At 42.0% G+C, this 72,089-nt stretch overlaps 1 protein-coding gene across 8 annotated transcripts; it reads left to right on the top strand.

The window, feature by feature from the left end:
* Positions 1–23,170: 23,170 nt before the first annotated feature.
* On the top strand, positions 23,171–49,577 carry LOC144061760 (uncharacterized). 8 transcript variants are annotated; one of them, XR_013296267.1, is made up of 8 exons: positions 23,171–23,290; positions 30,679–30,780; positions 34,276–34,519; positions 41,269–41,407; positions 47,969–48,110; positions 48,185–48,259; positions 48,405–49,001; positions 49,115–49,577. XR_013296267.1 is itself a non-coding variant. In XM_077582494.1 (5 exons), the coding sequence occupies exons 2-5, from the start codon at positions 30,728–30,730 to the stop codon at positions 49,123–49,125; spliced, it is 447 nt and encodes a 148-aa protein (XP_077438620.1). In that variant the 5' UTR covers positions 23,171–23,290; positions 30,679–30,727; the 3' UTR covers positions 49,126–49,577. The 8 variants fall into 8 exon arrangements, 1 of the variants encoding a protein (XP_077438620.1); XR_013296268.1 differs by lacking the exon at positions 48,185–48,259; XR_013296264.1 differs by having other exon boundaries at positions 48,185–49,001.
* The last annotated feature ends 22,512 nt before the right edge of the window (positions 49,578–72,089 follow it).

Below are 72,089 nucleotides of genomic sequence, written 5' to 3'. Positions count from 1 at the left end.
TGGTGATTATTTCAAGAAGGGGGCCTCGCCTGTTCGCTGCAACTGCTTTTATTCAAGCAAGTCAATTCTCACTGGGAGCAAGGGAGACTTGTCTCGGCCGCGTCTCGGCCGCATCTCGTTGCGACACCTTTTGGCGTCCTTGGCTCCGACTGATCTGATGTCTCTCCAGATGTCAGTTTTCCAGAGAGGCCGCCTTGTCTCCCGGAGGCTGCCCCTGGCGCAAGTGAAGACAAACAGGCGGCTAACATTCCTCACATGGGAAGACAGCAACAAAATGAAGGCAGCATAGACAAAAAAAAGAAAAGAAAAGACTGCCTCAATCACTAGATTTTCCCTTAGTAGCAGTGTGACAAATGGCGTCTGTGTTCTATACAAGGCATTAAACGCAGCTACTTAATTAAATCCCACACTACCTGCAGGATGAAGCCAAATGAATTTTTCAAGCCTCCAAAAATACATCTGTGCGCTGACACAATTAATACACAAAGCACATAGAAGTCCTTCCAGGGAAAAAGTGCAAGGCTGAGTGAGTATGTGTCAGTGTTTGCCATTAGCTACAAACTTCTCTCTTAACAGTAAAAGCAGCCAACACAGAGGTCGCTGGCTGTGATGCGCAAATTGAATCGAAAAAGCCTCCTAATACTAATGAGGTGAACCTGCAGTGTCAGAACAGGCCTTTTCACTTAGGGAATATAATTTAAAAAAAAACACCCACAAATGGATTGACAAAACACAGGTTTTTTGATTTGATGAGTGAATGACAAAGTGAATGAAAGTGATGGAGCGAATGACGTAGCATGTGTTGCATCAGAGCTATTCATGATTATTTCTTCTCAAACACTTGTTTTTACTAAAGAGAAATTCCCAAATGATTTTGGATTTGGATATTCAATCTTCAATTTCATAGTTTGGATCCTGATCAGTATCGTTTGGGTTGCTGGAAAGAAAAATAGTGCAATAGTGGTCTAAGTCCAGAAATCCACCAAATCTATCAATACTTCAAGAAACATAACATGGACGAATGGACGCTACAATTACTTCTGTTCTTGCAGAATTACTCACCATTTCCTTGTGGAATGTGCATTTTTATCTGGTAAATATGTTTGTGCTTTTTTTCTTCTTCCCTAAGACGATACCGAAGACGACGTTTTCATCCATTGCCATGATTGGTCAAAACAAACGTGAACAAGACGCTGCATAGTCCAATCAGACATTATGTACAAAGTATTGTACAGAATGTCCCGCCTTTCCCAAGCAAATCAGCGTGGAGCATTCCCAGATTGATAATTTGAAGAACTCTCTTGAGTGAATCACAATTATAAATCTGGATTGTGTTAGAAGACTATCTTTGTCTTCCGCGTGTTCGTTGTTGTTCGGGTAGAGAGATTGTTGATTTTCTGAATACAGACTGGAGATCGGTGAACAGGTCCGTCGAAGGATTTATTTTATAGAATATTCTGGACACAAGCAAGTTTACAGACAAATGGCTGCAGTCCTCTCGCAAGTGTGTCTTTGCAGCGGACTCATATCATTCTTATACTATCTTGAAAAAGTATTATTACTCCTCCTTTCCCCCCGAGCACCCCCCAGCCACCATATGTTCCCAGCCAAGACAGACTTTTACAGCATTCAATACACATTGACAGATGGCCTTTTGATGTGGAAATATAGTAGGTCTCACACCCGACGTCACCTAGCATAAGATAAGACTTTCAAAGCAATCATATTAACACATTTGCTTCAACCCCAGACAAATGGCCCATTGGTGTGGGAATAGAGGAAGCTCCCCCAAACATCATTTAACCACTCACCAAGCTCTACTGAGGAAATTAAAACAGTTATGACTAAATCAAAACAGTTGTAACTAAATCTGGGCAGAAGACTCTCAACAATTGTTAGGGTAATAAAGGACTGCCCCCTATATAAAACAAAAATGTAAGTTAACCTTAACTTAAGCCATTTCTCTATTCATTTCTGTATTTGATTTAAAACTGATTAAAAAATGAGTCTAAATTAAGACAGTAACAAAAAAGTTAGGTCTTTTGCTGTCTTGTTGTCTGTGTAGAAGTGTCTAACTGGTGTTGACATTTATTACAAACACTGCAGTCCTGCAGTTCACGTTTCACGATCTGTTTCATGTAGGGATGTGACCAATTTTGTAGTCTCCTCAAAGTTTCATCTATACCAACATGGCATATTCCGTGGGCTTCAAAAATTAGAATTTTTAATTGTGTCTGTGGTGAGATATATTTACCTTCTCTCAGCCAGATACCTTTATCATCTTGTTTCGCTCCTTTTGCAAGCCAAACACTCTTCTCTTCTGGGCTTGCTTTCAGCTGCCACTGCTTAATTGTTTCCGAAGTTATTTCTTGTCCGTCTCCTAATTCACCTTCGCTCACCATAAGTTGAAGTTATGGGCTGTATCCGGCCACGTATTTTGCAGCCCTGTCTGCGGAATCATTCCCTACTGAGACAAAATCATCATTTTTTGAATGCCCTTTGCATTTGAACACAGCTACTGCTTTTGGCAGTAGTAATGCGTCCTTCAAATCAAAAATGTCTTGTTGGTGTTTAATAGGAGACCCAGAAGCAGTCATAAAGTCATTTCTTAGCCATTCTTTGATGGCAGTATACAAAACAACATGTGCATAAGCTGAGTCAGTATAAATGTTCACAGTCTTATCTTTTGCTAGTTTTAATGCCGATGTTACTGCGACTATTTCTGCTCGTTGAGCTGACTGTAGCCCTGTGAGTCTTTTTGCCACTTTCAGTTCAAAAGTTGAACCTGTCATCTGCGTTACTGCAAAACCTGATTGAAGTCCTTTATCGCCCTTAACTCTTTTACTGCCAAAGACATTAAATGACGTTCTGCAAAAACCTACGGAGGAGCGCCAAAGACGTTAAAAGACGTCCACCCGTTTTTTTTTTTTGAAACGGGTGGAGTAAAGCCTTGCCAAGCTGTGGTGAAAGTTTCAAGCAGGTCTAGTGAGCCTAATGACTATTTTTGGCCCCTAGATGGCAGCAATGACTCTCTTTTGACAAGATTGGGTAGGCGTCAGTAGAAGACGTGAGGCGGAGCTAGAGGGGACAAGGACTGGGGAAGGGAAGAAAACATGGCGACCGGTTAAGCAGCTCACGGTCGAGCAGTTTTTTTCAAAGACGAAAAGCATCGACCAACGCTAAAGAGCACATTGATGACGACGATGATCATCATCGATAATGATGATGGTGACTCCGAGGTTGGAAGCATTGACGCGGCAGTAGAAGACGTGAGGCGGAGCTAGATGGCTGAAGAAGCGAACAATGGCGACCGCAAGCAGCTCACACTTGGGAATTTTTTTCAAAGACGAAAGGCATCGACCAACGCTAAAGACCACATTGATGACGACGATGATCATCCTCGACTCCGAGGTTGACGCTGAAGTTGCAAGCGTTGACGCGGCGGCTATGACGACGTCATAAAGGTTCACCGGCTAGCGATGCTAACACCGGAAAACGCGGAGCACAACCGAGCACGCTCAGGCGGACGTTCAATCGGACGACGAAGAGTGCCCCGAGTCCAATGCATATTCATCGGAGGAGTGGGTACAGTCTGCTACTTGCTATTCCCGGGGGAAAAAGGCCGTCAAGAAAGTGTAACGTCTGCATGCGAAAGGAGCCATCGCAAGTGAAACTAATCTGTTGTACAAATCCTGCTGCGTCTCCTTGCACGCATGGGAGCGTTACAAAAAGAAAAACTGTATTTGAAACGTCCACATAATTGTAAATAGTACCACAGTTGCACACATTTGTAAATAGTTTGCGAAATTGTTTTGTCAAATTGTCACACTGTTGAATGGAAATAAACGTATTTTGCAACCAAAAAACACTTTTTCATTGTTGGTGATAGCGTTTTACAGAAGTAAAGCACTATTTAGGTGTTTGTGGCATCATTCATGGACAAAAAGAAGTGTACAATTCACTAGAGTGCATGAAATAACATCGTTTCACAAAAAGCTCCTTTTCTCCGCTTTTTGTTTCAAAACAAAGCATTTTGGTGAAACTAACCATTTTCTATTGTTGATTACTGAAGAACAGAAAAAGGTAGAAACAAACTTTTTTTTCTGATGAAGGATGAGAGTTCAATCTTTCATTTGGTAGTATGTGTGTTTCCATAGTCCAAACACAACATTTTCTGTGGACCTTGAAAGATCAGTCAAAATGCTTAAATCGGCTGGCACTGGCGACATCCCGTTTCTGAAAACGTCTGGCTGTCAAAGAGTTAAAGCAACATCCGTCCGTAAATAACATCAAGTCTGGGTTGTCCAGTAGGATGTCGTAAAAGTCATCCCTCAGTGAGTTGTCTTCTAGAGTTCGCTGAGTGCAGCAGTGCAGTTGACCTTCGAGAAGACCATCAGCCATATTTCTTCCTTCGTGTATAAACAGATTGTGAGGCTGTGTCAAAACGGATTCAATCTTTCTCTGCCGTCCCCCGTCATCGTAAATGCTTGGCTAGTCACATATTGTACCGTACTATGTGATGTACGTACCGTTAACGGATGATGTAACACAATAAGAGAAGTTTTCTGAATCAAGCGTGCTAATTCGGAAGAAAATGCCGCACACACATGATGACGCTTCTCATATTTTTCAAGAGGTGTTGATGCGTACAGGCAGACCTGTCTATTGCCATCCACTGTTTTCTGGAAAAGTACTGCTGATACATTCGATGACTTTTCAGAGACGTCAAGAAAAAACATCCTAGTGTAATCAGGAACGACAAGAGCCGCGGCTGATGACGAAAATTGTTTTAGCAGGACAAAAGAAGTCTCAGCATCCTGGGTCCAATCAAGAACATGTGACAGGTTTCTCATTCCTTTTTCATTCACCAACTGTCTGAGAGAATGAGTCAGTTCCATGATGTCGAGAATAGTTGCACAAACCCAAAAAAGACAACATTTGTTTCACATTTGTCGGTTTGGGATGGTGCAAGATGTCATCTTTGTGTGATGGAGAAATACCTGTTCCATGTTTTGATATGAGACGTCCCAAAAATGCAACTTGCGGTCGGGCAATTTGGAGTTTGTCCTTGGAGCATTTCAAGCCGACTTTAGCCAGGTGGCTCAAAATGAGCTGTGTAGCTTGAAGGCAGGACTCCTCGGACGGCACAGCCAGGAGCAGATCGTCTACATACTGCACCAAGAGAACATCATTAGGGAGTTGTAAATGTGACAGCAGCTGTCTTAGGGAAGCATTAAAAACTCCAGGAGACAACACAAATCCCTGAGGCAGACGGGTATATGAATAACACTCGTTATTCCACGTAAATGCAAAATACTTTTGCATAGACGTGTCAAGAGGGATGCAAAAAAAAATGCATTCGCCAGATCAATGCAGGTAAAATGAGTGTGCAAAGGACTGATTTGTGACAGCGCAGAATGAGGATTTGGCACCGGCAAGGCAGGTGTCAAAACTTTAGCATTAATAGCCCTTAAATCATGCACCATGTGAAATTTACCAGTATTCTTTTTTTCTACTGGGAGAATAGGAGTATTGTAGTTAGACCTATCAATTTTGCAAAGAACTCCCGCTTTTAGCAATCCATCAATTGTTTCCGAGATGCCAGCTTTTCCGTCAGGCTTCATTTGGTACTGCGGCAGCCAAACGGAGTCGGGTGTCACTTCAATAGTTACCGGAGCAACGTCACATAAGCCCACATCAGTTGAGTCTGTGGACCAGAGTGCATCAGGCAAGGTTTTTAACATGTCACCAGCAAGGTCGCTATCAGATGTCTCTCTTCCGTGATGCCGATCCAACAGCTGATGCTCTAACACAGACATTGAAGCAAACATGTCAGATTTAATCCAATAGGCATCAAGTGATTTTGAATATAGCAAATCCGAGTGTATAGAGCATTGCCAATCAGTTGCTTTTGTACATGCGAGGACAAATGGACCCAAATCTTTCGCCGTGTGCTGGGATGACACCATCAGTGATATATGAGGATAACATGCCAGCACAGATTAGTCAGGTGGTTCTGTCATCACATACCATTGAGCTTGTTCCTCAGTCAGATTCACAGAAAATGCAACACCGGGCCTACCTGCGAACAGATCACCTACCCGCAATTCCCATGTGTCGCCAACAACTTTCTGGAAGGCTTCATTGTACATGTCATCTCCTGTCCTGTCATGATATAGAGTACAATGCATACAATCTGAAACCACATCATATGATCGGAGGTTACTAACCCAACAGGTCCACTTTGACCAAAAATTCTCAGCATCCCTCCAGCCGGAGGAATCAGTGTCAATCTTTGCCCAGTAGATCTCAGCCGAGACGCAGGACATGGCGTGTTGAGGTATCACAGGCAACTGGGAGGAGATTTTAGAGGTAGTGGCTTCACCGCAGTAGAAGGTATTTCCATCTGGGAATTTTACCGAGAGTCCTTTCGATCCACACTGTATCAATGGCGCAGTTTTTATGAGCAGATCCCGTCCCATTAGATTCACAGGACAATTGGGTGCATAGACGAACTCATGTAGGAAAGTTTGTGTGAAGCATTGCGTTCGCATAGAGGTTGTCAAATTCAGGACAGTCTGTTCTCCCTTGAATCCAACCAGCGAAATGCCATTTGCTGTGAGCTTGCATTCTGGCGGCAATGTCATTATGGTAGAATGTCGTGCTCCTGTGTCCACCATGAATAATAACGTCGTGCCTCCTACCTTGATATCAATCATTGGTTCTTGGAGGGCAGATTCAGGGCTGAGTCATTGCGGATACTGTCCACCAGATGGCGGCAGGAACTGCTGGTTAGGAACAGAAGGATATTGTTGTCGTAACGATGACAAGCCACGTGTAGCACCACGCCCCCTATGGCTTCTCTGCCTTCCACTCTGCCGTCCTCTCTGCATATGCCGACCTCTGCCCCTGATGACACCTGATTCCTCCTGGCAAGTGTCTGCCCAGTGGCCGGGCCGACCACAGTTGAAACAATAATTCCGATCATATGATGCTCCATTCTGAAACATAATCAAATTTGATCCAACAGTATTAGGTGATGACATGTTCACAGAAGCCGAACTCACAAAGTCCTCCTCTTTTTTCTTCAAAGTTTGTAATTGTAGCATTGCCAACTGTAATTCAGTATTCTTACGTTTTTCATTTTTTGAGTCGATATCTTTTGCATACCTTCTCAAATTATGTTTAAGATGACTCAACCATCTTACATGCTCGGCGCCTGGCAAGTCCGGATTGGCCTCCATAGCTTGCACAATTGGTTTTGGCGCTCCTTTTAAAATTGCAGACCGAAAAATTTGTGAATACAATACAGTATCGGTCGGCAAGTGTCCAGTCTTTAATGAGAATTCGATAAGTGTCAATAAATGTAGCAGCGTCCTAATCAATTTTTTGAGTGAACAATAAGTCAGAAATGACAATTTCTGGGATCGGAAGTAATTCACCTAATACTTCAAAAAGTGACAAATAATTATCACGTGTTAGCGCTTCACCATCCATTAGAGAAGGCATCCCAGAATTAGACATTAACACTTCCAATTGCGAGAGCGGACACGCCTGTGTTAATAGTGCACGCACATCCCCCGCTGTCAACATCTGACCTATCACCTCTCTCTGCAGGGACCTGAGCCAATTCTGTCCCCCCGCCTGTAATGGCGGCAGCCTCTGGAGCAATACGCTCAGATCGGAAGGCAAATAAGGCTTATACAGAGTAGCAGAATTTCCAGTGGCCGGATCAACTTTAGTCAACATGGGTGCTTGCAAATTTGTCTTAGAGCGAGTCACTATTTGATTAGAAGCACTGTCTAAAAGTCTGTCTGGCACGCTCAAGTCACGTGACCCAGAAACATTCTCCACTGCACATGTTAGCTCTGCAAATTTCCTATGTATACTGTATATTCTCAATTTGATAGCTATTAGCAACAACAGATGCTTCTCCGGTCATTTCACGGTCCCGTTGTCTGAACAATTCATCACGCTCAGCCTTCAAAACACGATGTTGTTCAATCAATTCATCTTCAGCAGCCTTTTCAACACGATCAAGAATAGCACGCCATCTACTACGAGTTGACTGTGGAATCTCGGCATGCCGAGTTAATTCCAATCCGAAAGCTCTCGCCTGGTTCAATTTTTCCTGCGGCTCATCTCTAATGGCTAACACTTTATCCAAATGAAATTCCAGCCATTTCACAGAAGCATGTACGCCAGCAGCTAACGCATTAGCAGCCTTCACAACGGAGTCGCCAGTTAGCGTCTCATCACAGTTTTCCGAATCCCATTTTACATCGAGATTACCACCATTTACTGTTAAAACAAGTGCCTGCAAATCCTGCAGCATCTGAATAGCCGTACTATACGGTGATTCAGTAAATGGGTTCTTAGGGTCAAATCCATCACCCGCGCTAGCTTCAGCATAAGCAGGCGGAGCCGTTGGCTTAGCATCAGCCACGCGGTTTTCAAACTCGTCTCCGTTATCCGAGTCGTGGCTAGTGGACTCGCTTAACACAGCTTTACGAGCAACCTTCACGGAGCTGCCTAACGCAAGCATTCTAGCGTTAACCAACATTCGATCCACCACCTTACATTGTCGTCTAAATTTTCTTCCATTCGAAGAAAATATAGATGTATTTTTCACGGAGCTATCCAGCGCCTGCCGCTTTTTTACACAAGAAAGTTCCACGGACTTCATCAATGCAATCAAGCACGTTGTAGATAGTAACGGTGGAAACCAACCACTATCACAATTAGTGCGCATGCATTCATTTAAAAGAGTTTTCAACTTACGTCTTCGCCGTGCCGGGAGCGCTTCAACCATCACGATTGACGCAGCCTTTACTTGTGTGCCGAGCGACAATTTCCGACTATGGACCGAAAGTGTATTCAAATCAAACCAACCGGAGTCACGGTCAAATATGTCGTCCATGATATATAGTAATAAGTCGTTTTAATATTTATAAAGTCAGTGACGTCTCACTTATGGTACTACAATACAACAGGTCAAAACTATTCTCATTAGTCCCCCCAAAAAATTATTATTATTATTATTTATTTATTTTATTATTATTTTTTCCCTCAAAAAACAATAAAATAATAAAAAATGAAACAGAAATTAAATATCGCTTTCGCGACAATAAATATATCCAGGATCTATCGATTCCTTCACGGGCGGCTTAATTCAACAAAATCAGTAATAACAACAAAAAAAGAAAAAGCCTCTCTACCGCTTCAATCTGTTCACAAATGCCGTTCCGAACGGCGGAGCGCTCCTACTTGACGTCACTTCCGTATACAACGGGGATTCACTTCTTATGCATAGTTCAAATGTCGTAGTAATTTTCAAAATCGAGGACTTTTGCGTCCCTCCGTAACAAAAAACACTTCAAACCCACTAATACTTGTTCACACAGATCTCAGATACAATTTAGTAAAGACGTAATTGCAGCTGTAGTGATCCCAAACAAACAGAATTTCTCTACGTGGATAAGTGTCCACTCACCTTATTAATATGTGGCGCCTAGAAATTCAATGCGTCCAGCATCATCACAGCTTTTGCAAAAACGTCCAACTTTGTTTTCGTCGAGGTCACCATTTTGAAGGCATTATTTGATTACTTTATTAAGTGTAATCTTTTGCGTGTTCAAATAAATCAGAATTGAGATCTCATGAAAAAGTTTCCCTTGCAAGGAGTTTATTAAGAGCTCTTAAGACACAGGAAAAAAGCTTACATTCAAAAGGTGATGTTAAGCTTCCAGTGTGTCGAATATGGAAACACACAGTCGCTTCATACTAGTACAAAAGATTCTCCCCCCCTTAGATTTGACAAAGAATTAGTGTTCTTAATAAGCAGAAATGATGATACTGATACGATTATCTCAGCTCCCCACCAGCCTCGGAGAAATTATGTAGACAGGCTTTGACCTTGGACCTTCAGTTTTTACGCCCAAATGACTAATGACATGAGAACTTGACAACTTTTAAAACATACACATTCTTATCTGCAGCACGGTGGCTGACTGGTTAGCACGTCCGCCTCCCAGTGCAGAGGACGTGAGATCGAGTCTGGGCTTCGGCCTTCCTGGGTGGAGTTTGCATGTTCTCCCCGTGCTTGCGTGGGTTTTCACCGGGTACTCCGGTTTCCTCCCACATTCCAAAGACATGCATGGCAGGTTAATTGAACACTCCAAAATTGTCCCTAGGTGTGATTGTGAGAGTGGTTGTTCGTCTCTGTGTGCCCTGCGATTGGCTGGCAACCAGTTCAGGGTGTACCCTGCCTACTGCCCAAAGCCAGCTGGGATAGGCTCCAGCACCCCCCGCGACCCTTGTGAGGAAAAAGCGGCTAAGAAAATGGATGGATGGATGGACATTCTTATCTCAAGAGCTGGCAGGGAGTGAGAGGTTCCAATATATTTCACAAAATCATTATCACAGTGTTATTCATTTAACTACACATAGTTATATGGCATCTATATACTGTACCTATAAGTAAATTCAAAAACAGTAAAAATATAAATTGAAAATGTTAAATGTCAACACTGGAAACATGAAACACAGGCAATGGCTTGAGTTTAAAAACATACTATGACGTACAAGAACCATAAGGTATCTAGTACAATTTAAGAGTGTAATTCTCTAGTTAGTTGCTGCGCTTTCAATACAATCAATTGTCTAACTACTGTGCTAACACAAATAGCTACAGTGACGTTAGCCACGGAGTTAACTATTAGCATGACACACTAAGCAGAGTAGTAGACAATGTATTAGCTTCAAAAGTGATAATCATGACATTAATATTTGTTTTCACTATTTCACTTTCATGGTGTGAGCTGGACGATTAGCACACTTCAGGACAAAATTCAAATCCGAAAATGCAAAATGAAGCCTAGTGACTTGTTGATTGTGCACTTGTTAGCATGTTGGTTTTACGCTGCTGTTTGTATACTCGAATTGTTGCCATAGTGTAGTTTATTTACATGAGCATACCTGAAGGTTTTTGGCGACATCTCAGGACTTAATCTGTCCTTGCCGTGGTCCTCATCTGACTAACATTCACACTTAAAATGTATTTCTGGAACTGTGTCAATCTTTGTGACACAGTTTTCCGTGATGACAATTTTAACAAGCCACAGCAATGTTAGAATTTTCCAGTCTCACCTAATTGTGATACTGGCAGCCATGCTTCCGTAAGCCTGCCCCAGGGTAGCTGTGGCTACTTCAAGTAGTTTACCACCACCAGAGTGTGAACGTGTGAGTGCACAAATAATGTGTCCATTCCTTTGTAAAACGTCTTTGAGTGTCTAGAAAAGCGCTATAGAAATCTGATACATTATTATTATTATTAAACAATTAACACCTATATTTTGTGCTCTTTCTCTCATGCTACAAGATTTCCGCCAAAACACTGATCCTTCTAAGGTTTGGCCATGGTAGTGGGGTCGCAGCTAGCATTGGAATAGCTGATCAGTTGCTAATGGTGAGTGCTTTTTTTTTCCTGTCTTTGAAATGACTGTCTGTCTTTCTGCACAAAATAATGGTAGAATTGCATTTGGATGTGTTTTACTGTTTTACTAAGAAAACTCAGACAACATTACAACAATCAGTCAACTTCTGACTTTATTGGCAGATTATATTTTTGAGGTGACTAAAAAGGGTAGCCAAGATCCAGTTTGGGAGTGTAGAACAGATTCAGTGGGGGGGCGGTGGGTCACGGGGGGAGCGGGGGTTGTGGGCCGGTGGGGTGCCTGGTGGGCCTGCAGTGCCCCGTCCTGCTGCGTTGGGTTGGGGGCGCGGGCCGCGTTGGGGTGGGGGGCGCTCCTGCTCCGGGGTTTGCTCTCCGGCCGGTGGCCCCTGCGGGGCCCGGGGGTCGTCCTTTGGCGCGGCCGCGGCCTGGGGGGCCCTGAGGTGTTGTGCTTGCTCTGTCCTGGCGGTGGTCGACGGCTCCCCTCTTTGGTGGAGATTTTCATGCATGCTAGATCCACCACACCAGCATCTATCGAGACTCAGACACAATTTGTTTCTCCCTCAGGTCATTGATTCGGTGGAGGCTGGTGTCTGTGGATCTCACTCTGCTTCGTCTGTCCTTTCTACCTTTCCTCAGTTTCTCCTTTGGGCCCTTGAGGTTTCCCTGATTTGTTGGAGTTTGGATGTCTCTGGGGTTGGTGAAGGTTAGTGGCCCGGTGGGTGGTGTCTGGTCGGTGCTGGGCTTCGCTTTTCTTTCTTTTCTTTGGTCCCCCTTCGGGTCTCCTGGCGGCCCCACGACTCTGGCTGGATTTTGAAGTGTTCGGTTTAGGTGAACGGTATGGGAATTCTTATTTATTTATTTTATTTTTTTCTCACGCACGCACACACACACGCACGCACACACGCACACACACACGCACGCACACACGCACAAACACACATACAAAAAAAAAAAAAAAAAAAAAAGGGAGAACAATGATGATGACATTTCAAATGATCGATACTGAGATCTCCCAGAAAAAAAAGAAAAAAAAAAAGGAAGTGTGCCAGCATGACAGCTGAAGCCATCAAGGTGCAAATGAGAATCGCAAACCCGAGACAGGCGGAACCTCGGGCAGCTCAGTGACAAAGTGCCGCCGCTAACAGACTCTTGCTTGTAGAAGTTAACGCAAGGCCTTCTGCCACGCAGCTTGCACACGCCTCTGTGACTGAGATGAGTAACATGCCAGTGTTAGTAGACGCCACTACCAACCTCCTCAGTAATGAGGGGTTTCATGGGAAAATGAGCACAACACTAGGCAAAGGATAAGAGAGATGGAATGGACACCAATACATGAATTGCAGTTTTTATTTGTGAAAGTTGTTGGTATAGGAATGGTATAACATTTAATAGATTAATGGTTTGTTTTTAATTCAGTTGATTGTGCAGAATTAATTAACCATTCTTTTCAAGCAATGAAGGGTAAAATGGAGAGTAATACTTGGCTGCAATGATTCAGTTTCAGTGAAGCTGTCTACAGAACAATGCGACGTTTACTACATCCACACAATGGAAACTTGCATTATGATCCTGGAAAGTAATAATAGTACTATAATAGTACGGTAGTACGTGATAGAACCTTGTGTTTTTGTAAATAATTGATACAGAAAGTCTGACTAAAACAATCACAAACATCGATTCCTATAAACGTACGACCGCGTCAGTTTTTTAAATTAAAACTGAGCAGAATACAGACAAAATTTAGGTGAAAAAAATCAGAATCGTTCTAAAACTAGGGCATATGAACATCAAGGCTCTACTCTTTTTCAGTGAATCAAGAAAAATTTTGTGAGTTTAGTTCATTTAAATTTGGAAAATGCTGCTTTTATGACCCATCGAACAACATATTCATCCATTTTACACGTTTCAGTTCTTTAACTTTCAAAATGTAGTTATTCATGTGGCCATAATGAAAAAGACAAAGCGTTTCCCTTTGCTAAACCAATAAATTGATTGCTGTTGACAATGCGTAAGCGGGAAATGCCTCTGTGGGCAATTCTCTCACACCAGTTGTAATTACGCTCTTCGATCTTCCCTGGCGTTTTACAAATGAGAAGGTGTTGCATATTCACTTGGACGAGTAGCAATACAACCTACTTCTTCACCACTGCATTGTCTTGTGAGGACGCGGAGCCGATCGATGGCCCCCCAATGATCCGCAGCTCTTTGTTTTAATCTATTACTGTCACCGCTGACAGATGAACAGTCAAAATTACTAAATTCAAGGCTGGCTCTCAAAATATTGATATTAGGATTGTGTCAAATAGCCCTCAATTCTCTTTATTGGCATGAATTCCAATAACTCCCATTGAAAGTGTCCAATTTGGAGTAGTTCAAACATTCCTCAAATTTAACTTCCCATGGAAATGAACCCGAAACTTTTTGTAGATTTTCCACCCTTTGAAACTTTTATCACAGCACCTGGAGAGAAGGTGATGGTAACTGTTAAAAGAGTTGAGAAATAGAGAGGAAGAAATTACTGAGGAAAAACGCAACAACCTGTGAGACATTTTCAGATGTCCACATTCAACCTCAAAATGTCATTTAGTCTCCTCCCAAAGCTGGATTTGACGGCGTCTGTGCCCTTATTACTTTCCGCCCACTCCTTCCTTCACTCCTTTGTCTCGTTTGGGTAATGTGGCTAATGTGCTGTGTGACTGGCTGGCATCCACGCTAAGTAGAATTTAAGGGTTTTAGTCATTATACATCAGCTGCCAGGGATAATGGGTACAATCATCCTTGGAAAACATGCTCAAAAGAAAAAAAAAGAATAGGAGCAAGAAGTCTCTTGGCACAATGGTTTCAAGCCATTTTCTTGAAACAATAGTTCAAGCATTTTTTGCATTCTGACATCTTTTGTTTCCTGATGGACAAAATTGTGGAATTTATGATGAGAGACTGCTTGATTCCCAGTTATGAAACCGCAACCAATGCATCTCTAGCTAAAGGTTAAGCAGACCCCAAGTGACACATCACATCATTTCACTTGTCTCTGGAAGGTGAAGTACTTTCAGGTGTGGATTAGGATGGATTGGCGGTTGTTATAACCAGAGTTAGGCAAAACCAACAGTATTATTTTGAGGGAAATCTGACTTTAAAAATTAAATTCACCATGATGGCGTGGTAAACTTGCAACTTGGTCTCAGACTAAAGACTCCAAAAAATAAAAAATAGGCAAGTTCAGACCCAAATAAAACTCACATTTTCCAGATAACATTGCGGTAATCATCAGTATGGATGGTGCTGAGCAGAACTAAATGAAATTGAAAGTCATTATAAGTGAAAGATTGCATTTCCGCCTGATAGAGCATTTCATATTCACAGCGAATATCCTCTTTGGACTTGGCACTTGCAAGCAAACATTTGCACAATTGCTTTCTTGGACCAAGATAGATGCACATGAAAACAAAGCAAAAGTGCAGCAAAGTTCAAGAAGTTTTAATCGAAGCATTCAGGGACAATCTCCAAAGGAGCCACTTGGGCATGGTCTAAACAATTGGAACTTTTCTCGGCTACCGGAGAATAAACTGTCGTTCTTAGTTAAATGGCACTAATCCAGCTTAATTGTCACATTTTGTGTTGTCGTGGTAGCAGGCAGAACCAAATTCAGCGTCACGGCAAAGTAAACCAAAGACTTTCATGCAAGTAGAAGGTAAAACTTGTGTAGAAATAACAAAGAAGAGCAACTGACTGAACACGAATGTGAACTATAAAATGTGAACTAATGAACAAAACAGGACTACTGTTTGAAACATGTAGGGAAGAAGGAATTGTGAACAAGAACTGACAACAAAGCTATGAAGGAAGAACAAACAAGGATTAGGACCAAAAGAACACTAAGATTCAACAAAATGAACATAGACGCTAATCAAAACAATGAAACGAGAGTTTGAGACACTGGGGTAGGTATTAACTGTGAAAATGAAATAATCAAACAAAGAAAATGAAAAACTAAAAACACATAACTAAGCATTAAAAGAAGATAAATAGGAGACAATACGGTAGGCAAGGAGTGAGCCATCACTAAGAACGCTGGAGTGACGACCGGGGCCTTTCCCCGCTGGGCCTGGGGTTCGGGGGTGCCGCCCGTCCTCCGGTGCCCCCATCTCCCCTCCTGTCCCGGTGTTCCGTCCCTCTACGCGGTGGGCGCGAATGCCCTCTCCGCTCCGCTGCCCGGCCCCTCTTCGGCGCCAGTGCCTGGGTGCGGGGGATCCCCCGGGATCTGGGGGTCGGGGGCTGTCGGTTGGTGGGGGTGGGGTCGGGGGAGGGGCGGCTTGTTTGGGGGGTGGTGGTGGTGGTGGGGGGGGCTGGGTAGGGGGGGTGCTGGGGGTGGGAGGGTGTCTGGGGGTTTGGGGGCCTGGGGGCGGCTGGGGCTGGGTTAGGGTGGATGGGGGCGGTGTTGGGGGTCGTGGGGGGGGGGCGGGGGCTGCGGGCCGGTGCGGTTCCTGGCGGGTCTGCAGTGCCGCGTCCTGCTGCGTTGGGGGCGCGGGCCGCATTGGGGTGGGGGGGGCGCTCCTGCTCCTGGGTTTGTTCTCCGGCCGGTGGCCCCTGCGGGGCCCGGGGGTCGTCCTTTGGCGCTGCCGCGGCCTGGGGGGCCCTGAGGTGTTGCGCTTGCTCTGTCCTGGCGGGGGTCGACGGCTCCCCTCTTTGGTGGAGATTTTCATGCACGCCAGATCCACCACACAAACATCTATCGAAACTCAGACACAATCTTCCTCAGGTCATTGAATCGGTGGAGGCTGGTGTCTGTGGATCTCACTCCGCTTCGTCTGTCCTTCCTTCCTTTCCTCAGTCTCTCCTTTGGTCTCTTGAGGTCTCCCTGATTTGTTGAAATTTAGATGTCTCTGGGGTTGGTGAAGGACTCTGGTTGGTGGCCTGGTGGGTGGTGTCTGGTCGGTGCTGGATTTCACTTTCCTTTCTTTTCTTTGGTCCTTTCTCGGGTTTCCTGATGGCCTCACGACTCTGGCTGGAAGTGTTCGGTTTAGGGAAACGGTATGGGATTTATTTATTTTTTTATAGGTTTTAGGTGAACTAATGAATACACACACACTCGCACGCACGCACATACACATATTCACCCACATACAAAAAAAAAATAAAATAATACAAAAAAAAAAAAAAATATATATATATAGAAAAATATATAAAATAAAAGGAGAGCAATGATGATGACATGTCAAATCGGTAAAATTACCGAATGAACAATACTGAGCTCTCCAAAAAAAAATAAAAACAACAACTGCACAATGACCGCTGCGCAACAAGTAATGGATCCAGAATGCAATGCGCGAATCACAGACGCAAATATAATGACGTCACTCTATTCTTAACGTGGAATATGGAAAATAGACAAATATAATAATGATGACTATTAATATTTGGAACCTTTCTAACACTAATTTAAAAACACACATTTCATTTTTTGTCTCACTGTCTGAAGTCAAATCAGACTAAACCTCACCCTTTTCAGGTCAATCAGGATCACCCAAATTATTTAATTTGGTTAAATGCCACAATAATAAGAGAGATAATTTCTTAGAGAATTTTATATGATTTTATTCGAGGTCAAAGTTTTACATACATTGCCTTAGTATTGATTAACATTTCCTTTGAACTGCATGAGTTGGGTCAAACGTTTTGGGTAACCTTCCACAAGCCTCTGCGGGAATCCTGGCCCATTCCTCCTGACAGAACTGGTATAACTGAGTTAGGTTTGTTGGTAGCCTTGCTCGCACACACCTTTTCAGATCCGCGCACAGAGTTTCACTGAGATTCAGATCAGGGCTTTGTGATGGCCACTCCCAGACATTGACTTTGTTATCCTTAAGCAACTTTTTAAAAAAATTTGGGCAGTGTGCTTAGGGTCATTGTCCATTTGTGCCCAAGTCTTAGCTTCCTGGCTTTGAGATGTTGCCTTAATATCTCCCTGTAATGCTCTTTCTTCATGATGCCGTCTATTTTATGAAGAGCTCCAGTTCTTGCTGCAGCAAAACAGCCCCACACCATGATGCTGCCACCTTCATACTTGACAGTTGGTATGGTGTTCTCAGGTCTACAAGCTTCCCTCTTTTTCCTCCAGATGTAACGTTGGTCAAAATGGCCAAACAACTCCACTTTATTTAATCAGATCACAGGACATGTGTCGAGAAGTTAGGATCATTGTCTTGGTGTCTTTTTGCAAACTGTAATGTGGCTTTTTATTTTATTTTTATGTTTGTTTAGGAGTAATGGCTTTATTCTCGGTGAGTGGCCTTTCAGCCCATGTCGGTGCAGGACTTGTTTCACTGTGGATAATGACACTTTCTTACCAGTTTCATCCAGCATCTTCACAAGGTCTTTGGCTTTTCTTCTGGGGTTGATTTGCACATTTGGGACCAAAACACATTCATCTCTGGGACACAGAGCCCATCTCCTTTCTGAGCGGTGTGATGGCTGGACATTCCTATGAGCTTTATACTTGCATATAATTGTTTGAACAGATGAACGTGGCACTTACAAGCATCTGGAAATAGCACCCAAGGATGAGCCAGACTTGTGGAGCTGAACGATTCTTTCTCTGATTTCCTGGCCAATTTCTTTTGATTTCACATGATTTTAAACAAGGTTAGCAGAGTGTTGGAGTTGTATAGCAAGCCCTTTGAGCATTTATTCCATATCCTTGATTTCAGTAGTGTTTCTCACTAGTTCAGTCTTTGTCAGCACTAGTTGGACAATTAGCCACACTGGCTGTGCACTTTGTCATACTCGTTGCACAGAAACTTTGATTAGTCTCTCATTTTCAGCAACGTGTTAATTAGTCAAATGTGAATTCTTCTCACTAGTGAAATGTGTCCTATGATTTCCTTGCACTAGTTAGGTTGTGAGAGCTGAAACACCCACTAGTTAACTAGTGAAAGACAAAACACTGACAAGTTAACTAGTGAACGGCTCTTGAAGTCTACATGTTGAACTAGTGACATGCAAATGTTTTACTAGTTAACTAGTGATGCCCCAAATATCCACTAGTTACCCTAGTGAGACATTTTGACTGAACTAGTTCAACTAGTGAGGTCCAAAATGTTCACTAGTAGAACTAGTGGATGCCAACATGCTCACTAGTCAACTAGTTACACACAAATTTATTTTTTATTTTTTAAAATGAGGAGGTGGGGCAGACGTGCATCCTGGATTCCTATTGGCTATGCACTTAAAATACACCAATCAAGATTCAGATTTTGTCATTATCCCACCCCCTTTAATTGCATATTTTACACTAGTTTACAAGTTGTCCTGAGGAATTGGATAAAACCATACAAAGTTACACCAACTTAAAAAAGTTAAGTTAGTAGTAGTTTTTATAAACTTTGAGTATTGTGTACTTAATCTATTTGATTATTGTGAGTGCTTGGGTGAGGCAGCACGGTGGCTGACTGGTTAGCACGTCCGCCACTCAGTGCAGAGGACGTGAGATCAAGTCCGGGCTTCGGCCTACCTGGGTGGAGTTTGCATGTTCTCCCCGTGCTTGCGTGGGTTTTCACCGGGTACTCCGGTTTCCTCCCACATTCCAAAGACATGCATGGCAGGTTAATTGAACACTCCAAATTGTCCCTAGGTGTGGTTGTTCGTCTCTGTGTGCCCTGCGATTGGCTGGCAACAAGTTCAGGGTGTACCCCGCCTACTGCCCGAAGCCAGCTGGGATAGGCTCCAGCACTCCCGCGACCCTTGTGAGGAAAAGCGGCCAAGAAAATGGATGGATGGAGTGTTTGGGTTTACAGTGCAGTTGATAGTGCTTACTAATCTCTCTCATTCAATGAGAGCAGTTTTGGCCCAACTTCAACCAATGTTTCAGTTTTTTGTTGAAGTCTCTTGTATTTGTCTCCAATTTAAGTTCAGCGGGGAGAACATTCCATAGTTCCCTCATCACAGAAGCTAGACTGTCCAAATGTTGTTCTAAACTTTGTGAGCTCACAGTCCCCACTTATTGAGGCTCTGGTGGTTGGTCTACAGAAGCTCTGACGCCTCGCCATGAGACCAGATAACAGTGGTGACACACAGATGTACAAACATTTAAAAGATGGTTTCAAAGTACTAAAATTCACAAACGTTTTTGAATGATTTCACAATGATGCCAGCTCATTGGTTTCCTATCAAAAATCTTAATTACCCTTTTAAACAGAGAAGATATTGGCTTTAAAATGGAGGTGGATGTTTGTGACCATGCTGTAACCGCCGTAACGCATTATGACAGATGCGAGAAAACAATTGGATTCATTTACCCCAAGAATTGGTTCACGCTCTAAAGATTCGTCAAAGGTACAATTTGAAGATCTCTTACTGATAGAGAAACACATTGAGAATATATATATATTTTTTATGTTTATAGTGAGACGGGATTGTTCAAGCCATTGCGAGATGTTGTGTAAGGCCTCCGTTAACCGCTGCCCAGCCAGTGCAGATGTTTTGGCTGACACATGAATTACAATGTCATCCGCATAAAGTTGGCAGTTAACACTCCTATAGTCTGGAAGGTCGTTTATGTACGTTGTGAACAATATGGGAACCAAAATGGAATCTTGAGAAACTCCTGGGTTATTTGAAAGCAGAACAGACTTGACGTCTCCCACCTTAACACACAGTTCTCTACCTTTCAGGTAGGACTTAATCCACATAAGAGCTGGACGTGACATTTTAAATTGCTGCAATTTTTTCATAATAATGCAGTGGTCTGCTGTGGCATAGGCCTTTTCATCATCAAAATTATGCGTTTTATTGGTTTGGACACACGAATATGTCCTGTCCACTGGGACACTGGGCGTTACCAGGATTAAAAACAACAAAGACCTGTTATATAAAGATTGAGCAATGTTTTGGACCAAAGAATAACTTGATCCAAAAGATAGCTCAAAAACAGCTATCAAAAAGAAGAGGTGGTCAATTAGTTTGACAACTCTATTAAAGTTTAGAGGAGGCACAGCGCGCTCCCGTCATCTTGGGCTCATTGGATTGTAATGTATTATCACAGAACGTATGAAAAAGTCTCAAGGAACAACAGCTGAAATTGATCTAATTTCAGTTTTCAAGAGACACCAAGATGTGATGATAAAAAGATTAGGATCTACAGATGATCACAATCCAAAAGACAGAACTGACAAGACCAAAGACAACCAATCACTGAATCAAGTACAATTGGAGACACTATGGTAGTTAAGGGCTGACCCAGGATTACAAGCAAAGACCCCTTACTAAAGATGAAACGTTTTGGATCAAAGAATAACATGATTTCAGAAGACAGATCAAAAACAAACCAACAAAGAGAGAACAGGCCAACAAATTGGACAAACTACTAGGGCTACTACTGTGAGCAATGAAGGACAAACACAGATGTATGAAATACAAATCAATGAGAATGAGGATGAAAGACCAGTCCATAGACCAGATCTGTAAACCTGCTTCCGCCGGTGCTCAGTTGAGGCTTCGTGTCATAATGACAAGAAACAATACTGCGGTCCCCCATCTGTGCCACCACAACCCCCTATTTATTTTTAATGCACCACATACATTCACCAACACATGTCTGAGAAGCTGGTGGATCGGAGCGGGGTAGATATCATTTCCCTCTGCTCCAACTCACCTGCTCCCAATTTTAATGCACCACACACACACACAAACACACACACACACACACGCACACACACACACACACACACACACACACACACACACGCACACACACACACACACACACACACACACACACACACACACACACACACACACACACTTGTATGTACACTGCATGGGGTCACGTCCACGGTGTAGGGGTAGAGTTTGCTAGTCAGCGAGCTGGCAAACTCAGTAACAGGGTTAGTTTTCACTATACACCTTTATCCGCCCGGCCTGGGGTCCGGGGGTGCCACCCATCTCCCGGTGCTTTCTTCTCCCCTTCCGTCCCCAGTGTTCTGCCCCACCACACGACTGGAGGTGGGGTGGGCGCAAGTGCCCACGCTACGCCACTACTCTGGCACCGATTCCTGGGTACGGGGGGTTACCGGGATTTGGGGGTCAGGGTGCAATAATGATGACATGTTGAATCGGTAAGATTACCGACTGATCAATACTGAACTCTCTCGAAAAAAATAAAAATAATGACAGGAAGAGACGAGACCCAAGTGTCCACCACCTCTGATGAACACACATTTTCACAGAAAAAGTCCTAACCAGCGGTCTTGCCTTGGAGACACAATATATACACAATATACGTAAAAAAAAAACAAAGAAAATGCTCCTGAGTTCAGAAGGGAAATGATTGGCTGGAGCTATCAAAGGAACATGAAAACCATAACCAGGCATGTGGGACTTCTTGAGTTTTTCCATTTCATGATGATTTTTCCACTCTACAGTCCCTAATGGCTTTGGATGAGCCTTTGGTTTCTATCAAACCAGCATACAATGCATCCTACATTCTTTTCTGTCCATTTACCGCTCCCGAATCACGGCACCCTTCTACTTTAGTTCATTCATGATGGTAAAAATGGCTGTAAAACAGGAAGAGTGGAGAGTACTTACTCAGCTTTCAATTAGATTGATAAAACGAGCTCAGTGTAACCCTAATGGATTTAGTCTCTCGTATCCATATGCGATGCTTCAAAGCATCATAATTGAATGAAGTATATAATCAAAGAGCAGGTAAATTTGCTTCCGCTTGCTTCAAATTTCATTCCCGAGTGAGCGTTCACTGACAAATCCTGATCTGTTCTATTGGTGACTTTACTGCAGATTGCCAACCACTCTGGAAAACACGAATCAGATCAATGACTGCGTTCTTTTTGAGACGGTACTTGATGTAAAAAGTTTGAGAGCGAGCAGCTAGCGTTTGCTCTGCTTGCATTTGACAGTCATGCAAAAAGGGTGCGGCGGGAGTGGGTGGTGGGTTTGGGGATTAATTTGCTGAAAGCTGAAAGTACTGAGTGATTTGTTGTCCTAACGAGTGCCTATTTCATAGCAGTCATTAAATGGTTAAATAGTATAATTGGATTTCCATTACATTTTGGTTGAAGAGAGCCTGATTGTTACTACTCAATTTTAATTGTATAGTTATTTTTCGGCTGATTATTGTAAAAATAAATTTAATGGTAATATTTCACACTAATACGTATATAAATCTTTAGCATTCAGTTGGCCTTAATCATTTGGATTTGCCATATTATTGAGGCGGTTAGTATGTTTGTGTGTGTGTATTTATTTTATTGCTGTTAAACGATTAAAATTTTACTAATTAATCGCACAATATTATGTATTTAATCACAATTATTGAAAATGTTTGCTACTATTTTCTACTAAGCTTTTACAGATATTTGCTTGAGTAAAATCTTGGAATTTATGTAAAATCATTAAATAGAGAGAATATATTTAGATTCAAAGACTGTTCTAATAGCTTTTCTTTGGTCCTTCAAAGTGTTTAAAGTGGAAGTCAACCATAAACATTTCTTGGCATGATATCCTGATTGATATTAACTTTGTGGAATATGAGTTATGTTCTGTCCCTCATATGATAGTAAATTGAGTTTTATTGTAAAGCCAATTTTTTGTGTGAAGAAATCTGTTCTACCTTTGCCAGTAGATGTCACCCTTGCCATTGTGTGTTCATATATTTGACTTTGTAAAACAGAGCCGCGTACTGGCGAAGCAATGTAAGCAGCATCTGTGTTACTGAAAGCCTGCACACGCAGTTACAACAGGGAGGTAGAAAACGACAAATTCCCTCTCTCACCATTGTTTTTTTATTTTTTATTTCGGAGCCTTGGCAGAGCATAATCTGTAAGTCATACCAGTCATAATGCTATTCGTGTTTGTGATTATTCTAAGTTTCTTAATGGTGAACTTTCTTTAAAACGGTAGCTCGTTGCTATTAGCTGTTAGCTGCTATCCTATGCTGAAGTCAGTGTTAGCCTACTTGTGCTACGCAGATGTTAAGTAGTATTGCTTATACTGTAATGTTATTTTTTTATGCAGGAGCACTTATGTTTTATTTTGATCTGTATGTTGCAGTTTCACAAAAATACTAAAGAAAAAGGAAGTAAAGACCAAAGGCTACATCAACCACGTGTCCTTTTATTTTTTGGAACTCTTTCAAATGTTTAGCTCACTGCATAGGTTACGTCCCCTACACTAACTGAGGGCAGAAGAAGTTATGAAGCAAAATGTAGCCGTTTTTATCCATCTTAGGGGCAGCCATTTTGATACTTGCTGTCAACTGACGATAACATCAATGTTGCTCAGGGCTAAGGCAACGACCAATCACAGCTTTTCTGAGGCTGCGCTATGATTGGTTGTTGCCTGAGCAACATTGATACCATCTTCAGTCGACAGCAAGTGGCAAAATGGCCGCTAGTGGAGCTGCATAGAACATATTGCCCCCCCCCCCAAATTGACTTCCCCTTTAATTCTTTACACTCTACTGTATATACCAATGTGGTTAGGCTATTGTATGTATTATTATACAGTAGAGTGTTTTTTTGTTATGCACAGATACTATCTTAATAGTCACATAATTGTGCTTTTATTGCTTCAACTGTCTTGTATCTTACACAAGGGCAAGTACTTCCACACCCACCTGAGCCATGTTGCCCCAAGGCCACGGAAATAACGTTTAATAAATTCACTTGAATTTAACGGAAAAAATGTAGGTAGTGGTATAATTTCGCTGTGTGACAAATGTTTAAGCCTTGGGGAAAGTCTCTTCTGAGTCCTCTTGTTTTAATTTGTCCTGCAGCGTAACGCGTTGTGCTTTATTTAGACTGCATTGTGTGTGAAAGTATTTGCCTCCCTTTGTTTAATTGTGCAGGACACGCCATTAAACGTGAAAGTGAAGCGTCCTCGCGGAATGACAAGCGAGATTTTATTATGGAAAACGAGAGAAATTCTGCAACTACTTTGCAGTGAAGCACACAAACAGGCAGTACAAACACTTTAGTGTGCACTGTTAAAACAAAATGCATTCTTGGCTAGTTTGTGGTTGGATGCATTTAAATGTTTTGAGTTTTTTGGACGTGCCATTGGGCCTTACTGGATGTGTCAGTCAAACTTCAGTGTTTGTTGTAAACAGTCGTCATAAAATGTCAGACCAAAAAAAACTCAAAACTGGCAAGGTTTTGAGTTTTGAGGCCATTGAGGCTTTTTTGTAATTGTCTCCCCAAATCTCTTTATCACATTTATTCTTGTGACAGGTGTAAGGCAGATGCCAACACCATATTTTATGTGCTTGCAGATCATTACTAATAAAATTCACGGGCCACTCGTATGCTTTTGTAACAGTTCGCTGTTCAGGGAGGGCTTGTTCACAAGATTTTGTTAGCTGTCTGTGGTGATCTGCTCACGCCGAGCCTCGGGAGCGTCGGCGAGGTCAACAAGCTACACTGATGTTGGATGATGAACAAATCTGTCCTGTGGGTGAGGACGTTGGCACTCTGACGGAGCAGGATTTGCACAACAGATTCGTTTCACTTCGATTGTCCGTTTCGCGTGCAGACGTTACACTTTCTTGACGGCCTTTTTTTCCGGGGAATAGCAAGTAGCAGACTGTACCCACTACTCCGATGAATATGCCTGAGCGTGCTCGGTTGTGCACCGCGTTTTCCGGTGTTAGCATCGCTAGCCCGTGAACCTTTATGACGTCGTCACCCCAACACGGCCCGCGCCCCAAGCCCAACGCAGCAGAACGGGGCACGGCAGGCCCACCAGGCACCCCACCGGCCCACAGCCCCCGCTCCCCTGCATCATGTCAACCAGCTCTCTACTGTACCTTTTCCTGTCATAGTTCCAACATTCAAAGTCCCTACTCTCAGTCCTAGTCCTACGAACACACCTTCCTCCTCTCTTTCTTCGACCAACAGTAGTCCAGTTTCCACCGGCACCCTGTAGGTCAACAGCACCGATGGCGGTCGTTGTTAACCCGGGCCTCGACCGATCCGGTATGGAAGTCATATATTTGATTCGCATGTTTGATTTGGCCAAAGTTTTTACATTGGATGCCCTTCCTGACACAATCCTCTGTATTTATCCGGACTTGGGACACTGGGTTGTGCCCCCTTGCGGCTACATTGATTACTGCATTAAGTAATGTTACTTACAAATTTATTAAATTTTTTTAAACTATTTTTAATTTGTCATTAAATGCCTTAATTATACTCTGGTATGTTTCAATTTGCTGTATATTTAGTTAAGATAGAATTATAGTTGGCTAATTAGAACTGTCAAACAATTATATTTTTTAATCAGATTCATCACACCCTAAGAATTTTGATTAATTACCATTAATGGCTTAATTAAAAAGGCTTTTTATCAGCATTTTTTTGCCTGCCAAATTTAAGGAGCAGCTAATATGCGTTATGTCTTTTGACATTTAATGTTATGAGGAAATCTTTAAAAAATTTTGATCCACTGTTTGACATGAAAAAATATTCTGAATGTCATACGCAAACATGTATTAAATGCTTGACTGTAAAGCATGTAGTTATGTTTATTGTTCAAACACAACCTGTGTTACCTTCAACATAGCCATCCACTGTCGGCTAGGATTATCTGCAGTCAGAATTAATAGTGTGATAAATCTGCGTTAATACATGATTAATGCAATATTTTTTGGTGATTAATTAATCAGTTAACGCTTTAACTTTGACAGCACTACTTATAATAAACATTTCTACAATTTATACTGCATTTTATAAAGTAAATTTGCCACAAATGCAGATTTGCATGGTGCAGTGTGGAGGACCCGGATGTATTTTCAAAACCAAACAGGCAAACAAAGGACTGGGAAGAAACAAAATACTTAATTGACAATTTTTATTTTTATTTTATTTTATTTTTTATTTTTTTTGCAATCACAACAAAAGGAAACAGCATGACTGGATTAACATGACAGCAATATCAACAACAAACGAAACCAGGGAACGCAAATACAACTGATGAGGCAGCGAGGTACATCTGGCCATTATACAAGTGGTTGGAGGGAGCTGATTGGTTGGCACAAAGGACAGCACTGACAGGAACAGGTGGAAACAAAAACATAAAATGAACAAAACAACATGAGAAAATGGTCAAAGGGAAAACATGCATGAATGACATGAATTCAAGTTAAATATAATCACAACAGGTCAACAACAATGGTAAGCGCAGACATGAAATGATGACAAAATGATACGAGTCCGTGTTGCGCAGTCCTCTTTGGCTGAATTAAAAGATGTGTTTTCTGATCATCAGATCCTTAAAATTTTAACCCTGGCCTTAATCATTCTTAAAAATGTAAGCATTGAATATAAGCATTTAATGGTCTAAATCAGGGGTGGGCAGACTCGGTCCTCGAGGGCCGGAGTCCTGCAAGTTTTGGATGTTTCTTTTCTCTAACACAGCTGATATATGATCAGCTCATCAGCAACCTCTGCATAAGCCTGATAACTATCCTGTTGATTGAAATCAGCTTGTGTTGGAAGAGGGAAATCTCCAAAACCTGCAGGACTTCGGCCCTCAAGTACCGAGTTTGCCCGCCCCTGGTCTAAAGAATGCCACATTACGGAATTAATTTTTTTTTGCATTTAGATAAAGTAGATTTAGGCAGTTTTCTTTACCGTTACCCGCAAACAGCAGTTTATATTTTGTATTTTATGTAGTATATTGTGAAAAATTGAAAAGGTCCAAACCCAAGTGGGCTAAATTTGGCTTCCTCAAACCTGCATTAGAACGTCCTATTCAACATTTGCCCATCTGGGCTTTCAAGTTCTGCAAAGCCATCTGTGTCAATATGAGTAAGTTGAGTAACTGTGTGAGATCGACACCTCAACAACCTATTTTTGTTATGACTAATTTGTTGAAGCTTGAGGTAACCCAAACTACCTTGAGTTTTACGGATAGTCTGTCCTGTTTTAAATGTCAAAATGAGTTCGCTGATGTGTCCTCTGCAAGATGTTAAAGGCTTCTTTTTGTTTCTCTAGACAATTTCACCACGTTTGTCAACAACAGGCGCCAAGACTTTTGGGTGGCAGAAAGAGATAGACTACTGATGAAATAATGACAAAAATATCGTTTGGAGTTGCACCACCACATACTGTATAATGAAAGGATTAGTTTTATGATAATTTCCTTTAAAAAATCCAAATGAATTTTATGTGGTTTGCTTTTGCATGAGTAATTTAGCAAAACAAAATATCTAGCCTTCAAGCTAATGTCAACAACATAGCATTCTACCCCTTTTCGCGTAAAAAAAACTACATCTGTGCCATCAATCCTGGCAATTGAACAGTTAATTACAACAATTAATTAGCCAGTCCCTCCATGATCTTGGTAACTATGTCTGAATTGCCACCATGTCTATATTTAGATCAACATACCCATTGAAATGTAAATTACGGCTGGCGTTTTTACATCTCCCTTGCAATCAAATGACCTTTGTTATTATTAGCTTTTGTATATTGCAAGAGCTAATGGGGATCCAAGAAACAATAAACCTCACGTAACATCTTTTCAACTGGCACTTCTTACATTCAAACTACATCAGTAGCAAAGAAGGCTCAAATCATCAGTCCAGCCATTTAGCTTTTTTCCTGAGTGCTCTGCCTTGGCCAAATGACATTGAAGGACTTGTTTACCAGTGGCGCCATCAAAGAAAGTTCAGTCTTTTGTGAAGTGTGACGTCATTGTGAAAAGGTCTATATACAAGTTGTCAAAGGCTTCTTTTCGCCTCTACTACATTTTTTTTCATCGGAAAGCTGCGAGACGAGGGCATGATAATGTCGCAACTAGACAATGGCGGTGAAAACCATTACAGAAGACGAAACTGTGATTTCCGTCGGCCGCGATCTATCAGCAGCTGAGCGAACACTCTACATTATTCATTGACATGGTGCAATCTAACGTCTGCTCGCAGTCGCCGTGTAAAATAGCTTAGTAAGGTCCTGATGGATTCGCGGAAACATCCGCCTCGTAGCCTAAAGCACAAGAAATTTTATGAAAAAGTGTCACAAACTATATCAGTGCTACCCGGGGGTGCTTAGTGACAGTGTTTTTTTCATGGCTGCCCCCCAGCCAGACAGTGTCACAGACTAGGTGACATCATCGCCCCGTCAAGGTTACTTAAGGTCACCGTTGCATAAGACACTTTTAGGACATAAATTTTTTTTGTCACAAATTTAGCAAATTTGCAAACCTACATCCGGGACTGACATAATAACAATACAGTGGTGCCTTGATTTATGAGTTTATTTCATTCCTAGACCACGCGTGTAACTCAAAACACTCAAATCTAAAATTCAACATACCCCAATGAAATTTATTGAAATGCCATTAATCCATTACAGCCCCCTAAAAAACACATCAAAAGTTTTATTTTCATTTTGGACAATAATGGGGTGGACATTTAATAAGTTAGCATTTAATGAGCACATGGTGGACCTTCACTTAGCAACATAATTCAGTTAACAAGCTGATTGTGTAATGTTTAAGAAATATACTATATTTCAAATTTTTTAAAGTTTTTTTTTATATATACGTCTTTATATTTCACAATGACAGAGAAGACATGTTAAGACAAAATGCAGCAACACACATTTGATGAAAGTTACAAAGCCAAGTGTAAATGTTTATTTTGCAACGACATTGCTCATTAAATATCTGGATTTCTTTAAGGGGCAGTTACAACATAATGCCAGAGTGGACAGATACACATGCAAAATATTAAATATAATTATGAGAATAGAATCTAAATAATTAAAATAAGTTTTTTTAATTAATCGATTAATTTTGGACAATAAAAACATGTAATTTTTAAAATCTAATTTATTACACTTGATATAAATAAGCCGCTAAGCGATGTTAGCCATAATTTCTTTTTATGCTTCCAAAATGCTTCTTATGCTTGCCAACTAATGCTATGAGATTTGAGAAAACCTACCTCTGACCCCGTTTGTATGACACTTACAAACAGACTGAACTTGTGTTTCAAACAAGAAGTTAATCAATAATTTAGATGGTACACAAGGATGGAAGCCACTTACTGTCCTTTCGGTCGGCTTAATTGAATCACTCTGAATAAATGGAGTGACGGTAGAAATACGTGCCAAATACGAATGGTACAAAGAGAAGAGTGCTTGCACCCGCACAGATGACACATGGAAAATGTGTTGTTGCATTTTGACATTTGGTTAGTCAGCATAAAAATGGTTGCTGGAAATTTATAATGTGATTATGTTGAAGGAAACATGCAGGTTTTGTGGTTACGTCAGCATGAAATGATTGGGACCACATGACATGATATTTGTACCATTGATAGTCAACAGTGCACTTATGACACATTTTTATTTGTCTTATTTTGCTGTTTGCCACAACCCTGTTATAGATTCTCAGGCACCTGGAAAAATATATTTCAAAGATATTGCTCAATTAATTGGGGTCGCAAATCAAATGCCAATATAAACAGTTTTTCCACAAGCATACATACATGATAGCTGTGTTAGCTGCTATGCTAAAGGTTCAAGAATAAACTTAGATATAAGATAAATTAGAAAAACTTTGATATTAAGATGTATTTTTTTTATAATATGAGGCCAGGTGTTACGATTGGGGGGTGAGGACCCAAATGCAGGATTCAGGGAGGCGAGGCCGGATTGCAGGTGATCAACAAAAAGGTATTAATTTCCAAAATAACAACAAAAAGGCAAACGAGGAACGTGGAAAAACTTAACAAACGACCAAAAAGTGAATGCAAAGTAACAAACAAAACACACGGGCAAGGACAGGACGACTGATAGACTCTTTGACAAAAACAAGTGATCCAACATGGAATGCAGGGAAGGAGGGAACTAAATAGGAGCAAATTAACGAGACAAGGACACACACCTGGACATGACAAGAGGCAGAGGATGTTGCATGGAAAACACAAGAGGACCGCAATTGGTGGTGGTAAATTGTTGTGTTGGAATTTGTTGTGTTTTATTCTTGTTGTCTGAAAATGTTCAAATATATCTTAGGCAATTATGCTGTTAACTAACGGTAATTGAAACAATATCAGACACCTAACTAGGTAAAAAAAATAATAGGGTGGTGGCAGCGTCTTTTCAGGGCCTTTGTATTAAAACTTCAGGTCCTTTGTATTAAAAAGCTGTCCGGTCCTCTTACTGGCTCTGCTGTTGATCTGTCTTGGCATTTGTCCGCAGGCATTTGCGATGCCAGCTGTCACTGACAAACCAGGACCCTTCAGCGACCATGCGCAGCCTCCTGAATTTTCGTCTCCTTCCTGGTGCCGTTCTTTCTACAAGGTGACCTTGCTTTCCTTTTTCACACTGATAATCCAGTGTCACATTCACTAGTGTCATCTTATTCTGAGAAACAGTACAATTGCTTATTGATTAATCCCATTATAAGATAAAAACAGCTTTTGTTGTGATTAACCCGCAAATAATCTTTTATCACGGCGTTCTCAAAGGCTGACCTATAGCTCATACATCATCCCCACTGAATAGTCTCCAGGGATCTTTTTGTGTGTGTGTTGAGGATCAGCTGCTGCACAGTACAAAAGCAGACCGTGGTACCCAGGCAGACTGCTTATGATGCAAGTGTTGCTTTAAAGCGGAAACCACTGCTGCATGTACTCTTTTAATAAGTCATTAACGCCTTATGGCTGCTGCCATCAAAACTTATAAACTAATATGAAAAACGTCTACAGCGGTTTTCATAAAATGCATTGTCAGCAAATGTGACAAGCACTATGGAAAATATAAACACTACGGCTGTTTGAAAGTGTATATAAATAAAAATGGCTTGACTTGACTTGCAATCTGGCTTTAGGAGTACAACACGGTTAGAATTCAAAACAGTGATGCAGTGATACAGTGACATACTAGTCTTGTTTAATCCGTGGGCTTGGGTTTTTGCACGAGATGGGACAGTCCCCCCCAAACTTCCTGATTTGAACAGGGCTGTGTAGAAGAGCAATGCATTTTGTAGAACAGTTTTTGTTTAACGTACGATCAGAGACTATCCAAGACGTCACCGATTACGTCCACATGCAAAATTCCTGGCAGTGAAGATAAGAAGACCTCCTGTTGGACCATCTGCCTAAAGCAAGGAACTCGTGACGATCATTATAGGGAGGCTGACGAGTGAGGGAATCAAGATTCACAAATAAAGTCCTCAATTCCTTTACATCCACTTTCTGTCATTCCCTTCCAGCATATTCTGATGTGTCTTTGTAGGGCCTTCGCCGCAGTTGTTTGTCTCCCACTCGGCTATCGTGTGTGCGTATTAAATGATTGCGTAATGAGAGCAGCAGCAGGGGGGGTTGAAGAGGGCTCAAGGATTAAGCGGTAGACACACGCATAGAGCATGGAGCTTGTGGTTGTGGTTTTATGGAAAAAAGGCTCAAAGGCTGAAGATGGCCAATGCCGCCATCAATCAATTAGTCCCACTGTGCTGTCACACCTTCCGCATTCAGCCGCTCATGGAAAAAAAAAACTGTTGTTCATTTATCATGCTATGATGCTACACATCAGAGAGCATTTTTCCGTAACTAGATGCATTTTGTACGAACTATGAACTATTATTTGATTATTAACCTTTTTTAACCTGCATCTTTTGATTTTTACAGTAGTTTTATGTGAGTTTTTTTCTTCCCAGTGGCCTTATTCAAACTAATTGTGATGTTTTCATGGTAGTGTAGTTTTAACCTGCACAGCTTTTGAGGGTTTACAGTAGTTGTTTTTTTTCCAACCCGTTCAACTTTTGGGAGCTTTATGGTAGTAAACAACGCAAATTGTGGGGAATTTGTGGATGTCATATTTTAACCCATGCATTTTTTTTTTAATGTTAGTCTTATTCAAACCTTTTTTCTGTAGGGAAAGTCTTATATACATTTACTGTAATAGCAACAGAGGCCGGGCCCTAATTGACACATTTGGGGGGAAAAATATACAATATATTTATATATTTTTTAACCCATTAAATTCTTCAAAAAATGCTTATAAAACTTACACGGAAAGAAATTGTGGGGGGAGTGGTGGTGGTGGTGGTGGTCAGACCCCCCCAAAAACAAACAAACAAAACATTTTTAAATATTGAATTTTTTTTTGAAAAACAGAGTGAATCTTCAAATGCTCAAGTATGCGTGAGGTCCATTGTACACACAATAAAACTCAGTCAAACCCAAATATTCACTTCCAATAACGTATTTATATGTTTCTTTAATTATTTTTTTAAAATGTTTTCCTGACCTTGAATTTCCCCTCACTAATCTTTTGTTTTCACCTAACATCCTTATGTTTGTGTAAGCCAGTGATTGTTGGATAACTATGCAGCCTGTGTGTATGTAAGCATGTGTGACTTTTCAAGGTAGCAAGAAAGAAAAGGGAAATATGTTGAAGGAAAGCGTGGACGCGAGGTGGCAAGGAGATCTGGTCCAGTCAGCATGATTGCAACGGTTGCCGTGACTGCAGAGAAGACAGAAAAGGGGATTCCTCAATACAAGTGCAGTTAAAGCCTCTTTGTGGTTATCGTTCAGCGTCTCTCTCCTAGGGCAGCCAACCCCTCCGAGGGAAGGGAAGATTGCCGCAGTCTTCCACCACCCTCCCAACTCCTCTCTAGAGAGCCTTCCGTTAATGGCTTGTTGCCAAGGTCACCAATGCTGTCATCTAATCCCGATACTTGCGCGTAAACCGGGCTTCCTGCGTCAGGGTAATTTGACACTGACATTGTTCGTTGCAGCTCGGCTCACGGCGGTAAGCGACGCCAAAGTCAAGTCACGAATTGAAATTGGCCATTAGCGCTTGTCGAGGTGGCGTAGGTGAGACCTGGGTGCCGCAAACATGACAACCAAGAGCGCATGCGAGCTCGCAGCAGATATTCCCGTGTGCTTATTACATTGATGTTATTGAATTATTAGCGTGGTCTGCTGTGCCTTTATGTGTCACCATCAACACATTTGACAGCTTTGCCGCATTTATTAACAAAGATTATTATTGGACAACAAGCCAGGACTTTATTGAATGCGAAAAAAATGTCAAGCAAGCTGATGCATGCGAATAACTGCGCTCAGTTTCTTCAAGTTGCACCTGAAAAATGCTAGCATCAGATGGAAAACTTTATTATTGTCAGGGTTACTTTGTAAGTTTGAAACTTGATTTTATGAATTTCCAGGTCTGCAAAAGTACAGGGGAACAAATGTTACATGGAAAAATTCATGTTAAGATTTTTGGGGGGAGTTTTTATTGTAGATGCAAAAGAAAAATACAAGCTGGCAAAATATGTGGAAATGAAACAAAATATAGAGACAAACAAGACTGGGGCATTTTTTTTTTAATTTACATTTTTTGGTATATTTTTTTTTAACAGTGGCATCCGTTACTGTAAAAGTATGTAATTGATATTTTAATTATACCTCTCTGTTGATGATTAATGTTTTCAGTGATGTCCAACCTGCAAAGTGCAGCAAACTTACAATATCAATATCTTGGGTCCAATTCACAAAGCAGGTTCAACAAACACCTCCTGCCCCCGCCTGGTTGGGAAGGGCCCCGCTGGTCACTCCTCTTAACTCATTGCACTAGTTTTGCACAATACACTTTGTTAATAGACACATAGGGCAGAGGAGGAGACGCATGCGCGAGATGTTGTGATTATCGCGAGACCTACAGCGAGACCGGGACACCCCAACATGGCAGCGCCCAGCTGCTAAGATAGAACTAGCTCTATTATGCTAAACTAATTCGAGTTTAACCATCATATATCTTGGCTTTTCTCTTTTCTCTTTCATCCGACAGATTTGGAATACCATCCAACGTGGAGGACCTCGAACGCTTCATTGACGGTTATTTTTACAACTGCGCGATGGAGGACTCTTCCGTCGAGAAACCGTCTAAGAAACCCTCTAAAAAGAGAAAGAATGACTCAGCGACGGACACGGACGACCTAACTACTACGGAGGTCTCGGTCAGTATGCTGGAGTCCATAAATAAAAAGTTAGAGGTCCTCTCCCTAATCTGCGAGGAGGTGAAAGGATTTAAGGTAAGTATGGAATTCCTCAGCCAACAAATAAATGATCTCCAACGCAACAATGCCGAGATACACGCTACACTCGTGACTGTTTCAGCCGAGTTAGAAACCATTAAAAAGGAAAATAAAATGCTAAAAGAAACTATTCTGGATGTTCAATCCCGTAGCATGCAGGATAATTTAATATTCTTAGGTATATCCGAGAACACCTCTGACAATCCAGAGGTTGAGATAAAAAAATTTATGACGACATCGTTAAAAATTCCTCAGGAGACGGTAAATAACATCTCCTTTCACCGGGTACATCGGCTTGGAGCCCGTAGGGGCAAGAGACCCCGTCCTATTATCGCCAAATTTGAGCATTTTAAACAAAAAGTATTTGTTAAAAGTAAAGGACGGGAGCTTAAAGGGACCTCATTCGGAATGAATGACCAATTCCCTAGAGAGATTAATGAGCGGCGAAAGGTACTGTTTCCTATAATGAAACAAAATAGGCAGGAGGGTAAACGGACTATGATGGTCGTTGATAAACTATACATCGATGGCCAACTATTCCGGAACCCCAACTCCACTCCCTGGCTGTTCTAATTAGCATCGATGGAACTAAACTTTGTTTGATTATTAGATGTATACATATACATATACATATAATGTATATGTGGTTATAAAACCTAAAATATGAATACTCATTATGTTTACGCTATATTATAAATATAATAATAATACATAACTATATCTAAAAGTAGATTTAAACAAAAAAAAAAAAAATATCTCGCTTGGGTTACCAGTTACTGGTGTATTATAATGTTGTTTAACTCCCCACTAACGTCCTTCACTTTCACATCCCTACCCGTTTTTTCACTGTTATATTTACTTACACATTTCCTTATATTTTACACAAATTATATAAATCACCTAACTACTTTGATTCTATCCTATAACATGCCAGTATTGACAAATGGCCTATGCAGATATTTACACAGGACTGAGCCTATATTGTTTGTATGCATAAATTAGTTCTGGTTTCCTGGAATGTTTGTGGCGCTCGCTCACAGGCAAAAAGAATAAAAACTTTAGACCATCTCTTAAAATTAAAAGCAGATATTTGCCTCCTGCAAGAAACCCACCTCCAAAAATCTGAAGAAAAATTACTTATTGATAAGAATTTTAGCCAAGCATACTCTGCCCCTTATAACAGCAGACAAAGAGGAGTCTGTATACTCATACATAAGAATTTACTCTTTACTCTAAATAATACAATAACAGACCCAGAGGGCCGATACATTATTATTCAGGTAACTATATTTAATAAGATATATACACTTGGCAATTTATATGCCCCTAATAATGATGATCCGGCCTTTTTCCATGAATTTTTCTCTCAGCTGTTTGATTTAGCAGCGAACTCTACTATTATTATTGGAGGAGACTTTAACACAGTCTTAAATACATTAATAGACCGTTCTAATAACACAACATGTATAAGGCGATTACAATCTACTAAAGTAATAGGGGAATATATGGATGATTTTGGCCTCGTCGACAGCTAGAGACTTAAAAAGCCAAATAAGAAGGAATTTACCTTCTTTTCCGCTGTACACCGGTCTTTTTCAAGAATTGATTATTTTCTTACAAATAACTCTATTGCTGATAAAACTGTTACAAAAATACATCCTATTATTATTAGCGACCACGCACCAGTCTCACTTTCCCTACAAGTTGATTATACCTTTAAACCACCACCAACATGGCGTTTTAACATCTCTCTGCTAAACGATGCAGAGTTTGATAAAATTATAAGGAAAGAGTGGGCAGACTTTTTGGAAATAAATGACTCTCCAGGCCTATCGCCATCTCTTCTCTGGGAAGCTGGGAAAGCAGTAATTAGAGGTAAAATTATATCATATTCATCTTATAAAAAGAAACAGGATCAAAAATTTGAAAATGACTTGGAAGATAAAATTAAACAACTGACGGATGAGTACGCAATAAACCCAAATGACCAAATATGGACTGACTTACAAAATACAAAAATACAGTTAGACGATATGCTAACTAAAAAGACAGAGTTTATAATACAACAATTGAGATACAACAACTTTGAATATAATAACAAATCAGGTAAATTTCTTGCAAACCAACTTCAACGCAATCGGGAAAAATCTCTTATAACGGCTATTAAAGGGACAACTGGTGAATGTACACAATCACCAGAAGAAATTAATCAAATTTTTTATAACTATTATCGCAACCTATACTCAGAAACTAACAAACCTAACCCTGAGCATATTGAGGCATTCCTCAGTAGCTTAAATATGCCTCAGTTAACTACTGAATATAAAGATATGTTAGAAGCGCCACTTACTATAAACGAGTTGTACAGTGCTCTAGATAGTATGCCTAATGGCAAGGCACCTGGCCCAGATGGTTATCCGGCTGTATTTTTTAAGCACTACTGGTTAATGCTTGCTCCGCTATTCTTAAGAGTAGTAACAGAAATTAAAACTAATGGTTACATACGTCCACACATGAATACAGCAGCAATTAAACTTTTATTAAAGCCAGAAAAAGACCCCACCCTTCCATCAAGTTACCGTCCGATTTCACTAATTAACACTGATATCAAAATTATTACTAAGGCTTTCACATCTAGATTAGAAACAGTAATCTCGACAATTATTCATAGCGACCAAACAGGCTTTATTAAAGATCGTCACTCTACTAATAATATTAGGAGGCTCTTTAACCTTATTAGCATGTCACAGCGGCATGATAAGAAGGCAGTTATTATATCGTTGGATGCAGAAAAAGCTTTTGACAAAGTTAACTGGTCCTTCCTCTTTGCTGTTTTAAATAAATTTGGCTTTGGGAAATCATTCATCCACTGGGTGTCAGTATTATATGATTCTCCCAAAGCTACAGTTACTACTAACGGGATTATATCTAAGAGCTTTATTTTACAGAGAGGCACAAGACAGGGATGCCCACTATCCCCTTTATTATTTGCAATATTTATCGAGCCACTTGCAATAGCCATACGCCAGGAAAGAAGGATTCAAGGAATTCACTCTGGGGTAACAGAACATAAAATTAATCTATATGCCGATGATATTTTACTTTATCTAGAAAACCCGGCGATTTCGTTAGGGGAAGTATTTAACTTAATAACTAAATTCTCACAGTTGTCAGATTATTCTATTAACTGGAAAAAATCAACACTTCTACCTATTACAGAAAATTCATGGAACCCTGCAAGCCAGGACCCACATTACTCATTTCCTATAGGTAATTTAAAATACTTAGGCATAAAAATCTCACCTAAATTAACTGATTTAATTCATTTAAACTTTTCTCCACTTCTGGATAACATTCATAGTGACTTGGAACGCTGGAATAATCTTCCTATTTCTTTAATAGGACGAATAGCCACCGTTAAAATGAAAGTTTTACCTAAAATAAACTATTTTTTCTCAATGATTCCATTTAAACCTACGGCTAAATGGTTCCAGTTGTTGGACTCAGCCGTTACAAAATTTTACTGGAAAAAAAAAAAAGCAAAGATTAGTCTATCTACTCTTCAGAAAAGTAAATCCAAAGGTGGTCTAGAGGCACCAAATTTTATGTACTACTATATAGCTAACCAGCTACAATATATCGTTCTATGGGCACAACCCAACAGAGATACTAACTGTTGGCTGGAACTAGAACAGAAGGATTGTAATAACCTCAGACTTCTAGATTTACTCTTTATTACAACATCGATTAAGCGACATAATTGTTTTAAAAACCCAATGATCTCCGCCACCCTGACTGCTTGGTGGAAGGCATTAGAAATTACAAAAGCCCAAGTGGAGCCCTGTGGGCTTTCTCCCCTATGGCATAACCCTGACTTTCGAATTAACAACCAAACGTTTTATTTAGGTGTGTGGGAGCAGAAAGGAATCACACATCTTCACCATCTCTTCTCAGATAATATGTTTATATCATATACATCTTTGCTCCAAAAATACAAAATAACAAACGGAAATTTTTTACATTATCTGCAAGTTAAAAATATGATAAAGAAACAAATTCCAACACTTCAGGGTACACTCCAACCGCCTGGCTTAGCTAAAGATATTACCAAGCTTTCTCCGACAACAACAAAAAAACTTTAAAAAATATATAAGTTACTTTCATATACGGATAAAATGTCTTTACCCATCTTAAAAAGGGAGACAGACTTGTCTATAGCTCCGGAATCTGACTTTTGGATTCAAGTTTGTGAAAATGCATTTAAAATGACAAAACACACAAATTTACAACTTATCCAATACAAAATAATCCATAGAACATACATTACTGAATATATGATGAAGAAAATGGGGCTCTCCGACTCCGACATTTGTCTCCAGTGTTTACAAAACACTACAGACACTTATTTTCATGCTTTATGGTTATGCACTCCGGTTATGTATTTCTGGACTAAAGTCTTAGAAAAACTTTCCGCTATCTTGGACTATAGGATATCTTTATCTCCAAACTTGTGTTTGCTAGGTGACCTAACAACAACTGACCTACCACATAAACAATTTCAATCTACACTTGTAGCCCTTACTATCGCTAAAAAAACAATTCTTGTTAACTGGAAAAATAAACAAACTCTGAATATCGACCAATGGTCTAACCTCCTCATAAATCACATTTTAATGGAAAAAATATCGGCCTCAAATAAAAAACAAATATCAAAATTCATAGAAATATGGTCTACGTATATAGAATATTTTAACCTAATTCTGGTTATTTAATTCTGCCTGTTAGCGAGAGCCACCACATCGTGATAACTTACATTGATGTCTCTGCATTTGGCAGTTTGTAACTAATGGTTGTGTTTTTATAGTCAGGAACCCAGTTGCTGCCAACAGGATCGAGCAGATTCACCTCCAATGGGCACTAAGGGCTAATATTCGGATTCACTGCATGCCAGGGGACTAACTCTACAGGTGCTGTCTCCCCTGGCTGGGCGTGGGCGGGTCTGCCCCTCTGTTGGCTGCTGGGTGGCGGCTGCGTCTTGGTCGTTCCCTGGGTCTCGTGGTGGGTGCTGTGTTGCGGGGCTCTCCCTGGTGTCCGGGGCGGCGCCGCCCCGGCGCGGTCCGTCGCTCTGGGTCCGGCGACGCGGGTCGGGGCCTGTGGGCCGCCGGGGTGCCCCGTGGTTCCCTCTCCCCTCCCCCTTCCTCCCCCTTGCTTCCTCTCCCTCTTCACCTCTCCCCGCCCGTCCTCCGCCTCCCTGTCCCTTCTCCCTCGTCGCCCTTCCTCCTCCTCTCCCCCTCTCTCTGCGGCCCTGCCGCTGCCTCCCGCCCTTCCTGTCGTCTCCTTCCCCCGTCCCCTCCCCCTCCCCTGTCCGCCCTCCTCCCCCCCCCTAGGCCGGGGGTTCCATCCGTGGCCCGGGTCTCGGCGCTCCGGGGGCCGGGGGAGTGGGCGGGATTGGTGTTGTGCCCGCCCCGCTCCGGTGGGCCTCCGGGCACTTCGGGCGGGCCCCGGTATCCGGGGGGCGAGCCCCGCCGGGGTCCCGGTGGGGTGGGTGGGGGTTTTGGTGGGCGGGTGCGCCTCCCCCCCCCCGCCCGGTTGGGGGGGGCCCAGCTGGTCGCTCCTCTTAACTCACTGCACTAGTTTTGCACAATACATTTTAGGGCACATAACACACTTTGGGGGGGAGTGGGGTGGAGACACCGTCTCCGCCCTGCAGCTCCCCTCCAAATTTTAATGCACCACACAACTGGGGGGGGGGGGGGGCATCGGTTGGGGCGGCCGCGGTATGGAGCAGTGCTGCGGTCGCCTGTTCGTAAAATTAAAATTAATTTATTTTAATGCACCACATACGCTCATTGACATGCCTGAGGGGCGGGTGGATCGGAGCAGGGGGGGATATCATTTCCCTCTGCTCCGGTTCACCTGCCCCCAATTTTAATGCACCACACACACACACTTATGTATATACACTGGGTGGGGTCACACTCACGGTTTAGGGGTAGAGTTCGCCAGTCGGCGAGCTGGCGAACTTAGTAACAGGGTTAGTTTTTCACTTAGATCGTTGGGGTGACGACCGGGGCCTCTCCCCGCTGGGCCTGGGGTTCGGGGATGCCGCCCGTCCTCCGGTGCCCCCATCTCCCCTTCTGCCCCTGTTGTTCCGTCCCTCCACGTGGTGGGGTGGGCGCGGGTGCCCTCTCCGCTCCGCTGCCCGGCCCCCTCTTCGGCGCGGATGCCTGAGTGCGGTGTGTCCCCGGGGTCTGGGGTCGGGGGCTGGGGGGCTGTCGGTTGGTGGGGGTGGGGGCGGGGGGCGGGGGCGGTTTGGTTGGTGGGGGGGTGGTGGTGGGGGTGCCGGGGTGGGGGGTGCGTCTGGGGATTTGGGGACCTGGGGGCGGTTGGGGCTGGGTTGGGGTGGGTGGCAGGGGTGGGGGGGGTCGCGGGGGGAGCGGGGGTTGTGGGCCGGTGGGGTGCCTGGTGGGCCTGCAGTGCCCCGTCCTGCTGCGTTGGGTTGGGGGTGCGGGCCGCGTTGGGGTGGGGGGCGCTCCTGCTCCGGGGTTTGCTCTCCGGCCGGTGGCCCCTGCGGGGCCCGGGGGTCGTCCTTTGGCGCGGCCGCGGCCTGGGGGGCCCTGAGGTGTTGCGCTTGCTCTGTCCTGGCGGGGGTCGACGGCTCCCCTCTTTGGTGGAGATTTTCATGCATGCTAGATCCACCACACCAGCATCTATCGAGACTCAGACACAATTTGTTTCTCCCTCAGGTCATTGATTCGGTGGAGGCTGGTGTCTGTGGATCTCACTCTGCTTCGTCTGTCCTTTCTACCTTTCCTCAGTTTCTCCTTTGGGCCCTTGAGGTTTCCCTGATTTGTTGGAGTTTGGATGTCTCTGGGGTTGGTGAAGGTTAGTGGCCCGGTGGGTGGTGTCTGGTCGGTGCTGGGCTTCGCTTTTCTTTCTTTTCTTTGGTCCCCCTTCGGGTCTCCTGGCGGCCCCACGACTCTGGCTGGATTTTGAAGTGTTCGGTTTAGGTGAACGGTATGGGAATTCTTATTTATTTATTTTTTTTTTCTCACGCACGCACGCACGCACACACACGCACGCACACACGCACAAACACACATACAAAAAAAAAAAAAAGGGAGAACAATGATGATGACATTTCAAATGATCAATACTGAGATCTCCCAAAAAAAAAAAAAAAAAGACACATAGGGCACATAACACACACTTTGGGGGAGGGGTGGGGTAGGGTGGAGACACCGTCTTCGCCCTACAACTCCCCTCCAATTTTAATGCACCCCACAACTGAGGGTGGGGGGCATTGGTTGGGGCAGACCGCAGTATTAAGCAGTGCTGCGGTCCCCCATCCGTGTCCCCGCCGCGCCACCACGCCCCCCCCTATTTTTTTTAATGCGCAACATACACTCACTGACATGTCTGTGAGATAGGGGGGGTCGTGGGGGGAGCGGGGGCTGTGGGACGGTGGGGTGCCTGGCGGGCCTGCAGTGCCCCGTCCTGCTGCGTTGGGTTGGGGGCGCGGGCCGTGTTGGGGTGGGGGGCGCTCCTGGGTTTGCTCTACTGTAAGGCCGGTGGCCCCTGCGGGGCCCGGGGGGTTGTCCCTTGGCGCTGCCGTGGCCTGGGGGGCCCTGGGGGGTTGTGCTTGCTCTGTCCTGGCCGGGGTCGACGGCTCCCCTCTTTGGTGGAGGCTTTCATGCATGACAGATCCAACACACCAGCATCTATCGAAATTCAAACACAATCTGCTTCTTCCTCTGGTCGTCGAATCGGTGGAAGCTGATGTCTGTGGATCTCACTCTGCTTCATCTATCCTTCCTTCCTTTCCTTAGTCTCTCCTTTGGTCTCTTGAGGTCTCCCTAATTTGTTGGAATTTAGATGTTTCTAGGGTTGGTAAAAGACTTTGTTGGTTGGTCACCCGGTGGCCAGTAGGTGATGTCTGGTCGTTGCTGGATTTCACTTTCCTTTCTTTTCTTTGATCCTTCTTCGGGTCTCCTGACAACCTCACGACTCTAGCTGGATTCTGAAGTAAGTTTAGGTGAACGGATTTTTAATAGGTACACACTCACACGCATGCACACACACATACACACGCACATACACATACTCACGCACTTACAAAATTTAAAAAAAAGGGGAAAAAAATCAAAAGAGAGAGAGCAATGATGATGACATGTCGAATTGGTAAAATTACCGAATGAACAATACTGAGCCCTCTCTCCCAAAAAAATAAAAAAAAGTGCAACACCGCAGCGGCTCTCCATGAGGGAAGACGGCGTGGGAGAACGTTGCTGCTTGAGTCAATGCGTGAATTTAAATGTAGTCCTTTGCAATCACAATAATATTACAGGGGAAACCTGCTTGAATGGTAGCTCATTAATTTATTTTATTTAGGTGCAATCCTGCAGGGGAGAAGCGCACTTGACGTAAGATGAAATATTAAAAAAAGAAATATGAGAAAAAAACTAAATATAAGAAAAAAAAATAGCGCAACACACAATATATGTTGTGATGTGAGCGCATGACAACGGCAGGTAATGCTGCAAATTAAATTGTGTATGTAAGTGATGGACTGTGATGTGAAACGGTACCGCTCAAAAAGATAAGAAATGCCAGCATATCTATGCGTGGTCTGATAACAATCTCATTGTCGAAAGGACATGTCATGTTCGTGGACTTTACGCTATAGACTATAGGCGTATTTACGTAAACTCGCCACAGCGGACTGACTGAATAAGGAAAACAAATGTCGTGTGTGTCTGAAAGGAAAAACTCGAGGTACAGGGAAAAACTCAAGGTTCATTGTGAAAAACATGCTACCGGCCAAGTTAGGTTCATGGACTCATGGTCAGTTACTACGGTAACTGACCAAGAGTGAAGCAGAATGCCTTTGGGCACCTCTTCAGAAGAATAAAAATGATTGTGAAGTCGGATGTCATTTGTTTTCATAGAAATTTGCTAGTCAAGTCACTACTGCTATTTTTGACTGGCCAGCTGGCAATAGAATAAAAAAAACTTTATTACAGACTCAAAAAAGGTCCAGGTAAAAAATAAAATAAATAAACATTACCTGCGATTGGCTGGCAACCAGTTCAGGGTGTGCCCCGCCTACTGCCCAAAGCCATCTGGGGTAGGCTCCAGCGGGGCGCTGGAGCCTAGCCCAGAGGGCCCCCCGCGACCCTTGTGAGGACAAGCGGTTAATGAAATGTAATAAACATTACATAAAAAAAACAATGTCATGTAAAACAAATTTTAGCCTTTGGAAATTTATGTTTTAAAGCGAATTCCTATGGCAAGGTCATAATGACTCAAAAGAGCGTTAAGTAAGTATTATGTACATAATTTGGTGAATCACTGTAAAAAAAGTAATTCCCAGTGGTTTTCATGGCAACTGCTAGCCAAAATGTTTTTGCTATTGTGCTATAAGAAAAATATAAGTTGAAAATGAAAAGTGTTCACGTTCGTGACCATTATTCCCAACAACCAAAATTGCGCAGTGCACAAATCCTGATCACGTCGTTCAGAATCATTAGTGCTCTCGATTTGAGGTTTTACGTACTAACCGATTGTAGCTTGTGTTGTGTGTTGGCTAGCTGTTCAATTGAATCAAGCCTTTGCTTGGATGTAGGCCAATAGTCCCTGAAGGTTTGAAGATAATTACTTGCGAATTACAACCGGCAGAGCGCTAACAAAAATCCTTAATGGAAGCAGCGGACTGGGAGATAATCCTGTGCTGTTTCTATTTATGCAAATCAGCCTCGTCTACAGCGGTTTTCTCCAGAAGGCTAAATGTAGTCAACTGTACAAATGCTAATTCATACGTCTTTATTGGAACTGCCAAGATGGAAGTCCCGACTTTATCTTGAAGTGTATCAAAATGTGACATCCTACCAGTAATCGATTAACACTATGAACAGTAAAGCAGTGGAAGATCAACCCAAACGTTATATAAATTGGAATATGTGTCTAAAAATAAGACTTCAACATGGAATGAGTTTTTATTTGGCTTTTTTTTTTTGGCAACTTCATTCCAAAAGAAGAAGCTGCCTCAATAAGGGTTTTTATCTAAGTCAGTGGATTTACATTGAATGCAGTAAAACCCCAACGTTGTCTGTTGTTATCAGAGTCAAGCTAGACGTTTTTATGGTGCTCAGGTTCTTTTTATGTTTAATGTTCAATTTCCATTATTTCCTATCAGGAAAATGCCTTCACTGTGCTATCTTTGAACATGGTGTTATTAATATTCATTAGTTCATTCTTGGAAAGTATATGGCACATTGGTAGCCCACCTCGATGAGTTGAGTGAAGGCATAATAGAGCAATTCCAACTCCATAATGCCCTCACATATGGGCAAGGAGAGCACCTTCGACATTTATTGATGTCATGATACGGGGTGCGTAGGAGAGGGTGCACCAAAAGGCGGGAAGACACATCAAGGAGACAGGAATTGTGAACTAAAGGAGAAACTTTATTGAAACAAGTGGGGACGGGTAAGAGCACGAGGACTGGGGAAGACGTGACTGGAGGACATGGGAGGCAGACAGGTCGCCATGACTGGACTGAGCGAGAGAAGACTGGGTGATATGATGGAAGGGGGCTGGCTTGACTGTGACCAGGGCTGGCTTGAACGTGGGCAACTAGGCAGCATTTGGAAAGCTTGGCGGAACTTGGGAAGCTTGGCTGAACATTGTACAACGTGGAGACAAGAAAGAGACGTGGACAACTTTGTAGAATAGGAGACTTGAAGGAAACGAGGGCGACTGGACGGTGACGAGGGTGACGTGATGAAGACGACTTAACTACAACGTGGACTACTGGACTGAGACAAAGATGACTAATGGTGACGTGGAAGACTGGACAGAGATACAGTAAAGGGTGACTTACTGTCACAAGGCTTGACTGGGGCCAAAAAGCAAACAAAAGGCTTCCGTAACATTGCTCTGCCATCAACACCTGACATAAACAATGATCCCACACTGACTGGACAAAGACAACAAACTAAATACACCAACACTAATGAGAAACACCTGGGAATAATAATTAGGAAGAGGGCACTGATTGGTCAAACACACTGGGAAGGGAACAGACACACAGGTGGACATAATCAGATATAACGAGACACACTCAGAAACACAAGACAAACACAACACAAACACCAATCACAGAAAGACACAAAAAACACACCAAAGTAAACAAAACTCTAACCCATACAAAACCGAAATGTGACACTAGGGTGAGGGCACTGATTGGTCAAACACACTCGGAAGGGGAAAGAAATACAGGTGGATGTAATCAGACATAACGACTCAGGGGAAACACAGGAACACAAGACAAAAACAACAATCCCACCAAAATAAAACAAAACCCCAACCCCTACTAAACTGAAACACGACAATTGAAGGGGTTAAACACAGTTACAAAATGAGAACACTCACAAGGAGCAGCTGTAGGTCACAACTCATGCCCAAAACCTAACTCCAGCTCCTGATGTCACTCATGCCACACCCCTTTTATACAATACAGTGCTACTTTGCTTTATTAATTGTGGAGGCCAGGAGCAGATTGATAGTATTTCAGTTCATGTCAATGGGGAAACTGTGTTTAATAAGAGTACATTAAGTTACAAGCTTAGTCAAAAAACGGAGACAGAACGTCACAAACTGCCTTAGATTCAAACCCAGAACCCCAAAACTTTGAGGCAAACGTGCTAACCACGATCACACCATTCTGCCACATTCTAATCAATTTTCAGGTCTTTCTCTATGTATTTTATTTAAATTTGTCTTTTTTCCAAAGCTGACAAGTAGTTACCTTCTCTACTATCTACCTTGTATCGGGCATAAACACACAAACACACACATCGGAACATACATGGCAGCCTGTAGGGATTTGGTGATGTTTGCTGTGAGTGCAGAAAAATAATCAAAAAGCCGCATCAATCGGCCGTGCTTAAAGTCACGGGCAACGGCGAACACAAGCCAGATGAAGCAAGATGAAGCCAGCCAGCTAGCGACTGTGGCTATTTTTATTTCCTGCTGAATGAAAGGTGGACTGGAGACAAATAGGAGAAGGATAACGTGGAAGGTCAAGAGAGACAAGAGAGGCAGATGAAAAAAAAGCCAGCGTGAGTTTGGCGGTGATTGCAAAATTGAGATATCAAGCCTGTGCTTTTACCATCTTCCATTCATCAGTATCCGAAATAAACGTTTAACCGTCAAACGATTTTTTCCCTGTCAAGCTTGTATGATTGCATTCAAGAGGCTGTAGAGCAGCACCCTATATAAAAGTGTCACATATACAGAGAAATATGGATACTAAGCAATGGATGTCTCTGTGTTTGACTTTTTGGATGTGAATCACCACCCGAGTGAGAAAGTCGTCTGCAGGAATAAAATGAAAAGCAAGTAGTAGACACCCAAAAAAGTGAAACACAAGATAACCATCAGCTCTGCTCTGTCTGCACATAAAAGTGGCGCAGCATGAGGGTTTTATGAAGGCAAAATGCTAATGTAGGAGATCGTAATCGGCAGATTCTTCTGGCGATAATAGCCTCAGGTAGGGTGGCCGGAAGGTGAGATTCTTTTTGTGCAAATCTGAACTCTCGGGAACCTTCTGAAGTGAACCCAAGTCAGCGATAGTCCAGGTTCTTTTTGCCATTGCGATGACTGAATTCCCAAAAATGCTGAGTAGTCGTGCTGAGGCTGTCACACCGTTGACAGTAACCAAGACATGTAAACTCACTTTGGGAGTCTCTTTCACTTTCATAAATGAGGGGAAAGAGTAGCTTGTCCAACTTTAATTGGACAAGCATGACATATTAGCTTAGCCAGACAGCTACAAATGAGCAAGTTGTCTGGCTGGACTCTTCAAAGAAACACAAACATTCCTGGCAACTCCACGAAAGGTTGTTGGCCATGCGTCGTTTACGTGACATGGCCAGATGCCCGCAGGATGCTTTACCTGGCCAAGAAGCAGTCCACTGGCTTCTTGGCTTTTGCCAAATAGCACGCCGCCGTCCAACAAAAGAGCATTGTTTCCAGGAAAACTGCACTTTTGTTCAAGGAGGAAATCAAAATGACGATGATAAATGCGACAAAGGCGGGAGGGAGGTTGCCGCTGTCTTAGAACATTCGAGCAGATTTTGGCTAAGGTCGTGTTTGCATTTTGAATTCAGACTGCAAAAACTGAAATCTAACCAAGAGTGAATATCTAAAATGAAGGCAAGCGTGATTGTTCTATGTCAAAATATTTCTTCTTTGTCTGAAGTTTTTGTGTAAAAGATATAGGTAAAGGTCGTATAAAATACATTAGTTTTAATACAATGATGGGATTTGTGAGGCTAGAGCCATTTTTTGTTTTGAGAAACCTTGCCAAGTCAAATTTCTTGTTCTCATTGCATTCAACCGGCTTCCTTGGACAGGTATCTGCAACTGGTATCTGTTTTCCAGGTTTATGTGTAATCACGATGTCATATCGCTGAAGTTGTAGAATCATGCGTTGGAGTTGCGGTGGAGCTGCTGCCAGAGGCTTCCACATGATTGACTCTAGCGGTTTGTGGTCTGGTTCCACAACCACCTGACGACCATACAGGTATTGATGAAACCTTTTGCATTCAAAGAGTACTGTATGAAGCTCTTTTTCAATCTGAGTGTAGTTTTCCTCAGTCCCATTTAGTGCCTTAGATGCATATGCGACTGGTTTCTCTTCTTGGAGCAATACAGCTCCCAATCCGCATTAAGGTGCGTTGACCTGCAGCTTTACCTCTTTGGTGTGGTCGAAGTAGGTGAGCACAGGGCCTGGCTCCTGCGTCAGAAGTTCTTTCACATGCTGGAAGGCTGCGTCGTGATTTGAGTTCCATGCAAACTTGTTGTTCTCTTTTAACAGCTGTCTGAGGGGGGTTGTTGCATCGGAGAGTCTGGGGGCATACCTGGAGAGGAAGGTGACCATGCCCAATATGGTCTCCAGCTCGGCCTTGTTGCGTGGGGGAACCGTTTCTTTGATGGCCTGGATCTTGCTGGGGACAGGTCGGATACCACTCCCGTGTCAACCTGTGGCCAAAACAGCTCACCTCTGACACACAGATGATGCTTTTGTCTGCATTCAGCTTGATTCCTCTTTCTCTCGTTCTTTCCAACATGGTGTGCAAGTCTGTGTCATGCTCCTCCTTAGTGCGGCTGTACACCAGGATATCATCCATGCAACGCCCTGGAGCCCCTCATATGCTTCATCCTCCCTTCTTTGGAACTCGTCCTGTGCAGATATTATTCCAAAATAAAGTCGTTTGAACCGGTATCTGCCGAAGATAAGGCTGAAGCTAGTGAGCATTGATGATTCGTGGCTTAGTTTAATTATCTAGAAGCCGGATCTGGCGTCCAGCACACTGAAATATTGTCCTCCAGCCAGCCTTGGTGTGATGTCGTCCAGAGTGGGAAGTGGATAGTGTGGTCTCTGGATGGCTTGGTTCAGGGGGTGAGGATCGAGGTACATCCTGAGTCTTCCAGTTTTTGTTTTTTCCAATGCTACTAATGCATTTACCCACTCAGTTGTTTATGTCACCCTTTTCAATAATGTCAATTTTTTTCCGTTGCTTCCAGCTCCTCTTTGAGCCTTCCACGAAGAGCGTATGGGATGCGCCGAGGTGGGCACAACACTGGTGTGGCTAAAGGTTCGAGGTGGAGGACACATTCACCAGGAAACAGCCCAATTCCTTCGAACACATCTGCAAACTCTTCGGTGATTCTGGCTCTGTTGTGATTACGTGGACCAGTTTATCTACGCCTAAATCTAGACATGCTCTAAGACAGCTGGCGCATTTTCAAACATGTCAAACATGCTTACTTTTTTTTGTATCTGCATCTCAGCCTGCAAGCTCCTTTAACTTCAAGTCTATGTCCTCCATATCCTGATATGTTACCGTCTGTTGCACCTAACATCACATTTCCAAATATGCTGTGAAATGTGTTTGCTGGTATTACATTGGCCTGGGCTCCTGTGCCAACTTTGAACTTCAATTTATGTCTTGTTTTGCCTATTTCCAACTCTGCAAATGCCTTCTCCCTTGCTGTGTTCTCGTGTTTTTTTTGTTATACTGTCAATACACAGCTCCGGTGGCGACTGCTCTACATCGTCAGAAACAGTGTGTACTTTCCTCGACTTAGAGGTTGCTTGTTTGTGCTGTGTATTTGTCCTACATACACTGGCAAAATGGTTGAATTTCTTGCATTTATTGCATTGTCGTCCTTTTGCTGGACAGTCCTCTGTGCGGCTGTGTCCTCGCCCACATGAATCACTCTTTGCTCTTGCTAGTTCCGCCTTCTGCTGCGTTGGCCATTTTGCGTCCACGGCGCCTGTGTTCTGGTTTATCTGCTCCTCTATTAACTGCATGCACGGACTGGCCTTGTTTGTAGCAGGGGAAATCATCGTTTTAAGTTGCTGCTGCGACAACTCATGAGAACGTGCAATATCAATGGCGTTCTCCAGCGTGAGGTCTTTTGGCGAGCGTATGCCGCGGACCATCTCGTCACTGTTGTAGTAGTAGTGGTAGTTACAGTCTTTTACTAGCAATCTTAGCTCCGTCACAAACTGGTCAAAACTGTCACTCTCACCTTGCGTCTTTTCGTGAAACTTGTATCGTGCAAAAATGGGGTTTGCTTTTGCCGTTACGTAGGTTAGCTCCACATGCTGACGCAACTTTCTCCATGCATCAGGCAGGTTAGACAAATCCCAGTCCATCAGTCTCACACTGGCGTGAACGTGCTAACTTTATTCATCATCATTTCCATGTCTACAATGGCGCATCTTGTATACGTCATCACTCGTGGACATGTGATCTGTGCAGAATACTACAGGAATTATGTTGTTATGTTAATATTCTATAAGCATACTGTAAATATAGTTATGCACATGTCTTATTTTCAGCATCCACTTCTGAGTCCACCCACATCAGAATGAGGCGTCACATAAGAACGTTCCCGACGAAAGCGAGCAAGATGATTCAAGCCCTGTTTTTTTTTTTTGCTACACGACAAACAAAAGGCGTACCCGCGGTGCTCCTTCATGTAAGCGCTGTGTTTTTGTTGCGTTCCCTAAATTGCGATGTGTAGGATTAAACACTACAACCACACGCTTATCATCAGATTTGTCCAGTGACTAAGCATGCAATGCTAAGCCCTCTGCCAGGGAATGTTGGATCCTGCTGAGTGTGAGATACTCAAGAGTGTTTGTACACAAGATTTAACGCTGAATGACCACACGGTGCATTGAATTATTCATCTGGACACTCACCTTATTATTGTGGAGTAAGCTATCTGCGGCCGTAATGATTTTCCCTGATGCTGTTCTGACCCGAAGATGCGGCGAAGCGCCCTACCTGCCATCGACCATTGAAGGTCAGCAGTCACTTATTTGGCAGTTTTGTCTATACAGCAGAGGAGGTTAGAGAAAGATTAACATTAATAATTGATCATAACATTCCATAGTATGAGCCTACTGCTAGATGGCTTGCTTTAGCCACAATTCATTTATAAAAAAGGAAAATTTACTTTGTCAAGTCAAATTCCTCATTCCTATTCTAAAGCTCACTGAAATCAAGAGTCTGCATTAAATGACTTCATGATGATAACGGCTTAGGTAATGGGATACAAGTGACACAGTGACAAGGAGACTTCAGAGCAGGAAGTAAAGCTTCTGACGTGAGGAAACAATTGCTACAAATCACACTTACTCAGTGCTCAGGCAACAACCAATCACAGCTCACCTGTTTTCTGAAGCTGAGCTGTGATTGGTTGTTACCTGACCTGAGACTGTGATGTCAAAAGTTGTGGCAACTGTGATGTCATTTTCACTCAACAGCAAATAGCAAAATGGCAGCCTTCTGATATTGATAAAAACTGCTGGATTTTGCTGCTTAACTCATATTCCACTAACGCAATATTAACCAAAATACTGTATTAAGACTAGTGGGGCTGCATAGAACATATTATTGTTAAGAATTTTGGGGGAGGTTGACTTACCCTTTAAACATTATTTGGGTTTCCATCCACCCATTTTTATTCGAATTTTCAAGAAATGTGAAAATAAAACTTAATGAAACGCTAGAAATTCGAAACAAGGCAGAAAATTCTCAACAAAAAAAATTACGCTTCGAGAGTGGATTTTGAAGCGTATCGGAAAAAGGAAAATGCGAATTTTGGCTATAGAAACAGGTTTTGCGAATAACCGCTAGCAAGACCGGATACATGTTGCACGTTTTGTCCGGATATTATGTCACACATACGTTTGTAGTCTCAAAGCAATGTCGGACGATAAAGTAATGTATGTTTGGGGGAGGACAAAAACAGACATCTTTTTGGAATTAATTTAAGAAGCAAATATTAATGCTATTTTAGATGGAAAACAGCAAAGAAATGCTATGTTTTATCAAGAATTACAAAAGCAAACAAACTCATACGATGTCATCGCACGGCGCAGTCGCCTCCTAATCGTCGTATACCGCCACCACTCTCAATATTTGCAAAAGAAGAACAGATGGAAATGGGCATAAGTCGCATGTCCATTTTGCGCATTTTCAGTAAATTTGCTTAAAAACTTTGAAACAATTGGATGGAAACCTGACTACTGATAAAGCCAGAGAACACTAGTAAATGAGTCTACCAGGAAATGCAAGCTTCTGACGTAGAATCAGACTTGTAATGGATGTGGTAGCTGCCAAGTGCAACACCAGAGAGTGAAGAGTAATTTATAGCTTGAGGTCGATTAATCACCAATCTCGTTTTGACAGCAACGTGGGCACCTTCTGAAAACCACAGGTAGTGGGGTCGTGCAAAGTTAACTGACAATCATCCTTTAATTCTCCCAACAATCGTCAGCAAATTAATCAAACACGTAATTGTGAATATCCAGACAATATTCGGTTGTGATCGATCAATAATCTCTTTATGATAAAAAAATAAATGGTTAATGTCGGCAAAGAATTAGTCTTTCTCTCAAACACCCTTCTTTCAGTAGAAATCCTCCAATCATCATCCTCCTTCCATTGGCCCCCACCATCCATTCACAAATCACAGATGGTTTCAGGGTCTTATAGAACTCTTGCAACTAACCACCAAACGCAATTGCATCCTCGTGTATTTTTTTTTAATTGTTGCATACCATACCATACCAAGTTATATTACATGAATCGTGAGTTTGACAAGTTCTGACTGTCTGTTAGGCCATGATTGGAATCTGAGTGTGATTGGATAAACAATCCTAAATTTCCCGTCACACCTCCAAAGTGCCAATTTACCAGTAATGCAGCGTGAAAATTACTTTTCTTTTTTAACCTGTCCGGTCATCGGAGAAAATTTTGGCCATGTGTTCATGTTAGCCTTCTTTGACAGAGACTTCACCAGATCAGTCCCAGCTGCACCTCAGGCTACAATTCCCGTCTGTTCAATCAAAAAAAAAAAAAAAAAAAATCTTCAAGGAGAAATGTTTACAATATGAGGGACAATGCAACCACCAGGGGGAACGATGAGGGCGTCAAATTTAAACTTTTAAGACTTCTTATTGTAAAAGCTTTACCGCCCATAATGTAAATAAAATAAAGACAGCCGTCGAAAAAGCCGGCTGATCTGTTTGCCTGAGCATGCTTTTTTTAAAATTATTATTTGTGTGCTTCTGAGGCAGCGCGCCGTAAGCGAAGAAGGCAATAGTGAGACGGTTTGTCGGCTGCCGTGCCAGCTACTTAAACATAAGTCCAGCAAATCCCCCTTTCGTAAATAAAGGCTCAGATAACTGCTATTGTTGGCTCAGACCTCTTCAGCGACGAGCACTGAGAGCAACCAGTCGACTGACTCCACTTAGTGAGCAGCAGCAGCTCTTCTGAACAAACCAACAAGCGTTAATATTGGATGATTGTGGTTATCTATGAGGCTGTTTGCAGAAGCACAGAAATCAAGCCACTGATTAAAAGCAAGAACATGGAGGTTCAGGCAACAGCTTCAAAAAATATGTTGATGACACACTGGCCGGTGATTAACACAAAAGCATCCCTGTCGTTGCCATGGTGACAGCAATTATCTACTTCAGGGGTCCATAATATTAGCCGATCTGACCAAGTGTTTTTTGTGTTGTGCGTTGGTTCCACATTAATGTTGAATACATATATTGGCTTTCAACATGATGCCAATGCCAATGACAAATAATATGAAATGTGATTTTTTTCAGTTTATTTGAATTTTTTTTAATTTTGTTTTATTTATTTAAAAAATAGCAAAGTTTAAATCCCTAAAATAGACAAATAACTTATAATAATAATAATAATAATAATAATAATAATAATGCATTATGTTTAGAGGCACCTTTCTTGACAATGTGCAATATGTTGAGAGATAACTTAATAAAAATAAATAAATAAGAATATATATATATATAAAAAATGAAATCATCCAACAATTGTCACAATAAAGTCTAAAGGTACAGTTTTGTGCAATTAGCATATTATTGACATTTAAATTCAGAGATGAAGCTAGAAATGACAAAATCTGACAAAAATACACCCTCGGGAAATTTAATTACAATGGTTAAAAAAGGAAGCAAGCTGAATATGAATCGGCCCACACTTAATGTTTCATGTTTACATTGTCTAATAACCATGAGAACAAAACCACCTTGGCGGCGGTAATTACTATTATTTTTTTGGTAAGTGACAAACAGTGTGGGAAAAACAAAACAAGCGTTAGTAAATGCAGCCGGACTTGTTTTATTGTTGTACGTTGCTGTCACATAACATGTGAGGAGCAATCCAGGAATAGATAAGAACAATCCTTTAAAACAAAAAAAGTATCTGATAAGAAAAGCACTTCTGGGGAAGAAATTCACAGGCGGCATCATTCTCACTTAATGTCTTAATTTCGCTCCTTGTCACTTTGGGTCTATTTGTAAATGAAAGCTGTCAGTCTGACAAAACGTCACAACACAGATAAATTTGCTTGCGTGGGTGTTTTAAAAATTGCACGACATGGAATGAATGTCAAAGAGATGAAGTTGTTATCTTATAGGGAACGTGAGTCTTGTAAAAAGCCTTTACGAGTTTATCTGCTGTGGACGCCGTCTAATTATCTGATGTGCTGCCTTTAAACTGCTGTCCGGCATATATCAACGCATTTGTTTTAATGCGCCCGGGACTCTAATCATATTACATCAATAGAAGTTTGAGTGCCCTTGTCTAAAAGTAGGCCTCATTCATAATTCATGATACAGTATTAATGTTAAGAGTAGAAGAGAAGGTTGCTTAATCCAGCCACAAAATGAGAGTGATGCACAACGGTTCGATTTTTCATTAAAAGGCGCCTTCCTGTGCCGTCTCTTGTTAATGTGAATTTGGACAATTTCACCCAAAAGCCCCATTAAAGCCAATATCAGATAAATTATTCAAAGTGAATAAAATCTCAAATTAATAGTATAGAATGGGAAGTGTTTGGATGTTCATTGGTATGTAATTTAAAGGGGACATATTTTAGAAATTTTACTTTTTTATTGCTTGAAGTTGCGTCTCATTCACACAGTGTTGAGTATGAACCACCCCATGAGTGTAATAAGCTTTTATTAAGACAAAATGGCAGACTTCCTGTTCCATTTCAGGCATGGGTGCTTGAAACATTTTTGTGTACTCAATTTCGTATCGACCAATGAAACTGGTGTCCGGGGTAAATTTTGTTTAAGTTTTCCAACAATCCTCAAAATGACCCAACTTAAATGCCCAAATTGCTGGTTCAGGACAAATTGTCAGACTTCTTGTTCGATTCTGGGCATGAGTCCTTGAGACTGTTTTACTGGTGTCACGGCTTGAGAAGGGAGGACCCAGATGCAGTGAGGTAGGAGAGCCACGGCAGGGATGCGGATAACTTCGGTTTAATTGACCAACAAACGTAAACACAAAATCACGCACACAGGCGGACAAAAGTAAACACAAACTCACGCTCCTAGGCGGATAACAAACAAAATCAAAATCACGCACAGTGGTGGCAAAAAGGTAAGTCATGGGCAGCAGGAGAAATTCTTGTAGGAGCGAATCCAGTCGGGTTAGGAGAGCGGCGTCTCGGAGTAATCACCCGACACTCCTTGCTGTGTTCGTCAGGCTTTTATCCAGGCCTGATTGAAAGATGGGCAGCAGGTATGTATGGTGGGCTCCGCCCACCAGCTGTTTCTCCAGTGCCTGAAAAGGAAACAGAGCAGCTGACCCAAATCATGACAACTGGAGCAAAATTTTTAAAATAGTCCTAGAATCCTCAAATCATGTAAATAACACCAAAATGGCTGCTTCAAGCCAAAATGACAGACTTCATGTTTAATTTCAGGTATGGCTCCCTGAGACTGTTTCGTACGTCCTCTTATGATAAAGATGTCTATCCAATTTTGTATCCATTAGTGAGACAGGTATAGAGGGCAGAATGTTTCTAACTTTACAAAAATCGGCAATTGATCCAATTTCAACACTAAAATGGCTACTTCAAGACAAAATACAGACTTCCTTTTCAATGTCAGGCATGGGTGCTTGAGGCTTTTTCATGTGTTCTGCAGAGGTGGCAAATCCAGATCTAGAAAACTAGCTAGCACCTGGGGCTAAAGCCAAACTGCGGCAAGGTTTTTACTTTCAGGTGCTAGCTAGCTTTCTGTTTTAAATGACGCCTACACAATTTTGTGTTGACCATTGAAACTAATGCAAAATGTTTCTATGTTTCCGAAAATCTTCAAGATGATCCAACTTTCATGCCAAAATGGCTTCTTCAAGCCAAAATGGAAGACGTCCTGTCAAATTGGTCCAGTATTGGTCCTTGAGACTTTTTCATGCGTTGTGTTATGATCAACAGGAAATGTCCACACAATTTCCTGTCGACAGGTAAAATTTGTGTTAGAGTTTCATTTTTCTGTTTCGGAAAATCCTCAAGACGATCCAAACTAGAGCTGTCAAAATTAATCGATTAATCAACAAGTAATCGATTATAAAATTAATCGACAACTATTTTAATAATCAAGTATTTCATTTGGAGCCATTTTTTTTAATTAAAAATTGTCCAAATCCTCTGATTTCAGCATATAAACAGTACATGTTCACTTATTTCTGTAGTTATTCATGAAAGAAGACTGATTATCTTCTGCCTTTAATCAAAATAAGACATTTGCAAATATCTGTTTTTAACTTTGGAAAACAATGACAGAATCGGTAACATAGTACAACATCAATACCCTTTTTTTCATCACTATACAGATATGAAGTAATAAACACCATTTACTTGTTAATAAACAGTAATCAGGGGGGGAAATGCTTTTGTAATAGACTTAAACGCAAAATTAAAATTAATCAGATTAGTCGATTAATAGTTTGAATAATCAATTCTAAAAGTAATCAATAGTGACAACCCTAATCCAAACTTTAACACCAAAATGGCTTCTTCACTCACAAATGAAAGACTACCTTTCCAATTTCAGGCATGGTTGCTTGAGAATTTTTCATGTGTCCTGTTGTGCTAGCAAAGTCCAACCCAATTTCACGACAGGTGGCGTCAGGTGCTAATGATTTCAGACATTCCATATGGCGCCACTGAAATCTTTTTGGGGTGAAACTATGTACAGACGCTCCCCTACTTACGAACATTCGAGTTACGAACAACGGTACATACGAACATTTCTGCGCGTACAGTATGTCTAAAAATGTTCGGAAAGAAATGCTGTAAGTTAGATTTTGTATTGCGCGTAGTGCTTCTTTCCGCCGCTAATACCGACGATTGGCGCTGTGAGAGCTCATTGGAGGCTGAGCAACGTGGCGAGGAGGAGGAGAAAGAAACGCCGGTCCCCATGAAGCAGGAAATAACTTTTGAAGCCGATTCCAGCGACGACGAAGAATCTCTCATGATATAAAATCCTCCTCTTCCTCCTCCTCCATCATCTCCTTAAGCATCGAGTACATCTTCCAAAAGTAAGTTAAACTTCATTTTATTTATCTTATTACGTACATGTACATACTGTGTGTGTGTGTCTCGCTCTCTCTCTCTAACATACGTAGTACAGTACAGTACTGTACGTATTCTCTCCATTTTATTAATTTTTTTTCAGTACAAACCAATGCAGGTTACTTGTACAAGCCTTAAACATACTTATATAAACCTTCAATATACTTATATAGGCTTTAAACATAAATTAGAATACAAAATATAGCACTGAAGCAACTTACGAACAAATTCACCTTACGAACGATCGTCCGGAACGTAACTCGTTCGTAAGGTGGGGAGCGTCTGTACCAAGAAAAGGCAACAACAACAACAAAGCCAAGGAGGAAGAAGGAGAGTTGCTTGTTGTTGTCAGTGTTTGTGCCTTCGGGACACGCTGTCAACAATCAGATGTCAGCGTCCGGCAGACTTGCGGTCTCTGTGGGGTCTTTGTCACTGGATCACGGCACCTTGAGGGAAGAAGGTATAGGACAGAGGGACGAGGGCTCCATTTGCCCCCTGTCACTGACCCCAATCACTTGACTGTATGTGCGTGAGGTCTTGTATACGGCAATTCAAAGCTGTCACTGGCCGTCAGTGCTCAAGTACTTCGGGCTTTGCTTGCAGTTGCTGTCAAAGAGCTGCGTGTTCTCCAAGGTTACTATGGTCAAGAAAAACTAATCAAATAATAATGAAAACTTGAATCGGAAAACAATTAAATAAAATTAGATTTTAAAAAGAGACAATAGTCTGTTCACAAAAATAATTCAAATAAACTATACTGTAATTACAGCCACATTGTCCTTGGTTTTAATATTTGTCAATTTATTATCTCCGTAAGCTTTTTGGGGTTGATTTGAAATCAATTTATGGTGGCTTTAAAGTTTGTTTGTTTTTATTTTGAGGACAATTCATCTTTCCTAAGAGAAACAATTCCCTGGGTATCTTTTGAGTTTTAATTGAGCACAATGTTAGAAATAACATTTGAAAAAAATCACTGTATTGTGTTTTTGTTTATTTTTTTTTTCTAACATTTAAAATCGGGGAATTATATTTTTTTGTATATATGTCACATTAAATATTTGTACATACAATTTTTTTTATGTTAAATTATGTTTTTGGAGGGACTGGAACAGATAAATATTTCAATTAATTTCAATGGAGAGAAAAAAATATTTAATGTCAAGTAAATTGTGTTATGAACTTGGTCACGGGACGACTTCAACTTGCAAGTCGGTAAAAGTAGCATTGAAGTAATAAAACAAAAATTAATAATTTCCCCCCCAAAAAAATCTATGTAAAAAAAAAACAGTAAACCCATTCAATTAATGAAATGTAACTGATAGCTGAAAAAAATGAAGTAAAATAAAATAAAATGATGACTAATCCACCCCCCCCCCCCCCAAAAAAAAAAATCCCAAACTATGATAATCTTGGTAGTGTCCACCCCTTGTACTCTCCTATTTCAATATTACTACACACTTCCTTTTTTCGGATTTGACTCCTTGGGAAAAATTTCACTTCCTCCGAACATAGAAACTGAACGAAACATGGGAAAAAAGATTGAAAGAAAATGAAGAAGTGGCAAATAATTTTACATATGGAGCTCATAGTGTTCCGGCGTCACCTATATTCTTTCTTGTCTCTGTCACATTGTGGCGGTTGCAGACAAAGCAACCAACCTTTTTTGAAAGGTTAAACAACCCTCAAAATAATTAGCCACCAGGTCTGCCCGGCGTTGAAATGATCCATCAGACAAAGAAGGGGCGCACGCATACACAATTCATAAACTATGATTAATGCTGGGGGCCAAGCATGCAATGTGAAGGCTAACTTTGAATTGTAACTTGGTAGACCTGTGTCTCATGAGGAAACCCACAAAAAAGTTTTAGGAAACCATTGCCAAAAAGTCACAGGAAGTCTGACATTTTCATTTCAAGTGGCCATTTTAACTTGTCCTATAACAACAGCCATTTGAAAATTTAGCCTGATGGCAATTTCACATAGTTGAATAAGATTTGGTGGACATGTGTAGAGCTAAAAGTTTCAAGAACTCATGTCTGAATGGACACAGGAAGTCTTCCATTTTGGTTTAAAGTAAGTCAGCCATTTCCAACGGTCCTTTGCCCCCCCCCCCCACTCACATACAAAAAAACTATTCTCATTGTAATATTAAAAAAAGAAAGAAAGAAAAAAAAGTCCACTATTTTTATCGAAATTTGACCTTTTATGGTCATGTTCATGTTCAGCCCCTGAAGTGAGTTTCACTTACTAGCATTAAATTTGGTAGACGTGTATACCATAAGTAGACCCATAAAAAAGTTTCAAAAAGCCATGACTTGAAAAACAAGATTTCTGTCATTTTTGGTTCAAAACTGACATATTTTGTCACTCAGCAACATGAAATTTGGTAGCCATGTTTATGGTTATGATTAGACCCACAAAAAAGTCTCATGTCTGCAAGTACACAAGAAGTCTTCCAGATTCAAAGTTACTACTGTATATTATTTTAAGTAATGTTGGCCATTTCCAGGGTTCCAATAAAGACAAACTTTTTGTATTTTGAAAATTCAGCCCCTCAAGATAATCCTGGCTATTTTTTAATAAATACACTTGTCCTAGAAATTGTGTCCAACTGCTACAAAATGTTCACCACATATACTAGACTGAGGGATGATGCAAAATTATGTAGTGTTGAAATGAAATTTTCATTACCGCTCACAGCTGTAGAATGGCATAAAGTTTCATGATCTACCCAAAAACTCATCCGAGTGATTTTATCTGACATAACCAAACAAGCACATTGCATCCCATTATTTAAGTTTGGAAAACATTCAAATGTCTTCCACACACATGCTATCGTATAGAGCACAGAGCTGATGTCTGCTCTGTTAACAGATGCCAAGACGCCATATAAGTGCTAATGTGTATCCACTTGCAGGGCGACAGTTTGCATCTATGTGGCGCTCCCCATGGCTCCCTTTTAGACAAGATGTAGTGTGTGACACCACGGAGCTGTCGTGCCATCCTTGTAATGTGTGTGTGTGTGTGTGTGTGCGTGCGTGCGTGCGCGTGTCAAGTGTGTATTGGTGTGTGTGACACTTCACTTCCAGCTGTGTCTGTCAATAGCAGAGAGGCTTCCGGTTGGAAGGAAACCAGAGGAGGATGATCGGAATAATGAGAGGACGAATAATTGTGTGGAATTTTAAATGCGGAGGAAAGTGAATCATCAATTTTTACATGTGAAATAAAAAATGCACAAGCGCGCAATTGCTGTACGACTTTTTTTTGAGTATGCAATTAACAAGGTTTTCTGTTTGTTTCAACCAATTAGACAATTGGTGCACATGCTTTGCCCTCATTTTTACTTAATTTCTTCCCTTTTTTACATCAAGTGAATATTAACTGGGTTGCATGCACATCTATAATTATCATTGAGAAAATTCACTGTTTGAACTGCAAACATTTGGCGTTTAACACTAAAAAGGAAGTATGCACACGTGTATGTGCATACACACGTACACACTCACAACATGGTGTGCCACGGAGGCGCATAAGCAAGCCATTCAAGCAGATTAATTCGTTTACGCTTGTTATGACAACAAACCACTGCTCACTACTACCAAGGAGACAACATGCGATATGTAGCATACGCATAAGCAGCCATGATCTTAAAGTACGGTGGCACCTGGACTCCTGTGTTGAATTCATCATATGTCACGGTACCACTGACTGTATAATGATGTCCAATACAAGGGCTGTACAGTGAACAGATGCCGATTGTGATTCATCACGCCCAAATGTACTGCCACCTCCTTCTATAGTGCCATGTTAGCAGAGGAGTTGCTAGTATTTTCCACCAGATGAATGTATTTAGGGTTTAAACTATTCATATCGGTAATTATAAGCATTCGGATGGGCTGCCTATTATTTGTCACAAATAGCTAGAGTTCACTTTGTGAGTCCTCTGTGGACATTACTATACTTAGATACACTACATAGATATCTACAAATTGAGGTACTTACAGTAAATACTTACTTAGATGCTTATATACAGTACTTACTAATCAGATACATTGGTACTTACTTATCTAAATACCTGGATAAATACTTAGATTCTTAGATACTCAGACACTTGGGTATTTATTTAAATACTTGGATAGATACTTAAGATTTTTTTGATACTCAGATACTTACTTATATACTTAGCTTCAGTATATGCTAACTTAGGTGCTTATACTCACATTCTAAACTAGGCACTTGTATACCTACTTAGATACTCAGATACTTATTTAGATACTTAGGTATTGTTGGAGGATGAGCTTTTTCCTCCGCGTGTTCGTTTCCTTTCGGGTAGTGAGAATGTTGGTTATCTGAATACAGGCTAGAGACGATGAACAGTTCCTTCAAAGCTTTTATTTCTACAGAATATTCCGGGCACAAATGAGTTACAGACAATGGCTGTAGCATCTCACAAGTGCGAAGTTACAGAGGACTTACAACATTCTTATACTGTCTTGAAGTTTCCAGTAAACAGTTCAACAAAGTTAACCGGATGTGCAGAGATACGCGATAACACTCAAGGACACAGAACAGAGCTCAACTGAGGAAATGAGGAAGTTATACAGTCATGACTAAATCTGGGCAGAAGACACACTTCAGTATTTACTAGCATAGGTACTTATATACTTATATATATAGTATATATATATATACTGCAACAATTCGCTTCCTGCATGTGCTGTTATGAGTTTTCTTTTTATTAATTCCCCCCCAAATTATTTGAGATTGAATTGACCATTTAAGATAAGTATCACGTATGAAGGACATAAAACACAAGAACAAAAAGGGAGCTCTTGGCACCAACACAATCACCTGAAGAAAAAAATGTTTGTCTAAAACCAAATGATGGATTGTGATCAATTATAAGACTGTCTTAAGGTGTCAAAATTGTAACGTATTGATGTTACACAAATTTCAACCCGTCAATCTTTGCTGCCTGCCAAGCCCAACAAGGTTGAAATTCTCCAAATCTCCCTATACCAATTGACTCTAATTTATCGGGAGTCCTTCGCAACACGAGAGCCAGCCTAGCTGATTGAAGCGTCCTTGTCAGTTCTTCAAAAGTCACGCCTCTCAGTGGTTCTTCAAACACTCGAGCTTTTGGTCCATCAATGCGCATTCCTGATAACATCATAGCATTTTAGTAGCGCAACGGTGACAGTTCACTCTATCTTCAGCCAGCGGTAACACAAAGACGAGCTGCAACTTTTGCAAGCATAAATCCATCCCGGTCTTGACGTGTTATAAAACATAAATCAAGCTTACATTATTTAGATCCCCATATGCCCCCAGAGAGGCTTGTAAATCTTCTTTATCAGTGATCGTAATGGTGACCAGTTGGCCATTCAAATTCAAAGCGTTGCAGTCAATAAAAAAGAACGGATCTCCAGATTCGATTCTTTAGTACATAAGAACAACAATTTTTAAATTCTCAAGAAAAACCTCACAGAATTTGGTTGGTCATGTCTCACTGTAGGCAGTACAATACAATATTTGTCAACTTGCCATTTTGACCACTCCAAAGTAATTGCGTTATTAATCTCCCTTTGTAGCTCACAGCCAAACATCAGCTTCATTAACGTTTCCAAAGTGCGGATGGCCGAACCCGCTCAGAGACAAAGTTGTCAACGGCGTCGCCCGAGAGATTACTCGTGACGGGAGAAATTACTCAGCAAAGAGTCGCCGAGCGAGCCACGATTACTCATCATGATCCTGCCCGTGAGTGATGGAAGCAGACAAGGAAGGCGAATACGAAGTGTCACACTTATTATTGGAATTATGATTAGGCCATTTACAACATCTGTAAGTCTCTCTGGATTGACTCATCAATTCATTCAGTGTATTTACTAGGGGTGTCATGCGATTAAAATTTTTAATAGTAATTCATTGCATGTCTTCTATAGTTAACCCACAATTAATCGCAAATTTTATATCTGTTCTAAATGTGTAATAAAAATTTTCATACACTTGTTAAAGTAGCACAAATGAGCATTTGGTTTTCATTGATTATGGCGGCACCTTTGGACAAAAGCGGTATTGTTTTCCCTTGAATTTCCCTTGAAAGAAACACATTTCCCATGAGGCCAAGCGCATTGCACCGTGAAATCCGGACCTCTGAGGCGTCCGCAGTTGGACTGAATTACATTGTTTCCTAGGCGCTATTTGCAATTTTTTCTTTATACAGCACTGTAACGTTTCTCAAGTATGTTAACAGCAGATGATGGTTGTGATCTTACCTTCTTTATTGTACACACAAACGGCTGCTTGTGTTGAGGTCATCTTTCTGCCACTAGATGGCATATTTACATTTTTAAGATGGTGACAGCTTTGCATTTTTCTTTTCATATCAAGAACTAATCTTTAACATGAAGTAACTTGTGAAATTCTGCACATTTTTAAAATTGTAAAATACAACTTCACCCCAGTCTCCACAAATATATGTATTATTATAATTTATTATTAAATTATTACTGCCAAATTTTGACGTGGACGTGTCTGCTGCGTTGCGACTGTAATTCCCCTAGTACAGGCTTTCCAAGTAAGGGGTCATTAATCGCGCATTGAAAAATTTAGTGGCGTTTAAGGAACTTTAAATTAACTCAAAATTAACGCACTAATTTTGACACACAGATTATTTACATAAACTTGCATGAGTTTTTCAAAACAAACAGGAAAACATTCATGCAGCTTTGCTTACCTATTGTATTTGAAATTATATATTAATGTCACACATACTATTTGAGCGTTTCAGAATGATCGCGTTTCAGACACTGCAGTTCGATAGCTGTCGCTTAAAAGTGGCTCTGGATCTTCACTCAGCCTCGCTGATCTTGTAATTGGTGGTGGTTAATATGTAAATTAGCCCCACTGTTGTGCCATAGTTAGCCAGAAAGGCTCACTCACAGACACATTTGCTCACAAAAGATTTACTGAATTTTTTTATTTCACACTTGATAGGTTGACAGGCACTCCAGAGACCCAACTAGTTTAATACGAGCCATTAAAAAGTAAATTTTGCCTTTTGTCCCCTTTAATACCATCCAGTACCTTTTAATGGTAATTTTGTAATTTTCATTTCTAGTTTCACGGCAGACACCTTGTAATAATGATCTTTTTCGCTTAGCTAACCAAAATGTTAGAAAAAGCTGCTCTTCAGGTGCTGTCCCCCCACTGGCTGGGCGTGGGCGGGTCTGCCCCTCTGTTGGCTGCTGGGTGGCGGCTGCGTCTTGGCCGTTCCCTGGGTCTCTTGGGGGGTGCTGCGTTGCGGGGCTCTCCCTGGTGTCCGGGGCGACGCCGCCCCGGCGTGGTCCGTCGCTCTGGGCCCGGCGACGCGGTTCGGGGCCTGTGGGCCGCCGAGGTGCCCTGTGGTCCCCTCTCCCCTCCCCCTTGCTGCCTCTCCCTCCTCGCCTCTCCCCACCCGTCCTCCGCCTCCCTGTCCCTTCTCTCTCGTCACCCTTCCTCCTCCTCTCCCCCTCTCTCTGCGGCCCTGCCGCTGCCTCCTGCCCTTCTTGTCGTCTCCTTCCCCCGTCCCTTCCCCCTCCCCTGTCCGCCTTCCTCCCCCTCCCCTGGCCCGGGGGCTCCATCCGTGGCCCGGGTCTCGGCTCCGGGGGCCTTTGGTGTTGTGCCCGCCCCGCTCCGGTGGACCTCCTGGCACCTCGGGCGGGCTCAATGCGGGGGGCGAGCCCTATCGCCCCGCCGGGCTGGTCCCACATGCCCGCCGGGGTGGATGGGGGTTTGGTGGGGGTTTGGTGGGCGGGGGCGCCTTCCGCCCCCACCCGGTTGGGGGGGGCGGGGGGGGTGGGCCGCTGGTCGCTCCTCTTAACTCATTGCACTAGTTTTGCACAATACACTTTTATAGAGATATAGCGCACATAACACACTTTTAGGGTGGAAACAACGTCTTCGCCCTACAACTCCCCTCCAATTTTAATGCACCACACAACTGTGTGTGTGTGGGGGGGGGGGGGGGGGGGCATTGGTTGGGGCAGACTGCAGTATAGAGCAGTGCTGCGGTCCCCTGTCCGTGAATCCCCTCCCCCTCCCCCATTTATTTTTTTTAATGCACCACATACACTCACTGACATGCCTGGGAGGCGGGTGGATCGGAGCATGGGGATATCATTTCCCTCTGCTCCGGTTCACTTGCTCCCAATTTTAATGCACCACACACACACACTTGTATAAACACTGGGTGGGGTCACATTCAAGGTTTAGGGGTAGAGTTCGCCAGTCGGCTGGGTTGGGGTGGATGGGGGGCGGGGGGTCGTGGGGGTCGAGGGGGCTGTGGGCCGGTGGGGTTCCTGGCGGGCCTGTAGTGCCCCGTCTTGCTGCGTTGGGTGGGGGGCGCTCCTGCTCCTGGGTTTGCTCTCCGGCCGGTGGCCCCTCCGGGGCCCGGGGGTCGTCCTTTGGCGCTGCCGCGGCCTGGGGGGCATTGAGGTGTTGCGCTTGCTCTGTCCTGGCGGGGGTCGACGGCTCCCCTCTTTGGTGGAGATTTTCATGCACGCCAGATCCACCATACCAGCATCTATCGAAACTCAGACACAATCTTCCTCAGGTCATTCGGTGGAGGCTGGTGTCTGTGGATCTCACACCGCTTCGTCTGTCCTTCCTTCCTTTCCTCAGTCTCTCCTTTGGTCTTTTGAGATCTCCCTGATTTGCTGAAATTTATATGTCTCTGGGGTTGGTGAAGGACTCTGGTTGGTGGCCTGGTGGGTGGTGTCTGGTCGGTGCTGGATTTCACTTTCCTTTCTTTTCTTTGGTCCTTTCTCGGGTTTCCTGACGGCCTCACGACTCTGGCTGGAAGTGTTCGGTTTAGGGAAACGGTATGGGAATTTTTATTTTTTTTATAGGTTTTAGGTGAACTAATGAATGCACGCACGCACATACACATGTTCACCCACATACAAAAAAAAAATAAAAATACAAAAAATATATATATATAAAAAAAAAGAAAAGAAAAAAAAAGGAGAGCAATGATGATGACATGTCAAATCGGTAAAATTACCGAATGAACAAAACTGAGCTCTCCGGGAGGAAAAAGAAAAGAAAAAAAAAGAAAAAGAAAAAGCTGCTCTTCAAAAGACCACTGCTAACTACATCACTAATGTTCAACAATGTCAATCAAACGTGGGCATTGTTATGTTTGTCAAGGCGGTGCAAATTGTCGGGTTAAATACACCAAATATTGCCCCGTAAATATTTCCAGCAATGAGCCGTTTTTTTTTAACAAACATTTGAAACCCGTTCACCCTGTCAACATCTGCATTTGCATGACAAAACACCCCAATGTGGCATTGTTAAATCAATTCGGTGAGAACGGGGAGTCAGAGGAAACAGATTCAAGCAATTTCCTCGGGAGTGAGCGCCAGGGAGGAAAAAACGGGAAATGAAAGGAAAGCAACATGCAGTACTCGGTATTAAGATGGAAATGAGAAAATGCCAAAGCAGAAAGGGGGCAAAAAAACTGCACGGATGTGAGAGACCTTTGAAAAGCTCACTGATAAAAACCCATCAGAGTACATTTAATTAAAACTGTGATTTTCCTTTTATATTTACTGTTTTAACTTAACAAGATTTCATTATCTTCATATTCCTTAATTTACAGAATTGAGGCTCAGTTGTATGCTGAAAATACACAACATTGTTTCAAAAGTAATGGAACAGTGTGGTTCATTCCTTTATGAGACAAGAGCTCAACAATACACAATTCAAATAGCAATAAAAGACCAAATAATAAGAAACATAAATGGATTAAGGTGTACCTTAAGATACAAGTTTACATTTGTTCTGTATGTCAAGATACACATTTACAATATTTTGTTCAGCAAAAATATTTAAACGGACTTCAACAAATTAAAGTGACTAAGAAGACTTCAATTGCAAAATCTTAGCATACAATAACTGCATCAAATGTCCCAAGTGGCCAAACTTTTACTCCTTTCAGTCACTCCTTTAGTATGTAAAATGCATGTTCTATGGAGTTTAAATCTGGAGTGAGGACCGTGGATTTGAGATTAAATGATAACTTTTACCATGGGAAACGATGGAAATCCATTAAAGGGATAGCCTACTTAACTCATTGAGCCATTTTCGGCAGTAAAATGTTAATATTTTGTCCAGAATTAGTTTGATAACTTTTCATGAACAATTAATACCTTTAAAAACAAATTTTGCCAAACTGAAGATGACATCACCTGTGCTGAGGAAATAGGTAACGACCAGTCAAGGCTCATCTGTTTTCTGGTTTTGGTCAACAAACAGAGCCATGATTGGTCGTTATTTTCAGTCAAGAGCAAGTGGAAAAATGTGATTTTAAATGTATTAATTGTACATGAAAAAAATGAAGTTATCGAATGAATTATAGACAAAATATTATCCTCTTACTGTTGAAAATGTCTCAATGAGTCAAGTATCCCTTTAACATTCACTATTGTAAGTTTGAAATACTGCACTGGTCATGTTTCAGCTCATATTTCAGTAGCACAAAGCAAAGTCATGCAAGTAAATGCTAAGTTTTTGAAACAAAAAAACAAGTAGAATGGGGTGAAAGTAAATTTATAGTAGGTTTTCTTGAGAACATCGGCTCAAATTCAAAGCCATCATAAAACTGGATTCCACGCTTTGCATAATACAAACTCATGGGAAAGTCACACTCTAGACTTAAACCTGATAGAACATGGCTTTTACCTGCTCAAGACGAAACTGGGAAAAAAACTGAAATACTTCAGAGGTAATAAGAGTTACTTCCTGCCTTTTGAGCAAAATGCATGTTCTGTAGGGTTTAAATATGGACTGTGACTTTTCTCCTGAGAAATAATGGGAATCTGATTCACAGTTAAGTTTGAAATACTGAATGTGAAGTTGCTTAAAACAGTAGTCTTAACATTATGTGTATTTTAAAGAATATCCTGTATATATTTTTATGTTTTTATATTATCAACTGTCGTTTAGAGGCGCCGCTCAACTTTCTCTAATGTTTTGTATTTTTCCATGACGTATGAAAACAGAAACTTAACCATGTTTTGTGTTAAACGAAACTGAAACTTAACTGTAATAAAAGCGACGAGGTGGCCGGGGGAGGAGAGAGAGTCGGACGGAGCCGAGCGTGAGTTAAGGTCTCGCGTCTCCTTTCCTCTCCCAGCCGCGGTTGCAATAAAACAAAGCAACAGCTTCTGCCTCCTTTTTCCTTGGTGCACGGTCGGTAACTAAGGGGATCTGTAATATCAGACCCAACATTTAATTGGTGCCGAAACCTGGGACCTGCATCTGGACGGACGACCGCCGGCGAACCGAGGACACCGAGAATCTGTCGACAGCGTCTCCCCTTGCGGGACGGGTCTCCCTGCTCCGGCCTCGGCCGTTCGCCCGGACACCGGGTCCTGCGAACCAGACCGGCACCGAGGACTAACAGGTATTATGCTGTTTAATTATCACGATTTACACAGAAGTTTGAAAAAGGAACACTAAACTGACTATACTGAAGAAGTAAGAGAAAAATAGAAAAGTGGGGAGTAAAAGAAAAGCGCTTGGGCGTTGGCCCGTGAAGAAGAAAAACCCATGGTATATATGATCCGGGCATCAAAGGGATCACGGTTTTATTAGATGAGATCCAAAATACTTTTATTGACTAGTTTTTAACTTGTTAAAAAAAAGTGTAGTTTTCGGGTGCCCGGGTAGAGGAAATTAAACGTTACCGTAAATACGTAATAATTTACACCTCCCCACTCATTGTTTACCAAAATATCTGTGTTCAATATAACTAAGATTTATCAGGTCAGAACAGAACTGACTGTGATTAAAAATAATCGCCTAAAACACAAATCATGGTTTTAAATTAGAAAGTGGTGCACCACAGAAAAGACTAAGTGTGTGTGTTTGTGTGTGAGTTTGTGTTTGTGTGTGCGTGTGTTTGTGTGCGTGTGTTTTTGTGTGTGTGTGTTTATGAGATAAGGTTAGGAGGGAGTAACTGCTGCCCGCTCGGGAGTAGAAACAATGGGCCAGTCATTGAGAAAAGAAATAGAACAACACCAGGATGTTAAGTTTATTGCAAGCTTTGACGCTAATGCGTGCAAGTATCTGGAATCCTGGGTGACCAAGTATGATTTTAACCCGTCTTTGAGAGATGTCAGGAACAAAGAGGAAGTTAAGAAAAGTTTAGTGGAGAAAAGAGCAAAGAAGATTAAAAAGGGAAAGAATGTAGAAAAATTGGAAGCACAACTACGTGCTGTTGAAGTGTGGATAAAACAGTGTAAAATGAGGGCAGAAAGCATTTTGGAAAGTGAGAAAAGAAAAAAGGAAAAGACAGAAAGAAAAATGTACCAGATGAAGATAAGAAAAGCGCAATCATCAGTCTTCAATGCCATGCACACATTTTTTCAACATGCCTCTCCTCCACCTTCTGGACCAATTTACTACCAAAACTAACCCAATCGGGGTAGAGGATGTGGACGCGGAAGAGGAAGAGGCCGACCAGCCACCAGACAGGATGTGTGCAACAATTGTGGCAAGTACGGCCACTTCGCCCGAGATTGCCGCTCCAAACAAAAAATTGAGACCCCAAAATCTGACCACTGGGATCCAACCGAATGACGCGAGCAGGAAAGGTCAAGTGATGAAAACCCTGATGACACCAGAACGATCGTCGAGGTGCTTGACCTGACAGTCCTGTTTAGCCAGATGTCCTCTATTGACCCAGCAGTAAGAAAACTAGGCTTAGGGCCATTTACTACAACATTGAAATTCATTGTGGATTCAGGAGCACAATCCTCCGTGATCACTGATCTACCAACAGGTGTCAAATTGTCAAAAAGCACAATAATGGTCATAGGAGTGGGAGGTAGACCAGCCATCCATTACTTTACCGAACCACTGACCATTATTGATGAAGACGGAACAGAATACCCAGATCAAACTTTCGTTTACGTGCCTCGTTGTCCTGAAAACCTCATCGGACGAGATTTGATAAAAGCCATGAGCCTTGTATTAATGGTCGAAGGCTCCAGCATGGTCGTGACAAAAAGAGGACAAGAAACACCAATGCAGATGTTAGTACTAGAAGGAAAAGACAAACCACGCCCATTCTACAGTCTGGATCCGATCCAAAAAGGTCCAACATCAGTAAAAAACAATCTGCAACAGATGCCAGAACAAATCCTACCAAATTCAAATTGGGTGCCCCAAACCACGTACCCACTTCACTCCACCATCCGCTTCGCCCCGAACAAAGAGGACAGAGACTTCTTTGATCAATGGTCCCGATTGACAACCATGCGGGCCCAAATAAAGGACCTAATTTGGGACGAACAGGCAGGATGGATGGCAGCCACAGTAATCTTTCCAGATTACATATATGCATTAACCACATATGAAGGCTTTGGCATTCCCTTCCACATTTCACTGGCAAAACCAACAGGCTGGAAATGGAAAGACATAGGATCAAAAATAAGAGATGTAACATGGTCCGAACAACGACTTCCGTGGACTCCATGTCAAGATGGAAGATTTAAACGCATCATGTCATCAGGAAACGTGGTCTGGAGGAAAAAACTAAACTGGGTGACAACATTTGTCCCCAGCACCCACCTAAGTACATGACATCCGGAGGAAACCACGATCCTGGCACTAAAAGACGCCATGGATCAAATACCACCTCAGCTGTGGTCAGCGTCAAAAACCGATGTGGGCCTAATGACCACAGCCACAGAAGTAACAATTGAACCAAGAACAAACTATCGCCCACGAATCAATCAATACCCACTCAAACCTGATGCCAAAGAAGGAATCACACCAGTAATCATGAACATGGTAAAAGCTGGAGTGCTCATAGAAGCCCCCAAGGTAACTTGTAACACTCCAATCTTTCCAGTAAAGAAAGCAGACACCACGACCTGGCGAATGGTCCACGACTTAAGAGCCGTAAATCAGGAAGTAAAACAGAGAGCCCCCTGCGTCCCCGACCCCCACACTCTACTTAATGCGCTGAAGCCACAACAGAAATGGTTCACAGTAATTGATCTAAGCAACGCCTTCTTTTCCATCCCATTGCACGAGTCTGCCCGTCATTGGTTTGGTTTCACCTTTAATCAAAAGAAATACACCTATACGAGACTACCCCAAGGCTATGCAGAGAGCCCCACCATTTTCTCTCAAGAAATCAACAACTGTCTGAGCCTCCATGAACACAGTGAAACCACTCAAATCTTGATTTACGTAGATGACATTCTCATCGCCAGTCCAACCAAAGAAGAAAATCAAGAAGAAGCAGTGAAACTGTGTCAACACCTGGCAAAGACAGGAAACAAAGCCTCACTGACCAAACTACAGTGGACTCAGACCGAAGTAGTTTTCTTAGGTCACATCATATCGGCAGAAGGAAGAAAACTAACCTCTGATCGGAAACAAGCTATCCTTGATGCCCCCAAACCAAAGACCAAAAGACAGATGATGGCCTTCCTAGGCCTAGTGAACTTTTGCCGTCTATGGGTTCTGGACTTCGCCGAAATAACGCAACCACTGGTGGATTTAATTTACCAAGAAG

Source organism: Vanacampus margaritifer, chromosome 12, assembly GCF_051991255.1.
Source record: "Vanacampus margaritifer isolate UIUO_Vmar chromosome 12, RoL_Vmar_1.0, whole genome shotgun sequence".
NCBI lineage: Eukaryota > Metazoa > Chordata > Actinopteri > Syngnathiformes > Syngnathidae > Vanacampus > Vanacampus margaritifer.
The sequence above is the reverse complement of the archived record's forward strand: the minus strand, read 5'-3'. Positions and strand labels throughout refer to the sequence as shown.

Coding starts and splice junctions, on each gene's coding strand:
- LOC144061760 (XM_077582494.1), top strand. CDS start 30,728: ATGCGCAGCCTCCTGAATTTTCGTCTCCTTCCTGGTGCCGTTCTTTCT. Junction 30,781..34,275: donor GGTGCCGTTCTTTCTACAAG/GTGACCTTGCTT, acceptor TTCATCCGACAG/ATTTGGAATACCATCCAACG. Junction 34,520..41,268: donor AGGAGGTGAAAGGATTTAAG/GTAAGTATGGAA, acceptor TTTCTCCCTCAG/GTCATTGATTCGGTGGAGGC.